The following is a 72,089-nucleotide window of genomic DNA, read 5'->3' on the forward strand; positions in this document are numbered from 1 at the left end:
TGTTGTTTTTTTATCCCCTCCCCCCTCCCCCCCACCGTCTTTATCTCAACCCTTGAGTTTTCTGACATTTATCCTTCCATTTCTCTCTCCCATCCCACTGGGAGTGTGGCAGGGTGTGTGTGTGTGTGTGTGTGAGCAGCTGTGTGGTGCTTAGCCTTAACATTAAACATTAAGGCATTAAACAACAATAACAAACTTTAATTTACCTTAAGTCAAATATTGTTTGTTTAGGTAGCCTTGAAGGCAGTATTGGTCATGCTTCCAAAGGGTTGCAAACTGTGTAATATCAAAGCAGGAGCTGGAAATACCATGAAAATCCCTCTTACCCAAAGCTAAGGCTGTATGGATCCAGTGTGGAGACGGGTGGACTCCAAGGGTAACAGTAGCTGCCAATCTAGCAATTGGACACGTTACAGCAGAAGAGAGGGCACTATCATTCATGAGCTTGCTTGGGACTACCACCAGCCCTATTCCACATTTTGGTATAAAAAGCTCTGACCCTTTATGTCTTCACATAGGCCATATGTCCTCTCATCTAAAGAGACAGTGTTTTAATGTGTGTGGTATAGATGGGGGAGACAAGAGCTGTAATTTGTAAAGCTGTACAAATATATTGCAGTGTCCCCTAACTTAACACCTGAGATACAAAAGCAGACCTGTAGGATGAAGTTATCATGTAGGACTCCAGATAGCCTGTCCTGATAACTATCAGACATAGCCAAGGGGAAAAAAGGTCATTCTTTATGAAAAACTGTGACTTATGTTCAGCCTGTCCCAGTATTAACATAGATCTGAGTAAGTCAGTTTGAAAATGAAAAAAAAGCTGATGGACCAAGCAGTGTGATGGTTGATACCACTGAAAGAGACAGGTAAGAGTTGATGCCATGGTGGATATGACGAAGCCTCTGTTTCAACCAAGTTAATTCTTCATAGCAGTTAGGAGCCTATGAAGCTTGAAGAGCAGGGACAGAGGAATGAATACGAAAGACGACAGAAATCCACGATCAAACAATGCTGAGTATCAGAGGCAACACAAAGACCTGGAGACTCCATCAGTAAAGTGCAAGATCTGATCAATCTCATTTTACTGTATCTTTTCTTGCTTGTAGCAGATGAAATGCATTTAGTAAATCCTATGTCAGGCTACAATGCAGCTTTGATCCTAAAGATGAGCATTAGTATTACTTCTGCTAATGTGCATGAAACTAAACTGGAAATGAATTCTTAGAATTTGATGCTCTCCAAAGGCGAATCCAGTACATGGGACCAGGCTGGAGATAGTGTGAAAGAAACTGCTTTGAAATGTAAACACTGTGGTGTTACACTGTCCTTAGCACTATATGGTTCCACTTACTGGGCTGCACTACTGGCTAGCCGTACCCTTTGTTCACTCCCAGGATATCAGCTACGGAAAAGCAATTAATCCCCTCCAAAAAAAGCTTAGGTGCAGTTTGGAAGATATTTCATTCCAGAGATTGTTTTTTTGTAGGAAATATAGTCAAATTGCACATTTGGTTTCTCGCATCCTGCAGAGTTCTATTACCCTGTTGAATTTTGCAAGTCCTCCCATGCCTTGAGGTTCACAACACATACCTTCAGAAACATGCTATTAAAATACCACTCCAGTGGAATGTGGCAAAGCTCTCACATCATTCCAAGCACTGGGACCTGGAAACAATACAGGCAAAAAGTAAGGCTACCTTCCAACCATAGGGTTGCAACCTGGGGGATTAGAGACCCAGTTGGACCTCTGTACCTGCATGTGGCCAGCCTAGAGAAGGCAAGACTTGAAAATGGAATGATGTGAGCTATTTTGCACCAGGACTGGCCTGGGGTCCAGAGATTACTCTGGGCAAATGTCTTTCAATGTGTGGATGTAGCCCAGCTGTATCTATCTGCACAAATGTTTGTATGCTGTATTAGGACAATGTCCAGCCCAAAGGTTTCAGTAAGGACTTCAGACATGAAAGGACTTCTCTTCTTAACGCTTTCAATGGTGTTAAATCTTACTTGACCTTATGTCAGAAAATATCAATTTGGTGACAGGTTCTCCTGATATCTGATGTGCAGGAATTACCATCTTTTCATATGTTTTAAAAAGAAAATCAGATGTTGCAAATAGATGATCTGGAAATTGAAATTCTCTTCAGGATTGCCAAAATTTCCCAAAAGGTAGATAGAGAGGAAGTGAAGAGCTCCTGGAATAGTAAAAGACTGGAAATATAATAAATGACTGCAGATGGTTCAAAACTTCATATTCTGAATTCTCAATGTTGAATAAGCTCTAAATAAAGCTTTTAAGTCCTCCTTCCCTTTTATTTTTTCTCCCACTCTCTGTCATTTTTATTTAAGCTCCTAAGACTAGCTTAAGAAATAAGCTAAGAAAATAAAAACAAGAGTAAGGGTTTTGTTCTTAAAGTATTAAGAATGGAGTAAACCATGAGCAGCTCACTGTATGTGAGATTAGAATGAAGCCCTTCCTTCTTTTTATGGAGGATCCATGTACCCATAATGTTGAGAATTCAAACAAGTTAATAAACATAGTTCAGGTTATGAAAAAATTGTCTTTTACAGAAATGCTTAATTTTCTTCCCTTTACAGAACTTTCATAATTATGAGTATCAGTAAAACTAAAATGTGGAAACAAAATTGTTTTACCTATTCAAACTTTTCCTCCAACTGCAAGTATTTTCTTACATGATTGCTAATTCCTAACTCCCTGAAGTGGTTAAACTATTAATCTATCTGTCTTGTCTAGGTATTAAGTTAATGCTTGTTTTGTTTAATTTTCCAAATCAAAGACTAGTTCCTATCACTCATTTTATTATCATTAAAATGAGAAAAATTTGACTACTTATTTCTGCAATTTAGCTATCGAGCTCATATTATAACCTTTGCCCATAGCTGCTTAGAGACAGGGATAATTTAAAAGCATTAGAGTATTATCCTGTCTCTCATTCATCAGAAAATAAATTTCATGCAAAAGCTAATTTATTTTCTGGGACACATTTTGGCGTGTTTGATGCATCTTTAAGCTCAAATGACTCTGAACTTCCATGAGTTGAGCATCGAACTAGATGCTCACTAGATGAAATACTGGTTCAGCACATGCTTCCTTTAGAAACAAGACTGTAATTTGGATATTGTGTTATTTTGCATTTTTCTTGGGCATTTTATGTATTCAATTTGACACACTCCATGTCTGCTTATATTAGTGATCTCTGTGCAAAAGTACGTTCAGTGAAGACAAACCCAAATCTCTAGTATTAGACAAAGTTTTGTGACACGGTGATGCTCCCTACACTGTAGCTGGATACCAAATAATTGTGTTGATACAACCTGTAAAGCCAAATATAATTACACTCCTGTTTATATTTTTACTGGAAAATCAAATGGTTTTGTTTTCATGGAGTTCATATGCTTCCTGCTGCATAGCAGTAGCAGGTTTTTCTTTTATGTGGAGCAGGTGGTTAATATTGAAAAACCTGTTTTCATGGTGTGAAAGATTTATTGCCCTCAAAACTCATCTCCGAGTATGTGCAATTGGCTAGTGACTGCTGTTTGAAAACTGTTGTAGATATACAATGCAAGCACATAAGGAAGAGTGCATAAAAGGAATGGGAAGAATAGCTTAGCCATTTGGGGAACTTGTTTTCATAGAAAGACCCTCCCAGTTTCCTACAAAACAACCTAATGAATAAAATTAAAGCTTGGAACTTTCTCATGATATCTTAGAAATATTGTGAATTCTTAATTATTTTAAATTAATTATAAAAATGAAAGACCAAAATAATCTTGCCTGGTCTCTTTGTTACTATCACATAAAATCATGCTTTATCTTAAAATTATTATTTTTTGTGCACTCACAGCTCCTATTGAAAGGCTGAACTAGAGCTTTCCTCGCCAGTTATGTGTTTAATTATGCCTCTCCGTACCTTTTTTTTATCTTACCTTCTCTCTTGAACCAGAAGAAAGAGAAAGACACTAAGACAGGAGACACTGAGACACCTTTCTATTCTTCTTAACTTAGAAAAGGTAGTTCTTCATATTTCATGGTGCTTTGATTCAAAATACTAGGTCTGACTTTTACTTAAAATTTGTTGGCAGGATTTGACTGATTTCCTTGAGGGTTCACAGACTTGTGTAAGCTACTTTGTTGATGGGGTATAATATAAAATATGGCAAAAGAGAGAAGGGTAGGCTATAATTTAATTTATCCAAAGCAGATTTATCACTGGTTTAAGTACAATTTATGTGATGTATAATAGAGAGGTTTGAGCTTTCCTTCCTAAATTTAGCCAAACCCTGAATTAGGCGTCTCTTTTAAGGAGATTCCCTAAGCTTCACCTGTAATCGATGTAGAAAGGCAGCACGTAGATTCCTGTACCGGGTGCAGATAACTATGTCTACCTGCTCTCTTTCAAGCATATTTGCAGCTTGATATGGGCATTTGCTGATAATTAATTTGATCCAAACCTATAGAGTATAAGGGAAGAGACACATTCTCCTTCCTGAGTGAGAAGCTAATCTCCAACAACAGGAAGAAAACTCAAGCAGCTCTCAGCGCTTAGTGGGATTACCTGCTCTGAAGTTTCCTGAGTCTTCATTGGAAGCTTTTGCACTGAAGCAAGGTGCAAAAGATAACTCATATGGTTCTGATAGCAAAACAGTGGCATTTAGCTGTCTAATACTATACCTCTTCCTTCTGAAATAAATTGCCTTATTATTCATTCAGTTTTAATCCTACATAGTGTCTAGACCAAAAGACTTAAAGCAGAAAGACACATGTTTGAGTTCCAGAGAAGAAACTGAGGTTGTTTGTGGGGTGGAACACGAATGTAATGCATGATTGAACAAGGTCTAGAACTTGCATAAAAGACAATAAACAAAGCTAAGTTTGTCATGGTTTTCTTGGATAGTTTGTTTGTTTGTTTGTTTGTTTGTTTGTTTTTTCAGGATGTGACTTAAGTCTTCATCAGAGGTTCCACACACTTCCATTTCCTTGTGTGAAAAGGCATATCCTTCCCATCTTCATCCATATTCAAACACTAATAAACAGATGGTCAAATTAAAGAGACCCTATCAGCCAGAAAATTAAATGAATTAGAAATTCACCGGAGCTTAGTTTTCCAAACCACTCCTTCTTCCATTAAAATAAACAAACCAGCTTACTTTTCCCTCTGCTTTTCTTCCAAACACATTCAGAACCATGAGATCAAATAATTAAGCTGGTGGAAAATCCCTTGTTGGTATTAGAAACAACCTCTACTGGGAGGAAGACTAAGATAACAGCTGGTTATTACAGAACAAGATATTTCATTACATTGAGCATATCTGCTTAAGAAAAAAGAAAATTCAGACTTATGCACCTTGAACTTATAGGATCAGTGATTTCAATGGAATTGGAACAGACTTGAATAGATATATTTTGCATTGTGGGGAGAAAAAGGAGATATTCTAATGGGATTTACTTGTTATACAAAATTCAGGTTATAAAACAATTTACAAAGGACGGGGAATCTTCTAATGCTCAAAGCAAAAGGCAGGTAATGATGAAGTTGTATCAGGGCAGCAATTCATCCCAGCCCATGATGGCAGACTGGTGACTGTACTACACCTCTGCCAGTCAGTGGTGTGATGACATTGGATTACTCCACCCAGGTAACAGCTACGATATAAAAGGTCGTTCAGGTTGCACCTACATTAACATATTGATTCAGAGTGGTAGTGCAGTTTTGAAGAGAGTCCCCTAATTGTCACTACTAGCCATGTCACGGCTTGGTTTCCTAAGTGATTAGGGTCAGTGAACATATCTAAACTGTCAACACCGCTCCAGGGAGGCACAGGCACTCTGACTACTGTTGGGCCACAGAATTCTCAGTCTTTGAGCCATGGGCATAGCGGAGAATTTTTTCTTTATGGGATCAGATTAAATTTAGTCTGAAATAGTTCTCATGAGCCACCTAGAGTGAAGGTGTAGGGGCATCAGCACCAATGGCTTAAGTTTACTGAGTCATTCCTTATACTGTACCAGATAGTCTGACACGTCATCCATGGGAGCTGCAATACAAATGTCTTTTTGAAGATAGTCAGATCTTGTGACTATAGTATTTGGTGCACCACTTGGGTGGAAGATCTCAGTGTTGCAGTTAGAGATAAAAGCCCTGTGGGGTTGGGCTTTCTGGTCCTGCAGGGTTAGGCTTTCTGGTCCTGCTGTGGAGATCAGAAGACATTCCTACACATGAGATAATTCCTCTCCACACATCCCAACCCTCCCTTATAGCAGCAACAAGAGAAAACCCTGCCAGCCTGCACCACATAGGCATATAGCTATGCCCACTTTGTCACTCCCTGGTTATCTACAGCCCTTGGTGAGCACAGTCTCTCTTGTATCTAGACTCCACCTATACCTAGAACGAGTCGATATAAAAAAAATATATGTAAATTATTTATTTTAGGAGTTGAGCAAAACATGCTTTTCCCCAGAGCTACCTTGTCTTTTGTCGTTCAATTAGTTGTAAGCAGTGTGTGGAGGAAGCTGACACTTCACAGGACATGGGGACTGCACCGAAGGTGCTTCTGTCACCTCGGTGGCAGCAGGCAAGGAAAGGCAAGGGCCAGGAAAGGCACTGTGAGATTATCAAGAGAAACCTGTGGAGGTGCTAATGAAAGAGAATGATTCCTGCAACACCGACACTGCCAGCCAAGACTCACAGTCCAGCCACGGGCTCTGAAGATGGGAAATCTGGTTAGTTGGATAGTTACGGAATGAATTCTAGTAATTGTAAGGAGTGAAGCATACGTGGATGGTAGGTACTAAGAGAAGCAGCAACGTGGATAATCCCTCTGCATCCTCCAACAATATATAACTCATCAAACATGAGCTTTGCTAGGTAACATTTATTTAAGCACTTTCTATTACCATCCTCTGTACTCCTACTAGCAGGGGTAAGTGGAGCTATCCTCTTTGTGCATGAGAAGCCCTAACCATTTTTAGATGGCCTCCCTTTTCATCTCAGTCTCCAGTATTTCAGGTATACTTTTGGAAAAGAGAGCATATTTTCTCTTCTCCTTTTACACATTATTTTGCTTTTCCTGCTTCTGACAACTAGACCATGAGATTTCTGAGAGCAAGAGAGCCCTGAACATATTGTACACACTTTATTAAGTGAGTTTATCTATTAACTAATGTTTGAATGTAACAGTGTTTACCTCCCTTTTGAAATAGCCTTTGCACCACAGTGCTCGCTTCTTCCTCTCATTTGTAACAGCCTCTTATATCTGTTGTTTGGGTTCGAGTATTCTGAAGTGAGGCTGGTGGGAAACTTTCCATCAGTTTCAGTAATCCTCTGATTAGGTTCAGTGAGAGAAAACTTCAGCCTAGGTGACAGGACATCAATTTCCTCTCACACTCCCTATTTTTAGGCACTGTCATCAGCTGCACTGTGGATAAGCAGGGAAGTATGCTGCACCCTGATATTCTGTACCGTGCCGAGGACATGGCTACGCAGTGAGAGGCAGAGATGCAAAACTGGAGGAACTAATTTCAGGTACTGAAAGCAATACCACCACATTAGTGAATTCCTTGCCTGGATTAGAAGTATCGTGTGCTTTGCCATATATACACACCCATAGTTAAGCAGAAAGGTCACAGAGGGAATGGCTGTGTGACACTCTGTTCCTTCCTTCAGCGAGTTGAGTTGAGGGATAGTAAATGTGCTGCTGGACCAGTAATAACTACTGCTATCACAACTACTACTGCTGTTACTCCGCTAGCAGCTTCCACACCTGCTGCCTGGGATAGTTAATTCCACATGCACACTGTCAGGCAGTTTTCAGGGAAAAGCCAGAGGTCTTTCATGCTGTCATTACCTTCCTCGAAGAGCACACAGAGGCTGCTCTGGAACTCAGCAGGCCAGTTGCCCCCAGAAGAAAGTTGTGCCAGGTCATTTGCTTTAGCCAGCCTCCCCTCCTCCCTCCTTTCCGATGGGTAAACTTCTGCGAGAAAGAGATTCTTAGCCTACTAAAATACTCAGCGGCCTTTTGCTCTCTTATAAATATCCGTGCTTATCCTTTCATTCTGCTGAGGTGCTTAAGGAGACATAAATTCTGTGTATATATTTCTATTCCTCCTTTCAATATTTAAAAATTCCAGGATGCAATGAATCTGGAAAACCGTATTTTTTCAGAAAAAATCAGGTAAGGTTGCTTTTATTATCTTACATATGATACAGAGCTTGCTTTGTAAGTCAGAGACTGTAAAATAACAACTAATGGATTTCTTTGTCTAGGATGTTCAACCTGAAATTATCTATGTCTTTTCATGACTTGTCCCTCTTTAACCTCTTACTTGAACTCCCATAACTTACATAAGTAAATAAAATTAGGCATCTATTTAAAATGAAAAAATTCCACAGTAAACTGGAAACTCAGAAGGCTTGTTTTGGAAATGTCAATGCAAGATTTCAGCATTTCTGAAGTGAAAGGTTTTATGTCAGCATTTATAAACTAGAAAGTTTTATTTCAGAAAAAGTCAACTGCCACTTTCAAAAAACCAGTGTTGTCACACTTTTTTTTCCTCGGTTAAAGTCATTTACTAAATCAAATAAATGTTCATGAGTAATTTTGTTCTTTATAAGACTGAATTTTTAAAGTGATTTTACTTTTCTCAAAAGAAAAAACATCACCTCAGCTACGCTTTCTGAATTACTGCTTCTCCCCTCTTTCTTGCAATTTACTCAGGAAATCTGAAATCATTAGATCCACAATACATATCTAAAAACCTCCTTCTGTACATTATGTCTTACAAGCTGCAGTGTTGCCTGTGAATTAAAGGTACCTCAACTGCTGAGCAGATGAAGGGACAAAAAATTGAAATAAATTCAACACCAAAGCAAGCAACTGTATTTTAAGTATGGCATAAGGCTTTCCACAGAGTGATATTATGGTTTGTTCGTTACTGGCAAGGAAACTTAATGAGAACATTCAGCTCTCCACGTGGAGCATATGGCAAGCTACCGTCCCTAGTAGTTTGCTAAGAGCAACTGGTACCTTTTATATGTCTTTACATGTAAATCCTCAACATCTATGCTGAATCAAGACATCTATTAGTTAACCTGCCCTGACCCTTCAACAGCCAGCTTTGGCTTGCCAAGTCAGCAGGAGATTTCCTTAAGACGATGGAGATACGGACCTTGTGAACTTTCTCAATTAACACTGAGAAAGCAATGTGTTGCTGTCATTCCAAGGAAGGAGTAACTCGTGTTAAACCTGCACATCTTTCTAGACTATAGTCCCCAAGTGTCTCTTGTACCAACATCCAGCAAGGAAAATACATTTCTCCCTCAGATGCACCTCTCTTTTTGAACACTCAAGAGGCTTCCTGCACTTCATGTTCTGTTTGGATGCAGTGAAAGTAAGGATGTCAAATCCCTTTAAGTGTTTTCCTTGTGAAATATAGGACTTCAGTAAAGTAAAAAATTGCTTTTGCTAACTACTTGCTTTCTCACACTTTTTTACAAACAGCTTCCTAGCCAAACCACAAGATGATCAATGTGGTCTTTTAAAATCATTCTTCAATGGCAGACAGTTTGCATAAATGAAAGTTGAGGACACAAGAACCCAAAGCAATTTAATTTTTTATGCGCCAAACGAAACATAATTGCTTTTCTACATCTAATGTATTAGATTTTGCTATGCACTTAAAAAAGAAAAACTCATGGAAATAAATTTCTTGAAAACCCTTATTTACCTTCATAGGAATTTTTAACCAATAGTTACATTTTTTATTTTAAATTAGCCCACAAAATGTAGGCTACTGATAGCTCAAAAAACTGACTTTGCATTTTCAACTGATTTCCATCTTTTTCATAAATCTAACTCAAACTTAACATTTCTCATTAACAAATTTTTAAAGTAAAGAGGCTTTTTCATTTTTTATAGAACCATACTGCAAAAGGTCAGAGTTTTTTTGAAAGAAGATGGTACTCTGAAGCACTTTGAAAAACAGAGTATTTGGAAACTTTTTCCAAAACTCTGAAGCCTGATAATGTTCCCCAAAAACAGGTCTGCAGCTGAACTACAATGACCTGTTTGTTTGTTGGTGATGGAATAAAGCACTGGAGGAAAAACAAAAAATGAAAAATCACTCTGTGGGTGTTTTTTACAATAGAGATTCAAGAAATATAAATATTTGTATTTGTTGGTTCAGCCAAATACTTGATTAGTCACCTGGAAGAAGACTTGAAATGTTTCTGAGTCTTTGTCCAGTTACACGACCAGATACGATGATTAGAGGAGTACCTGGGTGGGCCGTAGAGATAGAAAGACTGCCTGTCTCAACATTGGCAGAACATACTGGAATAAAGAGGAGACTGTGTCTTCCATGGGGATTTCTAAATGTGTGTTGGTTTAAGAAATTTTTAGGATGCAAGACATGACATTTTAAACAGAAATAAATCAGTACAATCACTGAAACAGATAGACGTGTCTTTCTCCCTCTTTGGCCATCCATTCCCACTCGCAGGTTGCCCTTTTTGCTTTGTCACTGGTAAACCAATACAGGGAAATGATCCTTGATCATAATTTTTATTGAGATTTCTCATTCATATTTGTTACATGTTTTGTAACACAGCTAGAGAACATCTGCAAAACATAAAGGAAAGAGTAGTATGGCATTAGGAACACTCAGTGTCATATAGAAAGAGTGGAGACTGACTACTTCTTTCAGTAGAAATGCAGCTTACAGTGGCATAATATGTCTCCCAAACCATGACAAGAGAGTTGTAGACACAGGCAGACTGTCGCACTTGGAAAGAACAGGGGAATCCCAAAATAAGCAGGGGCTTGCTCCCTGAAAGCACAGTCCCCAGAGCTGAGCCTTGGAGAGCGTAGAAGAGAAGCCTTTTCTACAGTCAGAGGGAAGAAAGTGTTGAATTTGTTCCACTGCAAGAAGCCAAGGAAAGCTGCTGGGCTGTGAAAAAAAAGGGGGAGAGATGTGTTTAGTTATCAGGAATCTGGTGGATGGGAAGGAGCTGGGTGTTTTCAAAACCTGTGTTTTAATTTGAACCAACAGATCACAATTTTATGGGAGGTATGTTTCTCTAGTAGATTTAGAGATGGACAAATATTTAATGACTTGAAAGAAAAGGTGGAACAAATCCTCCTGAAGACCTTGGCCAGCTGAAATTCATCATACAAAGCTTAAGAAAACTCTTCCTATGTTAGCAATGTATTAATCTTGTCTTATAGATGGAGTTCATCTTGAAGTGTGAGTGAAACCAATGAAAGTACTCCAATCCAGAGCATCTGAGGATCTAGGATCTGTGTAACAGCTTTTAAGAAATATTCTTGGCAAACCTGATCTTTATTGCAAAATGCCAAACTACAAATCAAAAGCACATGAATTCATAGCTTTGGAAACTGTAAAAGTTCTCAAGCAAAATTGAAAAGGAACAGTATTTTCTTGCAGTGGAAGCTTTGTTAGGTGATGTTGGGGCATGCCAAGAGTGTAGAGATGGTCATTCCAAAAAGAAGTGTAAAAATGACTGATATTCCTCTGAATCGCACAGCTTATAATTAAGAAATGCCTTTTATATTTATTTCCTTTTTTAAAAAATTTTAATTTTTTCCTTGATATGTTGAAAGACAGACCTAAAGGAACTATTTATATACTGACCTCAGTTTTTACTCTGTTACCTCAGTCTGCACACATTGCCATTTTATACTTCTGATGAAGGACTACGATAAGTGGGGCAAGCTAAGCACAACCTGTCTTGTAAAGGACTGGAAGGTGCCATGGATTAAGCCACATGAATTTTGTAAGGAGAGATAGTATACCTTGTTAGATCCTAGAATCCTAGAATCATAGAACGGTTTGGGTTGGAAGGGTTGTTTAAAGATCATCTAGTTCCAACCCCCCTGCGATGGGCAGGGAGACCTTCTGCTAGACCAGGTTGCCCAAAGCCTCATCCAGTTCAAGTTACATAGTAGAAAAAGCCAAAACCAGAACCACAATAAACCAGAATAGCCTTCAGACACTCAAGCTCTTTTTCAGAAATCTGTCTGTTATTAAAAACTAGCTAATGGGTTGCATGTTCAAATCTCACTTATCTCACCATAATAGATTTGTGTCCTGATGTTGTGAGGCATGATATGATGGTTAATGTAGGGTTAATAGTCACCTTATTTGATCGTGATTTCTTTTAATGATTTCCTCCTACACAAACTCATACATTTCTGTACTTCTTTAAGTAATGAGTAAAGCAAATATTCACCTGCTTAAAAGTAATTTTATGATATGTTAGGAGGCTTATTACCTACTGTTTGTAAAGCAGTTTGAGGGTCAAACCTGCCACGTGAGTACTATCATTATTGACAGTAGAAACAATTCCAATGATAGATACTACTTTTTCTCACTGAAAATGGGCTTTAATTTAGATTAATTGAAGCATCTTTTGCAAGTTAACAAGAATTCCTGAATCTGATGAGGATTGAAAAGAAATGTTTTAAGGTTTTATGATTTTCATTGTTAAACTCCTTCGGACTGAGACTGCATTCTACATGCTCATCTATCGCACAGCATTGTGAAATCCTGTCAGAGTCCCTTGGTTGCAATTGTAGCTCAAATTGTAAATAATATTATCTGGTAATTATCCAAAAAGTGTTTGCAGTAATTCCTCTATATTGATTTGACCCCCATAACTTCTCTAACCTAAATTAAAGATGTATTTAGTAATAGTCACCATGGAGTGTCATCATGAGCTTTTTATATACTATAAATATATTATACCATGATTAATTACCTCTATGCATTTGTTACATTGTAATTTACTTGGGATTAATGGACTCAGCTCATCAGTAAATGCAGAGTTCCTCCATATTTCAGTAATGACTACTATATTAGCTGCACTGAAGTTTATCTGTAAGACTAAATCAATGAGCTGATGCTTATCAGACACTGTTCTATTCAAATAGTTTACACTTAACAACATCTGTAAAAAAACCTCTGTGCAATTTACCACAATTTAAAGGAGAGTTGAATTGCCTGGAGCTATCTACCAGGGGGATTGTTTTTTTATATATATTGTCCCAAACAGTATAGTTAAACTGTGTTTATGTAGCTGCATTCTTCATTGATCATTCGTAATTTAATTTTTATGTCTGTATAAATGTCTGTCATGATGCAAGGTTGGCCAGTTTTTTAAAAAAAACCCTATATTTTAGAAACATAACATCTTTCAGGTTTAAGTAAGTCTAGAGTTAGCATATCACATGGGAAAAAATCACATATATAAAACTTATATGAATAGTTAATGTATAAAAATATACAGAAGAGATGAAAGTTAGATAATTTTCAGTGCACCAGGGAAAGTGTTTATATTTTATATCAAATAATATAACACATGCTGTTATTGAGTGATAGCTATTCAATATATTATGTGCTCATTATGTTTATTTGCTGTGTTTCACCCATATGAACGTGTTAAATATCAGAACCTTGTCCCAAAGAACAAGTGAGCTAAGTAGAGGAAACAATGAAAGGAGAGGGAGATGAGATACTCTACATTTATTATAATAGTATTCTGGCATAAGCTTGAGCATAGGTTTGCCAATTTTTGATGGCAACATCTGAATTTTCTATTTTGAATTAAAGATTACTGTAGCTTGGAAAACAGTTCCTATGAAACCCCACTCTTAAAATAAGAACAGGTGTGTGAGAAATGGTATGGGATTGTGGAGACAAGTAAGGTATCATGACTTTTAGGGTTATATCTTATTTGTGGTAGCTCTTATTATGCAGCTGGCGGTCACAAACTTTTTAGGACAGGTTTCTGCTTGAATCACTTTTCCCCACAATACTTTGCTATGCTTTTCCAGACTTGCATTCTGCAAATGGATACAGCAAAAACAAACACTGATGAATTCCTGGGTATATCAGGGTGGGTTTTTTTTGTCCAGCATGACAGAATCATTTCTGGAAAAGGGAGACATCGTACAGTGACAGCTGCTAGTCAGCTTGTATTTGCTGACTGCTTCTTTTAGCTTCTGCAGAGCAGCGTTACAAGGCCTTGAGTGGAAACTGAAAGTACATACTGATGCCTGTCCAATGCTGGCTGTAACTTTATAGACAGCAATAACTACCCTGAAGCACAAAATTTATTTTATCACCTGTCTTTTATAGAATTTGGCCCAACTGCTTTGTAATTTAAATGCATAGGCAAGATATAAATCCAGTACATATCCATTGGTTCACAGCTTTACGGAGGTATAAAAAGAGCCTCAGAAAGACTAAGATAATGTGAAAAAATGTAGAGTCACTGCTCATATCCAGATATTCCTAGTAGAGTGTCTCTCACAAAGATAAGAAAAGCAGAACCACTCAGACAAATTTTTTCTCTAAGCTACAAAATACTTAAATGAGAAGGAGAATTAAAATTTTGCATTCGTATAAAAGAACTTAAGGTATTGTTTATGCTTCCTTGAAAAGTGGAGGAACAAAGGTAACTTTTCATTCCTTCATGGACTGCTCTCTTTGCAATGTAGGTGGCAGAGCTAGCTACTCAGGGTTGTTATTTTCTGTCATAGGTAGGTGAATGAAGAAAAGTATGAAGTAAACAGGTCCTTAGTTCTTACATCACTTTATACAAGAGTCAGTATAGCTGAACCATCAATGTGGAGTTTGGGGTGAGATTCACCTGATCAAATAAAAGTAGGTGTCTGGTTGAGGATGAGATGGATTACTTGCTCAATCCTATTGAGAGTGCTAATAAAATCTTCATGAAGTCTAAGGTATTTTAGGGTGAATTGCTCAGGCATTGATCTTACCTTTACAAGGATGAAGCTACGCCTTAGTGTGAAGTTTAAGGAGCCATTTGCATTCTCTCTATAGTCTTAGACATATGTGTTAAGATGAGATGTATCTTGCTTTGCAGAGACTGAATTTCAAGCTATTGGGTGGCTAAATTTAGGGGTAATTTATCCTGCCATAAGCTGTGGCTGATGAGATGTTTAAAAAATCCCAGGTTTAGATCTATTTTCAGTAGTTCATACTTCAGTTCTGGGAGCTTTGGGCTTTTCTTTGGTGACAATGAAGTTACTGTTTCTTATAATGTACTCATGCTTGGCCTTGTTTTTACATACCAAAGAAGGACTATGAGTGTCAAAAATACTAGGATCTGGCTTCCAGAAGAGTATAAAAATATCCAGGCCATCCATCAAGCTGGGCATAGCAAAACTCAGTTTGTCATGACAACAAAGTAATCTGAGAGCTCTCTTATAATGACTCTAATAAATGCCTTGGTGCATGAGAGGCATATCAGCAAAATGACAAATTGATAAAAGAGAAGGTTACACAGGAATGCAAATAAAAAGCTTTCAGTCTGTGTCAAGCATTTCTTTTTGCTTGGTAATAGCTGAATAGAAAGGAAATGAAAGAAATTCTCTTGACTGCAGATTCAAACACACACACATGGAAAGAAAATCCTTACATCATGTGCAAAAAGTGCTTGACATGAGTACATTTATGGCACTCTTTGAGGAACAAAAGAGGGGTTCACATTGACTAACTTGAGGTACCTAACCTTGGCTACAGAATTAGGAGTCATATATACAGTCAGTAAAGCTTTCAGAAACCTATTCAGGCATCGAGGTTAGATGCTTGAAGGCAGAGAGCGTGACTACCCCACACCGTGTTCAGCTGTCATTGAAAATACTGCAGCAACTTAACAATATGAATAAGGTTAAACTGAGTCAAACTAGGTGTTTCACCTAGGGTCAAGAATCCTGAAAGAACTATTTCAATATTTTCATATTTTTCTGCTGCTTCAGAGTTAAAAGAAATGGTGTTACTAAAACCCCTTCTATCCTAACTCCAGGTTATTTAGACAAAGTTTTGGTGGTGCTGGAGGCATTAGGAGAGAGCAAGGTGTACTGTTCATAAGGTGAACTGTTCATACTGTTCAAGGTGACCCACTTAGTGGATGAGGGAAAGGCTGTGGATGTTGTCTACCTGGACTTTAGTAAAGCCTTTGATACCATTTCCCACAGCATTCTCCTGGATGAAACCGGCTGCTCATGACTTGGACAGACGTACTCTTTGCTGGGTAAAAAAAACTGGCTGAATGACCAGGCCCAAAGAGTTGTGGTGAATGGAGTTAAATCTAGGTGGTAGCCAGCCACAAGTGATGCTCCCCAGGGCTCAGTACCGCGGACAGTTCTGTTTAATATCTTTGTCAACGATCTGGACAAAAGGATCGAGTGCACCCTCAGTAAGTTTGCAGATGGTACCAACTTGGGCAGGAGTATTGATCTGAGTGAGGGTAGGAAGGCTCCACAGACGGATCTGGACAGGCTGGATCAATGGGCTGAGGCCAGTTGTATGAGGTTCAAGAAGGCTGAGTACTGGGTGCTGCACTTTGGTCACAACAACCCCATACAACGGTACAGGCTTGGGGAAGAGTGGCCAGAAAGCTGCCCAGCAGAAAAGGACCTGGGGATGGTGGTTGACAGCCAGCTGAATATGAGGCAGCGGTGGGCCCAGGTGGCCAAGATGGCCAAGAGCATCCTGGCTTGCATCAGAAATAGTGTGGCCAGCAGGACTAGGGAAGTGATCGTCCCCCCGTACTCAGCTCTGGTGAGGCTGCACCTCGAGTGCTGTGTTCGGTTTTGGGCTCCTCACTACAAGAAGGACATTGAGGTGCTGGAGCGTGTCCAGAGAAGGGCAATGAAGTGGTGAAGGGTCTGGAGCACAAGTGTGATGAGGAGCAGCTGAGGGAACTGGGGTTGTTTAGCCTGGAGAAAAAGAGGCTGAGGGGAGACCTGACCGCTCTCTACAACTACCTGAAAGGAGGTTGTAGCCAGGTGGGAGTTGGTCTCTTCTCCCAAGTAACAAGTGATAGGACAAGAGGAAATGGCCTCAAGCTGTGCCAGGGGAGGTTTAGATCGGATATGAGGAAAAATTTCTTCATGGAAAGGGTTGTCAATCACTGGAACAGGCTGCTCAGGGAAGTGGTGGTCTCACCATCCCTGCAGGTATTTAAAAGAGGTGTAGATGTGGTGCTTAGGGACATTGTTTAGTGGTGGCCTTGGCAGTGCTAGGTTAATGGTTGGACTTGATGATCTTAAAGGTCTTTTCCAACCTGAATCATTCTATGTTTCTATGATAAGATTATCAGGAGGCTGATCTCATCAATGCACTATTTTATGAGGAAAGAAAATATTTTAGCACCAAAAAGATACATGCCAAGATGGTCTTGAGCAATGAAGAAAAAATACAATGTCAGACTATTTTAAATTTGTTTGGGAGATTTGAAGATTGAATATGGAGTGAAGCTACCCTTCTACTTTTTGCATTTTATTCCTTCCCTTCATGGTAGACATGTTTTTAGCAACACAGAATGTGTATTTTGTCTATTTTTTTTTCTTTCAATAGACCGTGATAGTTCTGTAAACATTTCAGAGTGACACAGGTGTTTACTGTGGTTTACTTACACTTACAGTCACTGAAACGGCACTTTCATTTCCTAAAACCTCTAAGATTATATATACTACTTCTTTAGAGGACTTTAGTAATCTTCCCTTTAGCTTCTGAGTCTCCTGCAGACAGGGTTAGACTGTTATGCGACTCTTTTCCACCTTAATCCTCCTTCTCTAAGGAAATGAGTCTGACTCATGAACAATACCACACGGAATCTACCGACCTATCCTTAACGTGCACTTAGCTTCAGAGGAACTGAGACTTCAATGTCACGAAAGAGTCTGCAACTTTTGTTTTTGGCAAAGGTTGTTTGGTCCCTCCCCCCACCCTGCATTTCTTTTCCCTGTTTTCTTGTGCAAAATTAATAATTCATTTCAAATTGTTGAAATGTTATCTCTGATGTTTTAGGAAAGTGCTGTATGGAGACAACTTCTTGGCTTTAATACAGATTGCACTGATTTACTCAAATACACCAGAGAGCCAGTAAAAACTTTTAAAGCCTCACTGCATCTTTCTCATTCCAGATTTCATATGGGCTCAGTTTTATTAGCAGAAACACCACTTGTATTGTCCCATCTTCCTGCCACACGAAAGAGAAAGAAAAGAGCCCTCTAGCAATTATTGTGTGTAGTATTCAGCCTCTGTATGAATTACTCCATTTTTGAATGCAATTAAAAATAATTGAATATTTGGTTAGTTCTAATGACCATCTGGGATGGTGCCTCCTTCTGAGGTTCCAGAAACTGACTTGTTATCTAACATCTGGGACACAAGGTGTAAGGTGGTAATTTAATTGGGTGGGATGGATCAACAGATGGTACTCCAGGAGTATGAACGATACTGTAGTATACTCATGCATAGCTTTATTCACACCCCTCTGCCCTTTTTTGCAGCTGTACCTGCTCTGTCAGCATCCAGATGTCATGCCTGCACCGTATCCAGCTGAGCCTTGTCCTCACTAGGATTTTCCTATATGCTGTTATATGGCAGGAAGTGTGGGATGGACAAATGCAATACATAGTTATGATAAACTGTGGAGAGCACATCCTTCATCTTAGTGTTGCTGTACTTACCAGAATTTTCTTTCCTGTTTTTCTTATTTCCATGTGCTGAGAAGAAGAGTAAGGACATGTGCAGTCCTCTATGTTTAGCCTTAGTTAACACCTCTCCTTCCCTCTCTGCAGATTGGCTAAAAACCCTAATGTGTGAGACTATGAGATCTTGTGGACCCAAAGATGTTGGTAGAGGTATTAATTTTTGCCAGCTCTGGAGTCCTGTGAGCTGTATCACAATTCGTTCTTATCCCAAATCAAGGCAGTGACGTAGAAACACAAGTTAGCCAAGAGCGGAGCATTACTCTGCATTGACAGGATAACAGAACGTGGCTTCTTGCTTCACATGGGACCATCATAAGAACATTAAAATAGCTATGCTAAGTCAGACCTGAAGTCTACTTCGGGTGTAAAATAAGATATTGACTTGTGGGCTTTCCTTTTCTCTCTTTTTTGGGGTGGACTTTTGGGGGTTTCGGTTTTGTTGATATTTGGTGTTCTTTTGAATGGTTAGACGGTCTCAGCTTTTGGCCGGCAGATACTACTGACAGCAGATACTACTGATAGTATCTTATTGCTCAGCAAGGAAGTGGAACATTACCAAGAAAGAATTTCCAGATGGATGTCTAACTAACAGTTAATGGTTGTACCTGCCATAAAGTCCATAAATAAAGTAGAAGCTTTACATTCGCTGAAGTCCTGAAGCCCAAAGAGGGACTGGCTCTCTGTCTAAGGGGACTTTCAATCCTTCAGATGACTGTGATTGATTTTTGTTGCCCAGAGCCTATGCTTGTTGTGTTAAATAATGTATCTGCCCTGAGAGACAGACTGTAATTCTCTCTCTGCTGGAGCTAAAAGTGTTGTATCTATCTCCCAACTGGGAGTAACACCCTTTCTCTAACAGGGTCAGACACAGAAATCTGGGACAGATTATAAGAAAAAAAGTGAGTGTGCATCCTCTCAGCTTTCAGCAGCTTGCAGCTTGGTTCTTAATGGATTTTCTTGAATGAATATCTAACTTTCTTCATTAGCCTCTCCATATCCTCCTGAGGCAGTGAGTTGCACAGTTTAACTGAATGAAACAGGAATAAGCTGGAAAAACAGAGCTCATTGTGTGCTGGTGTATACAGGAAAGAATCCTGCAGGCAATCCGTTTTAGTGCCCTTGCTGAAGGACACTTTATTCAGCAATGGTAAATGGAGCTAGGTATGGAAAATGATGGTATTTTGTCATTCTGATCCTCTTTGGGCATTAGCCCAAAGTTTATGGGGAAAATGTGTTGGCCAGGTATGGCTGAAAAATCTTGACTCTTCTGTATGTTCCACTGTTGTAAAGTACAGCAATGTAAAACTTGTGCTTTAGTCTCTATAGTCCTTTTCCTTTTTTTCTTTAAAGTGGAAGTGAAAACAGGGAAGAACCTCAGAGAGAATTTCATGATCCAAATTACTTTTTGTGCACAAATAGCAAAGTACACTAATATCAGTTCTAAGCTTAGACTGAATGGTTCACTGAGAAACAGTTTAATTTATCACATTAATTATGTAATTAAAACATGAAGTAAGCAATCGTTTAATTGAATACAGGCAATGTTTATTTGTTCACACAGGTATTTTGCATCCTTGTAAATTCATCAAATGAAGAAAATGTTTGCAACACTATAATTGGAAGGCCTAATTTATCCTTTTTTTAACTACCTCCAAATATATAAAAGTTGTTTGTTTATTCATGCCTGCAAATTGAGTAATTTCTTTTTTAGAAAAAGGTAAAGAGTGCAGCAAAGATAATTCTTGTTGTATAAATTTGTACAGAAACGCAGAACATACATTCATTCATCTCCCTCTATAATTGTGCCATAAAGTAACACATGCTTTATTATAATTCTAAAAGAAAAATCTTATCTGCAAACCATATGCTCTATGATGCCCTTATGCAAATTGTTATTTTTATCTGACAATATTCAAGACAACCATTTTTTCTAAAAAAAGGCAAAATGGTATAAAATTTTGCTTGTCGCTTTCGTCTCTCACACATCCATATACAGATATTTAACATTGTTGGCTGATAGTGGGATCGTGAACTTTTGTGAGATATGGAATATGGATGACCTTTCAGCTTCATTATTGTACAGTTTATTTTACTTCATTTACACTGTTATTATTTTCAGTCATATTAATCAGTCTGACATTACGTTGTAGTTGTGTTCTTTTATTCTTTCTAGAGACATATTACAAAAATAAAATTAAATCGCTAATGTGCAAGAGTTTGCAGTGGGGGGGGTTGATTTATTGTTCTTTTTATTTGTTTGTTTTGCATTTTCGTGTTCATTTTTGGTTTGATTTAAATTCTCCTGTGGAGATAGTACAGTTTTTTAAAGGCTGGTTATCAAATTGACAGGTAGTCTATTCATCAGTCCTTTTTGGTACTTCATCCACTCCAGAGCCCAACCTGCAAAACATGGTGTGAACAAATAACTTTAGGCTTATGAGTTGCCGCACATATGCCTGCTTTCCGTGGGGCTAATGATCTAAGTCAAGTGACTTACATAAATCAGTGTTAGGATGCAGGCCATAACACGTAGGCAAGTGAGAAGGCCACCTCAGCTGCAGGAGGAGAACAGAGATAAATGAACTCCTGAACTGCCATCTGAGAACACCAGCTTTCTTGTGCAAGCTTTTCCTTGAAAGTGAGGGGACAGGAGAAACTCAGCGCAAGATGAGGAACATCATGAAAGATGCAGAACTCTGTAAAGACTACTGTCTATTTGCCAGGTCCCATAATGACAAATTATATCTTACTTTTTCTGTTCCTGCTTTTTTTTCCCCCTTGGTTCTCCTTTCCTCATATCACACTCTACTCTTCTTTCCTTTTCTGTCTCATTTCGTCCATATTCTCCGCTAGTCACATCTGTTAGCTCTGGAGTTGTTAGCACTTCAGGTTAGGTGGTAGCAGCTTTCCAGCTTCAAGACTCATGAAACTCTCTAAAGTGATATTGAGAAAGAATGAAACAAAGCAATTCTTAGAGGAACTGAAACACTGTAGGGTCTAAAGTGATCAGGACAGGTGTTCGAGAAAATGATTGTTTGTTACTATCACCTCTACAGAAACAGTACCTACCTTTCATGAGAGTGACTGCTCAGCCTTTGGGATGGAATAAATTTTCCAGAGAGATATTGCATAGACATACTGGGCTTCTGCCATTCCTCAGACTCGGTGCTCCATGTCCTCCTTGGCTTTGGAAAATCTTGAGAGAGATAATGTTTGCTAACTGATTAATTAATACATAAATAAGAAGTGGCATTATTTTTGTTGGACTGCTTGTCTGGGTGTGGTGGGTTGACCCTGGCTGGGGGCCATGCGCCCACCAGAGCTGCTCTATCACTCCCCTCATTCACCAGACAGGGGAGAAAAGGTATAACAAAAAGCTTATGGGTTGAGGTAAGGACAGGGAGAGATCATTCACTAATTATCGTTCCCCTGCTCCAGCATGGAGTCCCTCTCACGGGAGACAGTCCTTCATGAACTGCTCCAACGTGGTCTCTTCCATGGGGTGCAGACCTTCAGGAGCAAACTGCTCCAGCGTGGGTCCCCCACGGGATCACAAGTCCTGTCAGCAAACCTGCTCTGGCGTGGGCTCCTCTCTCCACGGATCCACAGGTCCTGCCAGGAGCTTGCTCCAGCGCGGGCTTCCCACGGGGCCACAGCCTCCTTCAGGTGTCTCCACCTGCTCCGGCGTGGGGTCCTCCACGGGCTGCAGGTGGAATCGCTACACCCCCTCATCCTCCCTCCATGGGCTGCAGGGGGACAGCCTGCTTCACCATGGTCTTCACCACGGGCTGCAGGGGGATCTTGCTCCGGCGCCTGGAGCACCTCCTGCCCCTCCTTCTGCACTGACCTTGGTGTCTGCAGATGTTCTTACATCTTCTCACTCCTCTCTCTGGCTGCAAAAGCGCTCTCTAACTGTTTTTGTCTTTCTTAAATATGTTATCACAGAGGTGCTGATTGGCTTGGCCTTGGCCAGCAGCGGGTCCGGCTGGCATTGGCTCTGTCAGACACAGGGGAAGCTTCTAGCAGCTTCTCACAGAAGCCACCCCTGTAGCCCCCCCCCCCACTACCAAAACCTTGCCACGCAAACCCGATACACTGGGATTTTTATGAAGACAACCCTTGACAAAATTCAAGGGTTTTTTATCAGTGATTTGATAATAAATATGAATTCTGTGGGTGACAAAGTGACACAGCCTGCTATGTCATAAGACATCATGAGAAATGCCTGTTCAGAGAAAATGGTTTTAATACCAATGCAAAGCCATGTCTTTCAGAAGAAGGAATGAAAATCATACTGCCTTAGTGGGGGATCATTTTCAGGAAACCAGGCAGACTGGCAAGTGCCTTACGAGATGATATGGTCAAGCAGCTTTGCTCCAGCTGTCCACAAAATGATGCAGCAGAAAAGAACCATGAAAAATACTTGACTCAGTAAAGAGAGAAGTATATAAGAAAGAAATTTACCTTTTTAAATAGCACTGCTGAGAATGAATATGGAACATTGCATCCAGTTCTCGTACACTTGTATTCTGTGTATGTGTGTGTGTGGTCTTATCTCATTTTCTGTTCCAGTCCTAGCTATGAACTGAGCATCTCAAGATTGCCAATCTTCCCAAAATGCACAATTTTATTTTATTAAGAGTCCATTTTTACCCAGACCTAAAATCAGGGGCAGATTCAGAGGTGTTCTTACTTTCTCTGGAGTGTTTCACTAATCACTCCCAGATGGCAATAAAACAATTGCCAGGGAAAACAGAAAAGTAATAATATTGTCACATAAATGAAAAGATGCCACAAATGAATGCATTTACAGATTATTTGCATGCCGAAAATACTTGAGAACAGACAAGTGGCAATTGGTTTGCAATGTCTCTGCTGGGAAACTCCATACAATTATAATTAGTGCTCTGCCTCTTATTATTCTAACTTGGTTGTGAGATAGACTGCAAATGATTTTTTAATGGCTTTGGATGTGTATTTTTCCTTTGTTATCAGACCATAACAGCTACAAGAACACTATTCTCACCCTACTCAATCTGCCAAAGTGTCCTTTGTACCAGATGGTTTTGGCTTTGCTAAACTAAATTTAAATCATTAAATGATTGCACTGTATCCCATGTTATCATCTTGACAGACACGGCAGCTAGAAGTTGGTTTCCATCAGTAGGTTTTGGTCCAAGATAAAAACTTAGTCAATAGGGAACAATTTAACTTTATCCAGTTATTTACTTTATTGGCACTTTACCCCTACCACTCATTCATATTCCTAACTTCATCCAAGCCTCCTACAATGCAAGATTGATGATTATTGTTTTTATTGGGTAGAGAAATTTTGAGTTGCCAAAACATAGGATAAATAAAAAATTGTAGGTGATCATTTCTGTGTTGTTCTCATGTTCCTTGATGTTTCTCAGCATGAGGTCACCTGGGGAAATAGTAGATCTAAACAAAAGATTAAAGTAGTTAGGAAAAATGAGGGGAGTAATGAAATTCTAGTCATTTGACAGATATGAGTGGAACATCTATAATGAGTAAATGCATTTGCAGTGTATGCTGTAATAATCTAAATAACATAATGAGGTCTCCTGTTAATAAAAAGTACTGGAAAATATTAAAGACACCTTATCGTCATAAAAATGAGTGATTTCATTTTCATGTATTTGTAGTACTATGTTAGTCACTATAACAAATGCAGAAGGATTTTTAAAAAGGATTTCTACTGTTTTTTTCCTTTTCTGCTTGATAAGGAAACTACTGTACATATTTGCTAATTGTAAGGGTGATGTGGGGGTTTTTTGGTTTGGGTTTGTTTTTTTTTTTTTTAATGGAGGAAAACAAAGAATGAAAAATCCTACTGAGTTAAATTAAATTAAATGTTTTCCAAGTATAAGCATACGGTAATGTTTCAATAGTAATACAATGTCATTTGTTAATTGGTTTTATTGGATCAGACTAAAGAAATGGATGACATTTCAGTGAAGAGCATGTCAAATATCCTTTTATACACAAAATGGAGAAAAGCAACTATTGATGCAGGCTCTGAAATCAGATGTTAAAGAGACAAAATAAAGGGACAGAGATAAGCAGTTGCAAGGGGAACTCAAATACTGGAATGTGGAGAATGAGTGAGGTCATTGGTTAATGATGATAGACTAAAGAAACTAAGGGGGCAAATGGGGAAGACAATCTGAGAAAAACTAATTTTGTGAAGAATGATGGACAGGTTCTAATAGAGTGACCAATAGCTCAGATATCGACTGGAGAAGACTGGAGCATATTGATCACCAATATGCTTCCAAACTGAATAAGTACTAAAATCAGAAAACGGTGCTCTTTTAGATTTGGCTGGACAAGGGCTGAGAACATTCTGGAGAATGTAGTCATACAAAATAAACCACACTGACTGGTTGTGAATTTGATTTACGCTATATATGCTAGTTAAAATTTTTGTGTGCAAGCAAGATCTTTGATTGCAAAGGAATAATTTTGTAGACATTAAGAAAACCTTCCAGTTTTAAAACTTAATAGCCTGAAGAGAATCATGTTTGAATCCAACTTTTAACCAGCCAAAATGGCAAACAATTCATGACAAACATATCATACCCCTCACTGTGCCATTATTGCATGTGGTCTCTTTGAATTTAGCATCCTTATATTTGTTGGTGTGTCATAAAAATGATATTCCAGAATCTCAAAGGTCACGCTTCTAACCTGCTTCACCTTCATTTGCTCTATCTCAAAGTCAGTGGTTCTCTGCGTCACTGTTGGATAATGTGAATGATGATAATCTCTAACATGGAAGAAGAAAAAAAGTTTGTGTGGGAAATTAAGGCGAGAAGAAATGAATGAAAATGCAAGTAGTAGCAGTAATGAAAGCCTCTGTCTTTATAAAGATACTTAAAGTCTCTGTTCACTTCTTGGTTCATATTGCCTGCCCCCTTCCATGGCATGTGACCACATGTTTAACAATTAACTCACTACAGATTTTTCTGTGCAATTTTTATTGCCCTTATGTCAATCCTAGGCTGTATTTTGCATAAAATTAGTTCAAAAATCAGTGGAAAAAGAAATTATCATTTTAATTGCAAATTTAAGTGCTGTCATCAATATTCCAAACATGCTGTGCTATAATATCAGAAGCCTTACTAAGAATAACATTTATATGCAGCCATTCCTTTCTGACAGATTTTGTGCCTAAATACTGTGCCCAGTAAGAAAAAGAAGACAAACAGTGAAAAATCTCATTCTGGTAACACACTGTGTGATCAGTAGAACAATGTAGAAATCAAAGATGTCCCTGAGGGATATGTTTGCCTGAGTTAGTTCAAAACCCTTTAAACTGGTCTTTCAAAAGAACACGATGTTCTTGTTTGTTCTGTTTTGCATCAACGTGCTGATTAACGCTTGTGCAAATTTTGAGAAGACTAGTCTGGTGTAGAGATTTGCTTTCTTTCACCTGTTTTGCTCCCTCTTTTTTTTTTTGTGGATTCGAAAGCTGACTAAGCCTAGATCAAACTTAAAGATGATACAGAAACTTTGGTTCAAAGGGAGCCAGCAAATATCGAGGCCTCTGTTGCTGTTCCTTGTTGGGGCAAGGCAGAAGTGTACAGCTGTGTCATAGCTCCATATTTACAAAATGAGAACTGTAACCCATCTTTCATGGACACAAGAGATTATCAGATCTGGATGGGATTCCTGGGGACATCAAATCTTCCCTAACAATGGAGGCAACTGTGTCATACAATCCCATCCCTTAATTCTTCGAAGAACACCTCAAAAAACAGTTGCACAGCAGATATTACAGAAAAAAGAATGTGCTCTTTTTGAGATTAGTCTCACAGTCTCTGCTGACCAGGGTGTATATAAGTACCATGGTGATAATCTCATATGAAAAATCTCTACTGACCAGCAAACACCTAGCAGAATAGGTGACAGTAGTGATTTCAAGCTTTCTTCACACAGAGTCCTCCTCCTAGTTCAAAATATCACAGATATCTTTAGTTGAAAACTCACTTTACTGGAGGACGGGTGCCACAGCTGGGAAACTTGCTTCTTCACTTTTTTCTTTGCCCTGATCTTTTCAGTGTAAGCAACGAGGTTCACAAAACAACTTCTTATATCACAGCAGGAGGGGGAAAAAGCTTGCTTTAAAATACAGCATGTCATATCATCTCTGTGTGAGTCAGAATACCAGGAAACTCACTTTCCTGTAGAATATTTACCTGCCTTGGACAGAGTTGCAACTTTTAAGGCATTTTTAGAGAAAAAAAAAGCTGCAGTCTGACATGTCTTATAGTGAAGTGCTTGAAGAACCCGTTGTGAATCACTTTGAAGGGGAATAGGGTAAAAGTAAAGTATCATCATTAAAAAAAACTAACAAAAAAAGGTGCCAGGAAAACTTAGCAGGAAAAGGTAGATAATATTTTGGGTGGAAGGAAAAACAGACACAAGAAATATAATGCAGTTTCTAATTTACCCACAGGGCACAGGAGGACTATGTGCTCACAGATCACAGGTGTCTGTTCCTGCGGTGGCTGGATCACATAGAAATTCGAGTTGAATATACAGTTTGGGGTATCTTAATTGAGGCAGTATGCCAGCTCCCAAGGTGCCGCATTCAAACCCCGCTGGGGACCCATCCAGAGGTGCTGGCAGTCTGATTACTGGAGATTTAAGCTTGTTGGGGTTAAATGGGACCGGGCTACAATCAGTCTGTGGATGGAATGAAGCAGGAAAATGCTGTCATTGTCATGCTGTAAGCCTTGCTAGGCCTAAGCAAGAAGTTGCTCAGGTACCTGGACCAAAGGTAACTAGTGTAGTCAAGAAGCCAACCAAACAAAAGTGAGGTGAAAGCATGTTCAGAGGCTGCTGTGAAAGTCAGGGAGCCAGAAAGACTGTACGGCAAGCTTGCATATGACAAATGAGAGATGTTTCACTCTGCCCATCCATTTTTCTACCTCTGAGAGTGATGTTTTGCAAAACATCTGCCAGCATGAAGAGTGGCTCTGTTCTCCCCTCCCCTGTTCCTGGCTCTACAGCTCTGCTGCTTCCCTTGTACTGTCAAGGACAGATTGAGTCTAAAGACATGATTTCTCAAGACATGGTGAGACAAATTAATAAGCTGTCCTTTTTTCCAGAAGGCAAGGTCTCACTGCACACCCACATCTTCCCTGTCCCCCTCCTCCTCTGCTCTCCCACTGCTTACCCTGTGCCTGCTGAAGAGACTTCTCTGTGAGTTAATAATACACCTCACTGAAATGGAGGAATACAAGCCTAGCGAAATACTGGGAAATTTTCTGCCTTTTTAGTGAGTTACATTAGTTCAGTAAAAGGTCTGACAGGTGCTAGAGGCAACACAAATCGTCGAAAGCTAAAATTATGTGGCCAGGAGGAGCGGAGGGCTGAGGTTGGTTAGGGCTGAGGAAGAGAGGAACAGAGCAAGAGGAAAGAGGGAGTCACAACACGTACAAGGTGTTTGGCTGGTCCAGCAGTGTGTGTGGAACACATATCCTGGGGAAGAGCAGGAGGCAGCTCCCAATGTGGCCCTGAACAGCCCGCTGGTACTTTACCAGCAAGGTGCTAAGTCGCAGCTGAAGGATCCCTTTCAGTTGTGGGACTGGGCGAGGAGCTGAGAACATCAGGTATGAAAGATTTCACTGACTGGCAGAATCAGAAAGGGACTGTGGATTTGAAAGGACAACCGAGCCTTGAGATTGCACTAAACTTTGATTAAGTTGAGCCTGGGCTTATTGAGGCTAAAATTTAGTGTGTGTGTCTGCAATATCTAATAAAAATCGACAAATGTTAGAGACACTGACTTGCCTGTTATCTTTATTACTAATGCTGAGGTTCCTAGAAGAAGGAAAGTCTTAGTGTAAGAACTAAGACAGTGTGTTAGTGATACAGTGGGATGTGGAGCTGTGATGTCCAGCTTTACCTTGAGCTCAGACAAAGACTGAAGTTCACCTGACACCTAGAGCTAGCCCAGTAATCACTCAGTGAGAAGGAGGAGAAAAGAAGAGAGACAGGAGAAAATTCAGAGAGTTTTAAGAATCAGCCAGTCTCCAGCCATGAAGATCTATTTAGAGGTCTGACCTATGGAAAGTAGATGAGGAAATGAAGAGACAATAATCAATATGAAAAAGAAACTGTTTGACAAGTAACAACCACTGTTGGAAAAGCCAGTCCAAGCAAAGGAAAGAGCAGGGAACATTGCTGGAGAGGCCAGAACTAGGAAGAGGCTGGGCTGGAGCACAAGCAGACAGTCTACAGAGGAGCAGGATTTAGGATTATTCAAATTGGGAGAAAGAATGGGCCACATGCTGTGTCCACATAGCTGCGTGGCATCCTGACAAGAGTGGTATCTGGAATTGTTTTACACTCCTGCCACTTGGAAGAACTTTGGGAGATCACCTTTAATGAAGAGGTCGGTTGCAGACTGACTGCCCTGATGGGACAGCGCAGGACCACCAAAGGTCTTTGATGAATTTCAATTGCTCCGCCCAGGTGTACAATACAGCTTATAGACATACATCATGAGTTTTCAGTCCCACAGAGATGGGACTAGTAGAAGTTTCTGGTTTTGCTGATTGTTTTGAGTTAAATAGAAGATTTAATAGAATAATAGAAGAACACAAAGAGATGTGCAAATGAGTATGAACGTATCAGGCTCAGACGGGACATAACAGTATGCACAGTACATGGAGACAGCAGCTTACAGAAGGAAAAAGGATGTGACCCAAGTACAGTTTGTGACTGTACAACTGAAAAGTCCCCTGCAGATACTAAATCTTTGCTAAAAGAATAAAAATCCGTTTAGTTTGACAGATCTGGTTTGCTTTCATGTTGGTGCCCAGGACACAGTATCTGAAGTGGCAAGCAGGTCTGGGAGTGCTGCTGCCACTGTCCAGGTGGACTGGATGTGTCTCTGCTGTGGATGGTTTTGCCTTGCCTTGCCTTCTGCGCTGTGAGCGGAGTCAGGAAGGCACAGGAGGTGACATCTCTCTCTGCTCAAGACTGAGGCTGTCTGTAAATTAGCAAGTGCTGGAGCTCAGTGGGAACAGATCTACGGAGTGAAACAGTTGGTGCAGAGGAGACAGTGTCTGCACTATACATCTTTTAAGAGGTTATACTTTCAACTAGCTCTGCTCTAGTATTACTTTGCTCAAATTAGTTTAAAGATATCATCACAAGTGATTAAGTTGCTTCTTCTCTGATAAACTGTGGCACTGATACACTGGGCATGCAATCCCATTGCAAATGTAAAGTAAAATTTGTCAGGCCCTTGACTGTGGTCTTAGAAAAACCTACGACAACTATTGTGGAAAAAGGATGAAGGTGGCCCACAAGGAAATCTCAGCACCTAGATTCTGCAGTTGCTGAGCTTGAACAAATCTGGTAAATTATGTTGTTAAACCTGGTAGCTTGTTCACTTGTGACAGTCTAGATGTACTGTTTTACTAAGCAAAGTTGCTGCTATGCCCTGAAATGCATTGTTTATTCACAACTCTCGGTGCAGAATTAGTACATGGCTGCTGGCATAGGTCCTCCCTTTTGACTTTGCCTTGGGTGAAGTTTGAGGTCTCTGATATTCCAGTTAACATTAAGCTGAGGCTTAGGGCATTCTCTGTCCAGTTTCCCATACTGAAGGATGTCTGAGGCATGCTGTTATATATTTTCATTATGGCTGAGTAGTCCACCTTTTCAATTAATTTTCTGAGTTTTACTTACAGAAATAATTTATTCTCACTGTTCTTCATGCACAGAATTGACCTAGGGGGTTGGAAACCCTGCAAACACCTGTTAGACCTCAGTAACATGGCTGCCAGTGGAAGCAGGAGCCAGGGAAATGTCAATTTTAATTACAAACTTTATTTTCCCATGCAGTTTTTGCTGTTTATGTGATAAGAATTTCTTGCTTTTGTTTTGTTTTGTTTTTAACAGCCATACCAAGCCTGGCAAAATGAGTGTCTGTCTTTTTAAAAGCAATGTCTGCTTCTTAATGCAATGAGATTTTGCTTAATAACATCACAGCACATAATCCTGAAAGCCTGAGGGTACAGTTTAAGCATTTGGAAAAATGACCTTTTGTACTATGAAGAGAACTAGCTAGCAGGCTCTGATGCCTGAATTTTGTTCCCCCTGTGCCATAGTAAAGAATTCAAACCCTGTTGCTCAGTTATGCCTGAATTTGAGATCTTCCTCTCTATCTTCAAAACTGGTACGCAGAGCTACCCAACCCTATCATGCAGACAACGTCACATGGAATTATTTCAGGAAGGAGATGTCATTTTCCTCACCCATGAATGCAACAGACCTTCAAGTGGCACTTGGGAAAGGGATAGAGAAAGTTGCAGAGCAAACCATGTTAGCTCTGTCCATAATATTTATATTCAAGCCAATCTATCAAGATTTTAATTCTCGCATGGGAGAAAATATGGTTAAATTGAGCCTGAGATTTAGAGTAAATTACCAGCTGAGACTGGTATTCAAGTTTGCACTTAGTAGGGTAGAAACCCCACAGGTGAGTCTGTGAGCAGTATCACTTTTCTCAAATAGTCTGGCTCCTCATCTTTAGGGTCTTTACAGCCATTTATGAAGGAAGAACCATTTTTCTACACCATTGTGGCCCTGATACCTGGCTGAGTGGCAACAGCAGCACCAGAGGCAATGAGGCTCAAACACTGGTGCTGAAAAAGGACATTAGATATCGTTGCCTTCTAGGACTTTGCTCACATACTTATCCTGCAATATTCTGATTCCAAAGAATTAAGAGAAATCCACTCTTCTTTTCCCTGGGGCAAAATTTCAAAATACCATGAAAGTGCAGGCCTGTGTAACTCTGTAGGAAAATATGTATACAGTCAGTTTGAATATGAGTAGCTGATTTTGGATCTAGCTTGTCCCCTCTTTAAATAATCCCCTTAATTTAGGTTGATGGTGAAGTTAGGAAGGTGGAAAAGTAAAAGGTCAAATTTCAGTGAATCTGGAATCTATCTCAGAATAAGGATCCCAAAATATTTCAAAAACTGAAGGTCTGAGCAGTAATCACAGCACTGGGAGCTGAATAGCTTAGCTGCTCCCCTCACGATGTCTGAGGTCGTAAGTAGCAGAGAGCTGCAAGAGAAGTATACTTGAGCACGTGGACCAAAGACACAAATCTTCATTGTTATGAACCCATTCATTCTTCTGTCTGGGAATCCTTGCCAGGAACTTCAAAGGTTTTCTCTGAAAAAAGCTCCATAGGACTTTCTGATTTTCTTAAGGAAGATGAAGAAATGTATCGGGCATTGCACGCTACATAGTTCAATGCTGTCACTTGGACAGTTCAGTCAACCAAATCTGTACTGCCTTCAAAGTTTGTAAGGAGGAATTCTGGTGGAAAAGAAAAACAAAAACAAAAAACAACAAAAAAAACCAACAAAAAACCAAAAACCACCCGTGAGCTTCTGTTTTCTTCTGGTGGGCATTTTCTTTCAGTTACCTAATTTAACTCAGAAAATGTTATCTTTGTAAAAGGATCCCCTGAATCTTTTGGTTTTTTTTTTTTTTTTTTTTTTTTTTTTCCTTCTCAAATCAGATTAACCTAGCACAATGTTTAATAATGAATTCCACTCTGCATGCCAGTAGAACAGAAAAGTTCTTTTGTCTGATCTCAGACAAGTTCTCTAATAGGTAAAAATGAGATCCACAGGGCAGAATATGCTAATGTTTTATGAAAAGAATATATTAGAATTTCAGAAAGCTATTTTACTTATCTCATGGCACATTTACTGCCGTTTCATGATTATCAGCCCTTTTCAGCTTGTTGCATTAGAAATGCATGAGGGGCTGAGGAAAACATTTGCAAAACTTTTTTGCTTCTTAACAGACTATTCTCATAAAACTGTTACTGTACTTTGGCTTTCATACTTCACTGTTCATCCTTATTAGGAGAATTGCAAAATATTTAGGTATGGGCTCTAAGTCCTGTATGAAACTCTTTTAGGACTGTGAGGAAGCTCAGTTTTCTGGGTAGCATGAATCTTTATGGTAGCTTGAAACAAATCCCTGAAACTTGTGGATTTTAACTCAGTTCAGTTTTGATCAGTGACTTATTTTGTCTGGTTGATTGGAAGATTGCACATGATACGGGTCCCTCAGGAACTTCATTCTGTGAGTAATAAATCAGTGGTCAGCATCTGCTTTGTTGATGTGATGGGTCAATAGCCAGCCTTATGATTGAGACTTACATGAATCACAGCGAACGTCAGGAGATATATTACTGAGTGGGATTAATGTCACCTAAAATTAAAGTTAGATGTGTAGTTATTTGTTACGGTTGCTTTTTGTCATATTTTGTTGCCTTTTTCTAAACTGCAAATTATAAACAGGAATGGAAGATGTCTAAATTTAGGCACATTTGGATCTAATCTACAGTTTTAATGTGGTAAATTGTAAACACTGAGAACATTTGGATGAACTTTTAGGTGTGAACATCCCAAAAAAAAGGGGCTCTTGAGCTTTGTGGTTGTGCTGCTCTGGGTTGTTGTTTAAGGCTTTTTGGGAATTGTAAAAATATTTTTCATTACAGGACAGAGGAGGCTTGATGAACTAACTTTCTGTAGTGCTTGGGTAATCATAGATTTAGATGCCAAACAACAGTAAAATGTGTTTATCAGTACATATTAATATGGAGATACAGAAATACATGCCTATATTTGTGCAGCAGCCTGAATAAATAGAGGAATAAATCTTATTAGACAGTATGATCGCTAATCTACATTGTTAATGATAAAAGTTCTGGAGTTCATATTTACAATCTATATAGTTGAGGTATCAGAAACAGCAAAAAGTGCTTGTCTACTGCTTTTTGTGCTGACAGTCATTCTCTGTCTCTCCTGGTGCCCTGTGGAAAAAATAAGTTGCATGAAGTCCTTGAGAAAACCAGATCCAGCCTGAGGAAACCCTTCTGAATAAAGCAATATCTAGGAGTTTATGTGATCCTGCAGGTGTGGCAGTTGAGCAAAAAATCCTTCTGACAGAAGAATAATGTATTAACCTCATTAGAGACAAAGAGGGACTAAGAACTGCATTTCTGAAGGTGTTTAATAATTAAAGAGATTAAGAATTAAATCATACTGAATGGAAGGAATTAGCCAGCTGTAGTCTGGATATGATTGCCTAAAAGTCCATGCAAGAAATATGTTGAGACCAATCCAATCTCAGATGGTGACCTCTTCCTTCTGATATTTGTGGACTAAAGACACATGCCTTCTCCAGTGTTTCCTCCACTCTAGTGACCGACTTCAGTGATATACAAGTCGTCATATTTGACTGAATTTATTTCTTCGTGGGCTGCAAATCTTTCTATAAAGAAAACACTTACCTTGATACAAAAAACCCCACAGATCCTGGAATTATATAGTATTTCTTACCCAGTCCTGAATGGGCAGAAGTTCTTGCCATGGCAGTGCTCTGAAAGATTTGTTGCTCACATCTGAGTCCAGATTAAATTAAAATGGCAAAGCCATTGGAGACCAATTCATAGCAGATGACAAAGAAGAAAGAAATGAGGAAAATAAATTTAGAGCTGACATTTTCCTTAATGACTGCCTCTTTGAACTTCTCTTGGAAACAGCTCATTCTACTGCCAGGGGCTGATCTTTTGCAGGAGTCTGTTGTGAAACTCAGCCGTATTTTGCAGCTGTTTTCAGGCACTAAAACCACAGGACCTAAATATATAGACATACATTCATGTACCTCCTCATAAGTGATAATGATGAACAAATAATGCTAATGACTCTACTCTCCTTCTCCCAGTAGGTATTTGGGTTCACGGAGAAGATAGCACATGCTATTTTTTATTTACTTTTACCTGCCTAGAGTACTTTTCCTACTAATGTTTGCTCCAGAATCCTCCAATCCCATATAACAATTATAGGAAGGTTCTGTAAAAACTCTTCTCTATACAGTGACATTTGCTTATTTCAGTCATCTCCTTATACTTCATTCTACCCATATTACCTCATTGTGGCACATCAGCCAAAATTTCCACATTCACTCTCTTATACCTGAGCCTCTTACAATAACAGTCTATATTCTGAAATGTCCAGTGATCCAGCAATTTTTGGACTTTTCAATCTGAAAATTATAGAAATAGGGTTTGAAGGAATATGATGGTCTTATAGGGAAAGGCTGAATGCTTATCACTGTGGATGCATAAAAATCTTGGAAGAAAATGAACTTCTATTTTTTGTCCCAGACCAGTTTAACCTCTTATCTTTTTGTAGATAGAGCCTTACTAAGGGATCCTACTATTTGTGTTGAAGCACAGAAATTGTAATCCAGGATTCTCACCTCACCTGAGACTCATGAGGAGACATCTTCCCTAAATTTTTTACTATGGAAAGTGAGTACTTAGGCACTTGTTATGTGCCACTCTTTTTCACCCAGGAACAATCATTCAGCATTTGTACTGGGCTTTCTGGTAGTATCTTAGCTTCATTAAAGAAAACAATGAGTAAATCGGGGGACTTGTTCAAGTTGAATATAAGACCCATTGGCATTTCCTAAAGAGAGGGCTTTTTGACTTAGCCTGCTCAGAGACTTCCAAACGGAGTGCTTTATTGACTTCAGCCTTCCTTCTTTTATGCATTCTGCAGAACATGTTTACCCTTGATAACCAGAGTAAGAACGAGGTGTCTGTGGGCGACAGATTTACTAGTTCACTTAACCCCTATGTTCTGCTCTGCAACATGTGATCTCTTTGAAGATTGCCAGTCTTCATGGTGTCATCTTTGCCTTTTCAAATTGACTTCAGTGAGGTACATTACATTAGCAGATCAGGACACATTTAATGGAGCCTCACACGCTTATGGCCTGCATACGAAATTGCTCAAGTGTGATGAGACACAAGAACTGGAAGATTGGTCTTGTGTCATTTCAATTAGCAATAGGGAACAAACTTAAGACTCACAGGCTCATTTCAGATAATCTTTCAGAAGTGTAATAGTTTGTATGGAAGTTACCCAAAGTGTATGAACCCAATCTGCAAAACTCAACTGAAAATCACATCAGAACCTCTCTCTGTATTGCAGTTTGCCTTCCTTCCAGTCTGTTGGTAATATTATGAAAATATTTTTTTCCATTATTTTGGTACATCAGTTTTGGGGCCTGAATCCTGTGGGCCACATGCCTGACAGTGGTCTCAATGAGACTAAAGTGAGAAGATCAGATGGCTTTGATTTGCAGGAAAGATGGAGATGTGAAGGCTTCAAAAGCTCAATAGGGAAATGAGGAAAATAGAAATTTGAAATAGTTGACAAGGAATATTTTGCTATGATTTGATTTGAACAATCTCATCTGACTTCTTATCTCAATCCCATAGTGACTCTTCAATACACTACCCCTAACCCTTTTCATGCAGCAGAACCATTAGCTCAGCTGCATGATTACAGTGTCTGACCCATGCTCTGATTTTTCAATGATAAATACAGCTGCTGAATTTTGGCTTAAAAAAAGGCATTGTAGAAAATATCAGAACTGGGAACAGAATTTAGCTTTTGCCACACTAAGCAGTTTGTAGAAAACTAGGCAGAAGTGAGATAGCTTTTGTAAGGATTACTTTCTTCATTTTTTCTGCACTATTTGCTTTACATGTACACAGTAATAGGTATTTCTGAAAGACTATAAAAGGTATGGTTTTAAAGCTGTTTCAAAGCAATGACTGAATTATTAAGTTGAATCAGAATTTTGTTCAGCATTCCATAATCTAAATTTGCTTTCTGTACATAAGCTTGGATTTTTGCCTGTTGTGTTCTGTGCAGGATTGTGTATCTCATGGTTTCCAACTGAATAGAAAAATTTAGAATTTTTTCAACACAGAGGCATATTTTGAACAAGAGTTCCTTTTGATTTGGATCTTCTTGGAAGTAGTTTGTATTGAAACTCCTTGAGGCTGAGAAAGGTATTGAACTTCCTCTCCTATCTCAGAGGAATATCCTAACTAGGTGAACATTACATATAAAAGAAAGCTCTTTCTCTCTCTGACCGTGTCTCTAACATTTTGACCTTTACAATGCTTAGGTCAAGAATTTCAATGGATTTGATAAATTCAGTTAAGTTCATACAGAATTGGGTTTGCTGAAACCTGGAAATAGATGCAGGCAGTTCTAGGGAGGGTTTCTGGGGACGATACCACATGTTCGAAGAATTTTAGACTCTAGAATGATGTTCTTAAGGTTAAGTGCCAGAGTTGTGCTTAATATTCATTTCTTACATTGCTAGAGCCTTATCTAGCTCTGGACATTCTTGATTTCCAATTTTCTTCCATTGTCTTTTCTCTGTCCTTTCCATGATCCAGTTGGACCGTATTACCACTTTGGTTGTGCTTCCGTACTAGATGACATGAAATCTTTTTGTTTCATTTTTCTTTTAGCTGGTTGCATCCATTTAAGTTCCAGGTGCAAGTTTCTGAGTGGTTTGTAAATAATTTATTCTGTTGTTCTGTAGAGAACGAGGAAGTGGCCTGTATGTGTTTTGGGGTTTGGGGGGGGGTTTGTTTGTTTGTTTGTTTTCCTATTGTTACCTGACATGCTATTTATTTATGTCCAGTGAGATTCCTCCAGGATGAGAAGAGCTGTAGTTTAGATAGTGTCAAGTTTGAGAGTCATAACGAGGAAATCCATTTCTCATATTATCAGGAGACCTTCACATAGCCTGAAGGAGGAGAGAAAGAAATTATTATAGTTTGGTATTCTTCATTTCCTTTCTTGTGCCTTGACATTGTGTAAAAAAAAAACCCACAGACTAAGTATTACAGGTAAGTTTATCTTAATTCTAAATCTGGATTCTTCAAAATGTTTGTGTCTACTACCTACTAAATAAGGCTTGTGTCCATATCCATTTTAATCTTGAAAAAGGGAAATGAAAAATAAAATCTCTTTATTTTGTACTACAACACAAAATGTTCTGGCTGGAGAGTAGGTGAGGCAAGAACACACGTTATGATACCTGAGAGACAGAAGATCTGTCTTTCTCAGGACTATCTGTTGATCCATTTTTGTCTGGAAGTAGGACATAATTCAATCAATAGTACAGAATATGACATTGCCATTTGATCAAGAAAATAACACTCTTATCCTTAATTTATGGCTATCTCGATGTCCTTATATCTAAGTGCTTATGAAGAAAACAACACAGATTAAACAGCAAAATCACTGAAATCATCTTGGTCCAAATTCTGTAGACCTGATAATGAGAACTTAAATTTGTCATCTACACTGGTGCTTAAATAATTCATACTTTGCTATAATCTGTAGGCTATCGTGGCTGGCATTCAGCTCGAGATTATAGTCACTTAAATGTCAGTACCTGCATTGTAAGGTAGATGTATAAATTCCTTTTATTGTCAGTGAGATTTAGGGAATAAAATTAATGAAGTTTTAGAGCTATTTAGCTTACACTTAGTTAATATGCCTGTCACCTGAATAGCTCCTTAGACTCCAGACCTGCTGAACTTCTACCAAGTCTCTACTGACTGTAATGAGAGATTAGACACCCTGCCCATTTGTAAATATTTATGTTTTGTTTCTAACTTAGAAAAAAATCCCACCTTTGGATTCAGCTCACTTGCCCAACCATAACTTTCCAGTGCCACTTGAGATGCCCTACATTATCTGAGACACCAAGACAAAACTGTTGGATGTGACATAGGACTCTCAGGAACCCTGAGCCCTTTCATAGCTGGAGAGCAGGTGTCTTCTGAAAGGCACTCACGAGTCTCCCTGACAGTACTAGACACCTAGGTCAGCAATTGCATCATGTTCTTTAGATCTGTATTTCTGTAAAAAGTAGAATAACCATTTTTCATAACCTTTTTTAACCTCCAAATACCATCTTTTCTTTGTAGAACATTTCAGACTGATGTATCATCAGTTATTAAATACTGCTTAGGAAATGTTAAAAGAAGAAAAGAAAATGTAAGATGAAATAAATGAAAATGGGAATGCAAAGATAAGATAAAAGAGAGGAAAATAATCTCCAATGACAACAAGAGAATAACCCATCTCTGTAACTTTATTGTTATATTTGGAAGGGTTCATTGAAGGCAATTGCAGATTATCCAAATTGTCAAAATTATCAACCAATTACTTTTAAGAACTGAAAGATGGAACAAGAGGAAATCATTTTTGAAGGATGTGGGTGTAAGGGTCTTCTCTCACACTTGCCTGATAAACAGATTGCAAGGAGGTATATCGTCAGAAGGGTTAAACTGGTTATCAAGTACAAGCCTAGTACAAGTCCTTTCCTCATACTTTGTTCTCTGAAATAATCCTATTAAAATGAGAGAATTTATTACATACCTATCTTCCCAGATTTTATCAATATTGAAACCTTTTAAACAGAATATGTGATGAAATAAACCCTACTCACAAATGTGGTAAAATATAATAGACATCAAAGTAGTTAAAAGCCCTCCTAAATCAATGTAGTAGCTCTGCAGCAATTTCTAGAACAGAAGGTGAAAATCCTCTTAATATTTGATAAATGAAGGAAAATGTATAGAAGCAGATTTATAGGACACCACATTTACACTCTTAAAAGACCTTCATTATGTCATTAACACCACAGTGATAAAAAGCACTTCCATCATTCATCAACCACATTGTGTCTGTCCTGCCGTTAAACAGATGGAATAGTCCCTGATCCAAATTCCCAAAACTTTTAGAATACACTTAGTTTCATTTTCTTGCCCTAGGCCAATCCATTTAACAACCCATCATAGCCAAGTTGGCCAGGTCTTCAAGTTGAATGTTATGAATAAGAAACAAATTGAAAGTGACCTTTTTTCTCTCTCCTCCTTGTTCTACTGAAGCCTAGAATATAACATCAGAGAGACCATAAAGTCCAGGTTTTTATTCTTTCAGGGACATTCAGGAATTTGACAGAGTTGGTAAATAAAAAATCACTTCAGGATTAATTATGTCATTATTACCATGGTTTATAATGTGTTGATTACTGACATTTAGTAGATACACATACAGATTTGTTTAAAGTTGTGTATCAGTGCTCCCAGCCATTGCTGGAGCCATTCTTTCAACCATTTTAGTCACTCTATTGTTTCAGAGTTTACAAGTCCCAACCTCTGTCAAAAATAGCTTTTGTACTGTAACATGCAGAACAAGAAGATGCTTTCCAAAGAAGGAAGTTTGAACTAAAAAAAAAAAAAAATCAAAAGACTAAGGTCTAGTTTTTCTTCTGTTATTAAATATCTATTTACTTCTTTACACACAGCTGTTCCCCAGCACTGCCTAATGACATATTTCTATCCTTCAGGTGCTGAATTTCTGTCAGCTACCATATAGCTGGATACTAGCTAAATTTAAAAAAAAAATTAAAAAAAAATTGTGCTAAGCCATAGGTCAAGTTAGTTCCAGAGGCTCCCAAACATCTCAAATCCTCAAATTATGCAACAAAACCCCCTTACCAGTCATATTCTAAGCAGAAAAAAACAAAAAAACAACCCACCAAAAAAAACCCCACCCAAAAAACAAACACAGGAGAAAGTTAATGCTAGATGAAAAACCAAGGCAAAAGGAGAGGAAGGAATCTGTCTGGTTTCTCAGAGACCTGTCAAACTTTGATGTTTAGACGGAATGGGTTTTGAATGAAGAGACAGCAGTCACCCAATGCCTGCTGCATTTTCAAGTCTCCGCTCTGCATATGGCTAAAGAACAGATTATCTTGGGTACCTGACTGAATAAGAAGGGCATCTGCTTTAGTGCACAGACATCCTCCCTTTGTTCTTTTCACTTGCAGCTGCCTTAGATGACCCATTCAGCTGATTTTGGAGTATTGCTTCATTTCGTACCAAACTGCTCCCCTTCATTGTATGGGAAACCTTGCAATCTACCATAGATGAAAGTAGAGTGGACTGCAGAATATCTGACAATGAAGTGCAGTGCTAAGATGTTTTTTACATGTTAAATCGAACATTTATCTAGCAACCAAGAGCTGCTCTCCCGATCAACTGTTTACTAGGTCTTCATGCATCTCATTGATTAATTCTTTCTCTTTTCCCAAGTGAGCAGAGAACCATAGGGCTAATGAGATGGAGGAGGGTGACTGTTCATCCTGTAATCTGTGTTAAACATTACACTTGAAATGGCTGATTAATAAGATGTCTGTTCATGATACAGATGAATTTTCATCTTGTGGCTGGAATAACGATACAATATTAAAATTCTTGGAGGCTTGTAGGTCCTTCTGATGGACAGATGTCCCTTGCTGCCTTTTTATCTTTAGGGAAATTTTTCACCTTCTGTTTCAAGGGACTTGATTCTCTGTTGATTTATCTCTATTTTAGGGTCCCTTATCTCTCTCACTTCTTCTGTTTCTGCTTTCAGAACCTCTCTCTTTCTTTCCTTCTGGGGCCTATTTCTCTTTGTTCTGTCTCTCATTTTCTGTGTCTGACACGTCTGCTCCCGCCTCTCCAAACGTGCAGTGTGATAGATGGAACTTGACTGGGGGAAAAAAAAGAAAGTTTCAGTTCTCCCAGTGAGTGGAAAGGTGACCTGCAAATATCTGAGCAAAAAAAGGAAGAAAGTTCATTTTTATGTGCTGAATATTCTGCACAGCAAGAAATGAAATGCATTTAAACACTGCGCAGGAGATAGTTTAAACACCATCTACTCCATAATCCATCCAATTAAATATGTGCTCAGTTTATATCTTTGTGTCTGTACACACATATGTATATAACCATCTCTGCTAATAGAGGACCTTATCCAAAACATGTGCAAGTCTTTCCATTTTTTCTTCAAAGGTTTTTGTATTCTCAAACTAATTTACCTTTTTTTTTGCTATAAATTCAGACAAAAAAGGAACCAAGGGATCTGATCCTTTCATATTTCACACTGCATATTTTTAGTCTACTAAAAGTATTTGCAGAGGCTTTCTTATATCTATGTTTTAAAAATTCGAAGTCTGGTTTTGGAAAATTTTAATGATTTTTAACTATTTTAGGACAAAATAAATATAATAAAGCTAAGGCAAAATATTTTTGTTCCTGGATGAAAAAAAAAATAATATTGTTTTTCTAACTGGATCTGCTTTTAGAAGTTGGAAGTTACTCTCAAAAAAATGTTTCTTTTTCTCTAATAATAGGTACACATCATTATTAGTTTTGCATAACATGCTTTATATGAGGAGGGTTTGGGGATGACATCCTAATCGCTTGGAAGCCAGGGCTGCAAAGTCCTGGTCACCAATTCAATGGCACAATTTTTGGAACTTTTGAGATTCAAGCTACAGATGAATGGCAGGAGGCTATTGCTATGGAGCCAGGAGGTGACCTTTGGCAAGAGAATTATTTCCCAAACTTCTGAATTTCTTGTTCCACAACAGGGATTTGGAAACAACAGTGCAGAGGTGGTTGTTTCCGAGCTGACCTGAAGTTGCATGCCCTGAAGGTACCAAAATCCTGATTCTGAAAAACATCCCACAATAAGATTTTCATAGAATCATAGAATCATAATGGTTTGGGTTTGAAAGGACCTCAAAGATCATCTAGTTCCAACCCCCCTGCCATGGGCAGGGACACCCTCCACTAGACCACGTTGCCCAAAGCCCCATCCAACCTGGTCTTAAACACTTCCAGGGATGGGGCATCCACAACCTCTCTGGGTAACCTTTTCCAGTGTCTCACCACCCTCACAGGGAAGAATTTTTTGCTGATACCTAATCTAAATCTACCCTCTTTCAGTTTAAGGCCGTTACTCCTTTTTCTATCATTACATGGCCTTGTAAAGAGTCTCTCTATAGCTTTCTTGTAGGCCTCTTGAGATACTGGAAGGCTGCAATAAGGTCTCCCCGGAGCCTTCTCTTCTCCAGGCTGAACAACCCCAACTCTCTCAGCCTGTCCTCATAGCAGAGGTGCTCCAGCCCTCTGAGCATCTTTGTGGCCTCCTCTGGGCTCATTCCAACATCTCCATGTCTTGTAGTGGGTACCCCAGAGCTGGATGCAGTACTGCAGGTGAGGTCTCACAAGACCAGAAAATCCCCTCCCTCGACCTTCTGGTCATGCTGCTTTTGATGCAGCCCAGGACACGGTTGGCTTTCTGGTCATGTTGAGCTTCTTGTCCACCAACATCCCCAAGTCCTTCTCCTCAGGGCTGCTTTCAATCCATTCCTCACCCAGCCTGTAGTTGTGCTTGGGATTGCCCCAACTCATGTGCAGGACCTTGCACGTGGCCTTGTTGAACTTCATGCGGTTCCCACGGGCCCACCTCTCCAGCCTGTCAAGGTCCCTCTGGATGGCATCTCTTCCCTCCAGTGTGTTGACCGCCCCACACAGCTTGGTGTCGTCAGCAAACTTGCTGAGGGTGCACTCAATCCCGCTGTCCATGTCGCTGACAAAGATGTTGAACAGATTTTGCCAGGTTAGAGCCATGTAGAGCCTATCCGTGTTTTGTCAGATCCTCTGAAAAAATGCTTTTCTACAAAACATTGCCATCTTGATTATGAGTATGGATGATTTCTTGTTTTCTTTTTTTTTTTTTTTCATTGAAAAAGTGTTTCGCTGGAAAATTTCAAGTAGCTGTAATAGAAACTGCAAATTCATTTCACATATGCTACCTCAGAGAAACCAACTGGCATGGTAAATAAGTAACAATTTATAATATGAAGCAATCTGAGAACATTCCCCAGCAGTTAACACATGGAAGGCATGAATATGCATGAACCATTTGCAGGTTGTTATGTTGCACATTTTCATTCTGAAACAATTATAAAAAATATTATTAGAGAGATGTTAAATGTGTCAGGGAAGCATTTGGCACAGCTATTTTCACAAAGCTGTTTATTTTTGGGTTTTGCTGTTTTCTTGTGTATGGATTTTAAAAAAAAAAAACAAAACAATAAAATGGTGTTGAGCAAAAATTTTATTAGTAATAATAAATTTATTTCCTATAGGGGGGTTCAACTTAAACTGCATTGGACTTTTTACATTAAAGTCTTGTTCAGGAAATCAATGCCTGTGTTTTCAGAAGACATCACCAAGGTTTTGAACATGGCCTGTTCTGGGCTTCACTGGGTCCACTTAAAGTAAAATATGCCCAATTCAGCTAGAGGACAGAGAATGGTAGAATAACAATTCAGGAGTGAAAAGAAAAAAAGTAACAGTTTGATTAGTCATAAACTCTGGGGAGTGCCTAGCCCCAGCCGTAGCACTCTGAGCTGCACAGCCTGCAGGGATGTTAGCATCACTTTCAAAGGACAGGGCAGTAGCTGTAAACACTTCCTCTTGAGAAACAGCAGAGATGGCTCAAGGTTTTCAGCAGGCCAAATCTGGATCTTGCTGCTTTCTTCCCCCACCCCAATTTTGCAGCCACAGAAGTAGTGGCTAACATGCCTCTCTGCCACATTGTGCCCAGCACCCTGACCCGGGCAGGGGCTTAGGTAGATGCCTTATTCCTGTTGTCTTTCAAAGAGGGACATTCCCTCCCCTCCCACTTCCCTACAGTCTTCTTCCTAAAGTGAGTTTGTATTTTTTCCGAGGGCCTGGGAGATATTTTGGTTGTGGTCCTCATGACCTTGCAATAGTTCCTCTATTGCATTGTGGAGACGGGACACGCTGAAACCATCACTGTATGACGATGACTGAGACTAAGGGGTGGGCTGGATAGTTGAAAAGTTTAAACAGCAGATTGTCAACAGTTTTTCTCTTTACTAACTTCTTTCCTCCTGATTAACTTATGTCCTCAGGACTGAATCCAGTTCCTTGCTATAATAGTCTGGCGTGTCATGCGATCCCTGCCATGGCATTAACAACGCAGTAACATTACACTGTGTAATCCTCCCACTGCTCCTAAAATCAACCTCATAAACTCACTTCAGATTCTCGGAATCTCTTAATCTCTAGTCTAAGTTTCTTTTGGTCGTTTACCTCAACTTTTCCTTACGTGTCACTTATTATCTGTCCTCATAGATGACTGACAAAGGGCATTCATATCCCCTTTTCATCTTCATTCTGGTGAGACAGTGGTGCGACAAGCAAGTATTTCTCCAATTCTTGCTGTACAGTAAATCTTTTGTTCCCAATTATCCTTTTCTCACCCCTGTTACAGTTATGCTTCCTCTTTTTTTACAAATAAGCTGACTAGAACTGTGCACTATGTGCTTATTGACACTGCACCACAGTCATATATAGTAGAATGAATAATTCCTTGTCTCAACAATAAAAGAAATTAAAATCTAGGATTACATTATTTTTTTATAGCTTCCTGTTCTTTCTCATCTTCTATTACTTCCTGTTAATAAACTCCCAGGATATAGTGATAATTTTTCATAGTAGATGTACATGACTTGGCACTTTGCAAGACTACACTTTGCTTCATTTCTGTTATCCCAGTAGTCGAACAGGTCTGTTTCTTCCTGTCTGACATTTTCCTCCTCATTTTATTGACAGTGCTTCCCTACTTGCTGCCAAACCAAATGATCAATTTACCCACTTTTTGTGCCAGGGTCAATGATGAAAATACCAAGTAAAATTAGTCCCAAGGTTGATCCTTGAAAAATGCATCTGAAATGTGCTTCCAGACAGGGAGCTCTTCCTATTGCATGATCCATTTCCATATGCCTTTTTACAGGATCTTTTGGACCTGACAGCTTTTTAACAATCCCATCTTAGTCTGTTTCTGTAAAAATTCTCCATGTGGCTCATTATATGAAGTGCTTCACTCAAGCCCAAAGAGATGAGAGCCTGAGCACTGCCTGTCTGCAGAAAATAATTTATGTTACAGGAATAAAAGCACACTGAGTTGTTTGGCTTAGTCTATGTTCAGTAAATTCATGTTTCATTTTCTTCCATAATCCATTTAGCTTCATGTCTTTCATTAATTTTTCACTTGAAAATGTGTTCTACATCCCTAACATACCATTGAGGTCAGCTTAATTGGTCTATACTTGTTGAATTCCTTTTTCTTCCTTCTTGTAAGTAAAAATACTGTACTTGCTAATCTGTAGCCAGTGTCCCAGATTTGTATCATTTTTTTGAAAATCTGGTGGTGACATCTGTCAATTCTGTCACATTTTGAAATTTAGTCAGCTCAACCTCACCTAGCTGAGAATTGCTTACATCCTTAGATAAAATCAGTTCCAAACTGTCATCCCCTTCTGCCATTCTACCTCTAACCCCAGAGTTCAGCCTTCATCATTTGTATCGTTGTAACAAAGTGTTCTAATCATCATCATCATCATCATTGTCATCGTCATCATCGTCATCGTTATCATCATCATCAAAATGAGACAAATCTCATTCAAGCAAATGTCAAAAGTATCATTAAATCTACTGAAAACAAGTAGTTCTTGGGTAAGAGGAAAAAAAAATCCATAACATTGGTATGTTAAGACTGAAAGCAGTCACTTTTGGAGATGAGCTGAGGCTTCTCAGCATCACAGGCAAAAGAGTGTTCTGCTACCTGGGAATGAGGGATGGAGACCAGGATCTGCTGTGGGAATGGGAGGAGCAAAGGAAAAGGGCAGTTTTGACATCTCTCATCTGTGTCTCCTGGGCAGCTGAACTGACCAGCAAGAGCATGTCAAGTGCTCAGTCAGTGTACTGCAACTTTTTCAGTACCTCAGTTTCTTTGGGAGCTATAGTAGAGCTGGGGAAGGAGGTTGGTATTTTCTCAGACCTCTGCCCAGAATGGAGTAAAGAGTTGGCTTGGACATCCCCAGAGCCCAGGGGTCCCTCCTCTGTACTACATCCCCACATCCTTGAAGTTCTCTGAGATCCAGAAAGAGAAGGATTTCTGTAAGTGTAAATGAAGAAATTCTATTTAAAATATATTTTAAAGCTTAGATAATTTAGTAAGGCTTCCAGATATTCAAACTGCAGAAAGGCCAGGAGTACTTACGTGGAGTAGAAAGGAGTGATGAGGACTTTAGCTTCCCTTTTGCCACTGGCAGCACACATCCCTGCAGCAGTTAGATTAGGAAACATCTTACCCTCATGTTTATTCATACTTGTTTTCATAGAAGTTCCATACATCCTCCTCATAAATGCTAGGACAGGTACAGAGAATATTTTACATTCTCATTCTAGAAGGCAGTTCAGGAAATGTGTTGCTTTCTTTGCCCTGTATTTCTTCTGTGAGCTTCATTTACCCTCTTCTCTTTCGCTTATAAAACCGGGAGATTAGTACCCCATTCCTCTGAAGTTTTGTCAGACTTGCCTAAACGGATGGCAAGTTCTCTGGGGCAAACTTTGCCTCTAACTATGTGCCTGCACTGGGTCTATTATTCGCTAGTGATAGTAATCAAAGATAAAAATGTTAATTCCTTTTTTGTTTATTGAAAGAGGTGAGCTGATATCAGAAAATATTAGAAGTAGGTTTTTATGTATAAATCAACATGAAATTAGCACAAAGCCAATGTACCAGTAAGAACTAGGGCTTTATAATAATTTTGCTAAGGTTTTTGTCCTAATAATGTGCATAGAAAAACTTGAAAAGTATTTAACAGTAATGAAATGGCATTATTTTGCTGAGAGATTTGTGGGGAGGTTTTTTGTTTGTTTGGTTGGTTGGTTGGTTTGTTGTTGTGTTTTGGTTTGGTTTTTTTTGTTAAATTCCAGAAATAGACAATGCAGCATCATATCCAAAGATGCAGGGGAGGAACAAACTGTAATTTTAGTATGTTATGAAGAAGATGAACTACATCTTTGAAAACACCACAAAAATCACTTCCTTGCATTTGTGTCTGTGGCTTATATCACTTAAATGACCCAAGCTCTATTTTGTTGCATCCTTGATGTTTCCTTCTATCTCATAAATGCCCAGTAAAATGGAAGCAGCTTGTATTTTCAATTCAGGGAACTGCAGTTATATGTTTTACTCGGGGATCAGATTGCAAATCAGTCATACTTTGGTGGTATAGTTCTGTATGTTGAAGTTTTAGCTCATTTCTTTCAGTTAAAAAACTTCTGAACCTCCATCCTAATATACTCTTTAAAAATTACTTTAATCTGAAACTTTACAAAAGCCACTTAATCTACAAACAAACAAGTGAGTATATTAATGCCACTCTGAATGATCTGAATTACCTGTTCATGCTGGGGTAAAGAGATTTCTTCAGCACAAAAGAGCTTTTTTACAAATAAGGATAATTTCTAGTTCCTGATCACTCATTTTAAAAAGCAATACAAAACAATTGTCTTAAAAAACTAAAAAGCAAACACAAGTATAATTTATGGAACCATGCTAAATAACTTGCCTGAAAAAATACCCCTTTTGAATTTATCTGCTTTTGGTTCTCGTAGGTTTTCTGACAGGCATTGTCAGAAATCTGGTTCCACAGGAAGCTCCCTAATTTTCAGATGTAACCGTGGACATAATTCATTCTAGATCTGGGTGAAAAAACAGCTTCTGATTCAGTCACCACACTGAAAAATGAGGATCAGCAAGAAGAAATGTGGACATGATCTGGGTATAACTGGAACGGATGTTGGGAGCAGGAAGGATGAAATGGGTACTGCAACAAGTGAAAGTATCAGCAACATTAAAAAGGAACACTTAGAGTAACCTTGATCTGCTTCAAGTGTTTCATTTTTGGATTATTTAATCCCATTAATTTTCTGTTAATTTGCCAATTTAAAAGTTAAAATGCCATTCTGAGTTTGAAAATGGAAGAGTATTCATTGAACAATGTCTAAAAGGAGAGAGTCTTCCTCCTTTTTCAGACAAACTCTACCTGCCACAAATTTATTAGACTCAGAAATGTTAATTGTGAATGCTTTGGTATGGTATGAACAAAGATTCTGAAAACTGCATGTAAATTTAAACTACAGTTTAGAGGCAATTTATGTTTCTGAACCTACAGATTACGTGACAGAAGGTAATGATTCAGATCACAGATTCAGAGACCTGATTATGGGTCATCTGTGTGCAGTAGGTGCCTACGCTCCTGTTCTGGTCACTAAGGAGTTAGTCAACACGTTCCCTGCAGTCTAGAGAATTCACTGGCAGACCATATGTTGGTGTCTACCCTGGCGTGAGCTAAATGGGTCTCTCAATTCCACCATGTGGGCTCAATTCAGTAACCTAAAATACAGGAACCTAGTGTTGTTTGATATATTGTAGAGTGCCCAAGGCATCTGCATAGGGCTGGTAAAAATGACACAGGATGTAGAGGTGACTCATATTTCTGGAACAGCAGCTGGAGTCTAGACGAGCTATTTTAAGGCTTCTCAAACAGCAGTAGATGCCTATGTATGGGTAATGAAGTTGCTCATCTTGACTCTGTCTCTGTTATCTGTAATGCGAGCTTAGATGCTCAGCTCACATATGTCTGGTGTCTTCAGGTGAGCTGAATGCTGCCCAAAGGGACTATCGGTTGCTATACATGCTTAGATACCCACAATTTGGATGCAGTGCCTACAGGCAGCCTTGCTGTCTTCCTTTTCTTAATCATCTTTTCCCTACCTAAAGCCATTTTGGATCCGTGAAGTAGGTGGTGTTCAACCTGAATCAGCTCTTTAAGCATGGGTTTCTAGTACCATTAGAGATGCTTTAAGGCATCCCACCTGGCCTCAAGGTCTCCCATGTAACCTTGCATCAAAGGTTAGACTGCCATGGTCTTGTATCTCGAAAAACCCAGCTGAAAGAGAGGAAAATATAATCATTCTTTTACATTATGTCATTACTTCTTTTTCCTCTTGCCTTGAAGGGATTCAGACTTGCATTCTCCATTTTGTTCAATGATGTTCATAATGAGGCTACTAAAGAGATTGAAGGGAGAGCAGGACTACAGTGGACTCAACTTTGTGTTGAGCTGAATCATTGTACAGTTAAGTGATCACAGTTGATAGGGCTGAAGGAGATGAAACAAAGCAGATTTTAGCTCTGGAGCCCTCAGGGGATAAGACAACCAGGCAGGAGATTCTGCTTGTTTGAATTAATTCTGTTTTCTCCTTTAATAAATTCCCACTTTATACGGCATATAAACAAAGCAGAAGGCAGGACTGGGGACCTTGTCTTCTCAATTTTCCCAAATCATCAGGGATTTCTGCTCCTATAGGCAAAAAAGCATCAAAAGAAAGCCTTGATTCAACAGATGCAAGCACACATAGCCACACGAACGCGAACATCTGCGTGCACATGCATGTGTTCATATGTGAACTGAAAATCCTGGATTGCGTGGCACAATGTGCTGTCAAAAATTAGGAAAAAACCCATATTCAAATGCTCATGTTGCAGAAACTGGACTGGGAATGACCTCCCTGCCAGCTCTCTGCCATCAGTATGCAACACAATCAGCAAGCTGGATGTCTGATCTCTTTTACAAGCTGCTGGGACAGCTGATAAAAGTTGAAAGTAGCTGTTTTTTTCGTTTTCATGGTGAAATGTATGTCTTGCACAGATTACTTCCAATGCCACAGCAATGTAAAATGTGCAAACATAACCCATCAAAGAGCACAAGCAGATCTGCCGGCTTTCAGCAATTTTTTAAGCTCTGCAGCAGCACCTCGTACGTTCTGTTGCACCCATGGTGCATGAGGCTCCATACTAAGCACTCCTTTTTTCAGAGCTTGTTTAAGCTACATTAAAGCACCCACCATGTCATTTACATCCTCACGTTTACTGTTAAAATGCAAGAGGTCCACATTCAAGATCTCCTCTGTCATATCCCGTTTGCGTGTAGCCTTTGTGACAGAAATTGAACCAAGAGGTGTCACAGACGCCAGGGCACACGTTCTGCTGCAGTCAGACTGCTCGGTAAGGTCTGATTTTAATGTCTCCATCACTCCTAGCCCACAGCAGAATTGGAGAATTGCATTTTATTTGCATTTTTTCCATTCCTCTAACTTTCTTGGGGAAAAATGATGGGGAAGGCTATCAAGCTTTAGCCATTTTATCGCTTTGCCTTCATTATTTGCGATCAATAAAAGGTTTCGTTATTTTGACAGGTTCATATTCATGCTGATAGAGAGCAGTAGTCACTTGCTTATTCACATTGGTGAACTTGAAAAATTACTTTGTTAAAACAATCTTTCCTCCTGCTGTTTTTTGAGCATTAGGCATTGACTGCAAACTGCCACATGGATATTTATTCGTACTGATAGAAAATTTTCTTGCCTGTTTTTTATAAATTCCAGAGTTTACAAAGGGGGACATTATGACTACTTTTTGTTTGTCTTTCTCCCTCATATACTTGCACATCCAGAATCATGTACAGGCAGAGCATATCTTGCTAAAATAATGGTATGTATAAACTTTAGTAGCCCTGAATTCACAAGACAGGCTTAATGAAGTTTTTGCAGCCCTGTCAGTATGTCAGGAGGGCTGGCTGAAGAGGTTGTCTCTGAGGGCTACCCGCTTCTTGAGTCAAGGTCACGAGAAATTATTTTCCAGCACAGTCAGAAATTTCTAAACTTTTTTTGTCCTTTGCATGGGAATGAAAACAGGACTTTTGGATGTGCATTTTTTTTGTGAGGAAAAGCACTCTGGTAATAACTCATAGACAGATTCGAGAAACAGGAGGAGCAGGTTTAAGCCCCTGCTTTCCTCTTGTCCACACCAGCCTCTCTCTTATATCCAGGTGGCTCTTTTGGACATTTATGCATGGTTCTCTCTTTATCTCTCCCCTTTCACATTTCAAATCGCTTCAGAGATAGTTTCTTCTACCTCATGATCAGGGCAGATGTAAGAGGTGCGAGTCCAGGTGTTCTGTCTGTGCAAAGTTTTCAGTCCGGGCTTCAGACATCTCAGGAAAGTCTCAGGTTTTGCTGCAGTGGATCTAAGGACTGCAGATTGCAATCTGCAGTGGATTTAAGTATATTTTACAAATGAAAGTTTGAGGAAAACTGGTGCATAAAAAAGTTTTCTTGTCAAGAAATCAGTGTTTTGTCACAATTCTCTTGAGTTTAATGAGGTACCCAAGCAGCTAAACAGAAGCATAAGTTTTCCTTGCCATTTTCCAACAGTGATATCATCCATCACGTCACCAAGAACTGTAAATGACCAGAGAACAGAAATTAAAGATGAAAGAAGCATATGATTTATTTATTTTGATTTTTACAAGCTGTATTAGAAGAGAGCCTAAGCAATGCCCCTTCACCCTTGGGGAAAAAAATCCATGCAGGGGAAGAAAACCCAAACCCTAAAATAAACACCACAAAGGAAGATACAGACCTGTCAGTTCTGACAGAAGCAGTGATCTGATCCAGTAACAAATATATGCAAAGAATTAATTGATTTCCCTGCCCGGACCACAGCCGTACACATGATCCCCCATAACAACACCTTGCAAACCCATTAACCTCCACTCAGCCTTGAAAAGCGGTAATTTGGAGAAAGACCCGTGGACTGTGGTTGAAAAATCTCTCAGTATAAGCTACAATTTTTTTAAAAAAAGAAAAGCAGAATGCTTACCTAGTCCTTAGATGTATAAAAAAGATATCGAAATCCAGAGGTGGAAGTGGTTTTTCCTCTAGGTCTAGTACTATAGGCAGTAATGCTGCATAAAGGTCTCAGTCTGCATTAGAGGATGTTCCATAAACACTGAAGGGGTGTGGGAGTAAACCTTTTGATCCATACATCTAAAGATCACCTCTGAAAAGTTACCTGAGAAATTACTTTATCATTGAAGGCTGGCATTGATTTGTGGAAAGTGGGTCTGCTGTTGAATAAGGATAGGAGCAGGGATAGGAGCCGATTTAATCTGTTCAGATTTATAGATTAAGTAACAATAAACACAATGGTTTGGGATATAAATTAGACATATTTCTCAGTAAGGGATAAAAAGAAAATAGTTCCGAGAATGAAAATCCAGAAATGCTCATTGAGATTCTAGATTCAGAATTGCTGGGATCCCTTCAAACAAGATTATATTGCCAAATACGAGCCTTTGGCTTGTTCTTGCAAGACATTCTGGCTTTTAGGGAGAGAAGGGGCCGGACTGCTTTAGCACAGCAGTCTCTTCAGAGCTTGGAAGCTGTTAATTGCTTTCAGCATGTCTATGGCTCCTACAAATCAGCATTAACAGGACAGTTTCTGCTAAATTTCATGTTTCAAGGCTTCAACCTATTACCTGAAGGGGTCAGCAAGGCACTTAGTTTTCTGTCTGCTCTACCTTTCTAGTCTCCCCAAGCCTTTCACAGTCGTCGCCATAATCCAGTTGCTAATATAGCCCTAAGACGATACTGTCTGGTTTTATTTGGGGGATTTCAGTCCCAGAAGCTTCCGTAGCGCTTGTTCCTACAGGTAGCTTATTTACCTGATGTCTTCGTAACCTGTCTTTCCTTCTCACGCTGCCTATGTTTTTGATACTACTTTGTGCCACATTTGCAGAGTATCTTACTGATTACAAACCTTCTATTAAATTCCTGAGATGTCTTGCACGTACACCCCCCAGTTAAAATCAGACATTCCATTCCGCCATCCTCTTTACCACTAATTGCACAGCGTCATGTATACATGTAGTCTTGGTCTCATCTATAGTCTTCTATAAATATATGTGGTCTTGCCTCTTTTATGTGTCCTTGTGCAATGGAACTTGGAGACAGTTTTTCATCAGTTTGCGCTCACTGAATTTTGAGTAGATGACGTTCTTATAGGTTTACCCATCAGGAATAAGTTATGCCAAATGATGTGGTTTCATGACCCAACAACTTTCCATAAAACTGCGTCCTAGAATCTGTTTGCTGTGAGTGCCAACAGCATCATTCTTTTTTCCTTTAGAAGGAGGAGATGAGCATTATTCAAACTGAAGGCGCATGTTCACCCAACCTGTTAGGACTGTCCACAGATCTGGTCTTCAGAAAAGGGCTTCTGACAGCTGGAGGAGGGAAGTTTTTGAAATGGTTTGAAATGGAAATAAAAGGAATGAGAAACAGAGCCTGATATCAAGGAAGAGCGCAACATGCTTATGGAATGTACTGTGCTTTGTGGCACCAGCAGTACAAAGAAACGTGTCTAAGTCAGGAAGCTGCTTACAAACCTATATCCCTGGCTAGAGAGCCCAGAGGCATGGAGAGGCCCTCCCATAACTGCTGGGCGTGTTTACCCCTTGAAGCTGGAGACAGAGGGAATGATTCCAGGACTGCAACAGCTGCTGAGCCCAAGGACCTTCATTCAGGCTGTTTTTGCAGAGAGTGAGGAGTCTGGAGGGGAACGGTGGTGCTGTCACTCTCACCAGGCTCTGAGGACATGAGGTGTCACGCACAGAGAGCCAATGCCTCGCTGCGGCGACAGGAGAGGTCAGCTCTCATCAAAAACCAAGGCGGCAGCCTGTGCAGATGCTGTGGTGGAGCATAAGGTTAACTGAAATGGATGCAGCGAGCAGGAGCATCGGTATGAAAAAGCAGCAGCAGTGTCACAGTTTGTGAAAGGTTTTTACAAGTATTCTAAATGATAGTTACAGCAATCAGACGGGTTTTTTTTTTTTTTTTTCCTCTTTCTCTCTCATAGAGTACTACTCAGTGGTTTAACTACATCCTGGGGTAAAAAAAAAGAGCATATGGCCTATGTTTTAGCAGCCTGAGGTTTCAGGAAAGTGTGTGTTGGGAGATGTATGTTGCAAAATACCCCATAAATCAGTGTCTGAAAAAAGGAAAACTGGGACCTTGGTTATTTACTATTGTCAGGTCCTTCAAAATGTTTTATCTTCAAAATGTACCCATAAAGATATTCTTCTCCCTTGTAGCATAATTAAGACATTTTATGATGATAATTGCCTGATATTAAATATTTATTTTCAGTTGCTGTACAAACAAACAGTACTGGATAGATGCCCCATACAAAGCAACCTACAGAGTATTATAATGTGGTGGAAATCACGAGGCAGAAGCAGTTTTCCTAGTTCTGTGATAATGTTTCTAAACTAACACTGGAATTTTTTCTAAAAAGGGATGTGCCTAATGAGGTTCTGATCATACTGAAGAACAGAGTGAATGTTTTATACTTTGAATAGCTTGATGTTTTAAATACACTCTATCTTTCAAATCAAATTGAAGAATTTTCAGAAGAAAACTGTGAAAGCTTCTATTTCTTCAGTGTTTAATGCTCTCCTGCTGATTTTTGTATCACTGGGCAAAAGAAATCTAACAAGAAAGACTGAAATTCAATTTTTTTTTTTTTTTTCTCTACAGTTTTGTTCCCCTACAATTATACTTATTTTCAGTAGTATTTGATCCATACCTTCAGTTGCATGTTACTATGAAAAATATTTTACAATTAACAGTATGAATATTGTCCAAGAGTTTTCATTATCCATAACGTATTATATTTCTGAAATGGGAATTTGGAAAGGACTTAAAATTTGATGACAATCTCTGGCAACTCCAGTTAGCATATGCCTATGCTAACTAAATCATGTATTAGTATTTTTGCTAAAAATGAGAAGTTATCTAATGTCTTTGATGGGAGGAAGTGGTGCAGAATAGACACTTGGCACTACTTTGCAGGATAAAGCCACGGGGAAAAACTGTGTGAGACCTTCTCTACTCTTAGCTCTCCCTCGTGCTTCTTCCATATAGAAACACACTCCAGATATTACACAGAAATCAAAACATGTCCTATAGGCTTATCTTCCCCAGTGATAAAGCTTTGCCTAACTGTGCAGCACAACTCCCTCTCCTTTTATATATTGCTAGAATGGATCGAACTCCCACTGAAAGATTTCTGACTGGGAATTTAGCATGTGATTTAGTTTCTGAGGGAAAATATTCCGCTAGCAAAATATATACCAGTCCAAAAATATCTTCTCTTGTCTTCATTTTCTGCCACTAGGGTAACAAAAATAAATAAATAGACAGTTTCTTCAACACGGGCATCTAGGAAGATGATAAATTTTCAGTTGAAATGAAAAAATCTTGAAATGGATTTTTAAAAATCTCTTTTCAGGGAAGACATTTCTTTTGTCACAATTTGAAATTAAAAATAATTAAAAGTAGGTGACTTTTCAAAGTGGAAGATTTCGATTTTTTTTTTTTTTTTTGCTATCTTTAGTTTCCATTGACTCCAGTAAACTTCAGGTTGAATCTGAAAGGACAATAAAGACTTGAAGTGATGTACATAATGTCACCAGAAAAAAAGGATTACTGCTGGGATGCTGTTTATTAACAGTACATTATCAGCAGTACTGGCCGATCTCATTAGAAAAGGTACAAAATCTGAGGCATTAATGTATGGAGAGAGAGTATATCCCTGTACCGAAGGTGGGATTCCGGCTTTAGTTCCTGGCCCTGCTTTGTGAGTCAGTTTTGCTGCTGAACAATTCAATTAGAGAGATAACCAAAACAGCTGATTATAGACCTCTGAGTTAAGCATCCTAATAACTAAGTAGTCCCATGGGCAACAAAACTAATGATGTAACCTGTTTTACTGTGGATTTCTGTCTTGTGCTTGATTCACTAGTTCACCAAATAATACTAAGGTGTAAACTTACAAATATTTGATCTTAAGCCGCCCTCTTACCGAGTTTCTAGGGTTTTAGTGATTGCTGAGACATTTACTAGTATTTGAAATTCAGCTGAAATCAGCCACCGTGCTCAGAATTAGGGGCCGATAAGTTAATAGTAGTAAAAACATATATAAAAAATAAAATTTACAATCAGGCTCTAATTTTATAGGCAAACTTCATGTCAGTCCCTATCAGGTATTCAGATTGTGTCATCTTTGTTCACTTAATTTACACTCAAGCTTAGATTTCATGATCGCTCCACAGTTTCCCCCTGCAGAGGACCAGATGGAGCATATAGCTGAGCTAATGAGGACTCACAGTCCTTAAAATGAAGGCAGGACTGTCACCCACTGTTTGTCTAATTTCTCATTAGAAGACCTGGGATTGATTTCTGGATTAGTGTGAATAAGTTTAAGCTGATGTCTGCCCTTGTACTGCCCTGTCCACCAGACTACATGATGTTATGATGGAAGACTCACCACTTTTCCTGAAAATGAGACAGGAAAGAATATTACTTTTGGCATCAGAGTCAAGTTAGCAAAAATAAGTGTGTGAATTTGGCCCTTTAATTAAGTACTGAGGGTAAGAAGAGTATTGGGGTTCCCTCTTTGGGTTTTGTGTTGTCCTTAAATTATATAGTAGAAAGTCATTGGTCTGAACAACCATTAGACAGAAAGTATGAGAGTGTGGATTTCAGTCAGAATTTCCTTTCTGACCATCTGAAAGACATTAGTGTCCACAATCCATCTTTCTTCCGTTCCTGGATGCATAGTGCCAGGTCTACAATGAGATCAATCATGGTTTGATGAAGGGGGAGAGAATTAATCAGTTTACTGAAGTATCTCAGACCCAGACTGAATACTTGATCCAGGGACCACATTTTTCAGATGAAGGTAAAGCATCAATGGTACCCACAGCTCATTGGAAAAAAATGATGAGAAAATAAAAAGGCATGAAAGGCACACCCAAGTCAAAGTTCTGTAAGTACCAGTGTATCATGTAATCCATGTAATAAATTTATGAAGCCCTGAATTAGTGTTAGTGAGGATGACTGAGATTTTGACAGTACTAAGAATCTAACAAAATGCCCCCAGAAGATAAAAGGAAGATGAGTTGAATCTAAATTCAGGACTAGACAAAAATTTAGGGAGAACCTTAGGATGTGGCCACGTGTACTGTGGAGTGAGTGCTGCCCTATGAACTATGCAAGCAAAAAAGACAGCAGTCAAATAACCTGCTATCCATTCTGCTTCTTCATGGTAGAAGTAGGATGGACGGTTGTGTGTTGATTTTATAACCCTGTTTATCACAAGCCTCAAGTGTGTGCTTAACTCTTTAACTACATGGATAGTAGATTTACCAAAGGTAAGCATGTACTTGAGTTCTCTGCTGAGCTAGGCACAATGCTGCAAATGACCTAATTTGTCATATCAGTATTGCAAACAAATACACTGGCACTTTTTCTCCTACTTGCACACTATACGAATGGGTTACATAGCACCACTTTTACCCTGTAGAGCAATAGAATACAAACCCATGAATCAGTCCTGCATGCCTTTTTTTTTTTTTCTCCGTACTATGGAGTTATTGAAGTTTATAAGAACATCGACTTGGTTCTTTCCAAGCAAGAAGCTATATCAGCAGAAATCTTTCAGGTCCTGATTCTTCTGTCTGAAAAGGTTTGTTCGGGAAGTTCTTATTTTAGGTTGCCATAAAGTCAACTTAGAGGAAGGTGATGAGAGCTTCACTGTTTAAACAGTTCATGTGCATGTTTTGTTTACTCCTCACTCCAAAAATGCTGTCACAGATGATAAAACAATCTGTACCAAACTTTAGTCATATGAAGAACAATACAGTTAAACTAACCTTCTGAGATTATATTGATTCATATTGAATACATCCTCCAGATGAGAGGAAGAAGACAGAAAACAGACAGTGAAGTCTCGATGCAAACTTGACATGGGAGTGAAACTGTTTCACCAAAGTTTTACAAGGAATTTTCTACTGTTTTCTTGTTTATACTACAATCAGCCCAAAAGATAAATCAGAACTTACCGACAGATCAAAATATGATCATGGTTAAGTATATAGTCCTTCATATTCAGAAGAAGAAGAAAACAAGAAAAAGCCTTCTTACAGTGCAAGTCCAATGGGAGGATCCAACAGCTTTAGAATAGAATTCAGATACAGTGTTTTCAATGGAAGGAACAGCAAATAAGAATGGTGACCTTGATTCTGAATTAAATTTAAATAAAGTTAAATTCATTGGGAATTGTGTCACCCTCCCCTCATCATGCTGCCTGCAGCATACCTTTTCTGTTTAAGACATCCATTTCCAGTAATTTTTCAGTAGTTTCCTGTTTTGAGATGTATACAGGTGTTTTTTAAACAACTATTGTTGGGCTGAACTGAAGTGACCATTGTGAGGCAGGTGGGACAACAATTATTCTGAAAGTATAGAATGCAGGTTTGTGAGGTTTTTGGTCTAAAGGTGTTACAGCTTCCTTCCCTTCAAGAGCTTCTTTTGTATTTTCTCACTAGTTTTTATTTGTTGGTTTTGGCACAAAGAAAAGAGCATGGGAGGGCTCTCCAGGAATGCATAACAACTTTGCCCTTTTGATCTTGGTGCTTTTTGTTGCTGCAAAAGTTATTTTCTGTAATTTTCTCTGATGGCCCCTACATGACCATGTCTTCTAACAGAAGTTTCAGCACTAGATTTTAGAAGGCACCGACTACATTCTTGATCCCATTTGAACTGAATGATAAAAGTCTCACTGGTCTTATGTGGGCTAAAATTTAATCATCGATTATGTTTATTTTTCTCCAGTTTTTCAAAATGAAGCCTGGAAACATGATTTTCTCTCTCTTTCTCTCTTCTTCTCTCTGTAGGAGCACAGGAGAGTCAATCTGTTACCACTGAACTCAAAGCTGATGATCCCATTTTGTCCTTAATACATTCCTTAAAACCAGTACAAAATAGGTAGAAAATTCTCCTGTTCTCCCTCAATAGCACTTTACACATTTGCCAGATACATGTTACATTACAGAGGCAAGAGAGACAGAAAACATGATGCGTTTGTCTGCACGGAGTAACTAAAATCTCACTACGGTCCAATATTCTGCTTCTGTTTAGTGGTCAAAGTTGAGATAGTAACTAACAACAACAACAAAAAAATCATAGGATGGTACATTATAAATTGGGAATATTCATCTTTTTGTTTAAGGGATTATCAAAGATCACTGTGAGGACTTTGCCACTTATGATATTCTTGTACTTAGACTGGAAAGAACACTTTGCCAATTCATGGTTTTTTTTGTAAAATTATAAGAAATGGTATTTCAGAGCCCAATGCTGGGATAATACTCTTTCATGTCTCAATAGTTCACAGTCTATTCCACCACACATTTTTCACCCCAAGAAAATCTGGACATTTTTACTTCAATGTAAGTTCCAAAAGCACTTCTCCATGGATAAGACAAATGTTTCAGTAATTTTTGTAGTGTTAGAACAGCATTAAGACCCTGTTGGGTTTGTTTGTTTGGTTTTTAAATGCAACACAAAGAAAATCATTCTTTTAATAATAATAATAATAAAAAAATGAGTCAGAGAAATAAACCAAATTTACTAAACCTATCTAATGGCATTTCATGCTATAACCAGTTTACCACCATTGATTAATTAATCCTTGTGACATTGAAGTTAGTTACTGTGGATGAAGACAAATTAATTGCCTGAAACTGTGCTGAGAAGGTTGTTTCTCTATGCTGATGTTTGTTAGATGTGCCTTGAAATGTCAGGGAGAGTCATTACCATTGGGGCTGCATAAGTAACCTTTTCTGGATGGCATAAAGGAAATGGAGGTTATAAAGGCAGTCAAGTCCTCCGCTGAGCTGACTAATGCATTGCTTCCTTATTTCTAATGACCGTAGGATAGCCCTCTATCATTTCAAATTTGGATTCAGAAATTTAAAATCTTGCTATAGCTCATACACAGAAAATCCTCACTTTCCTCTCTATGAGGCTGAATACATTCGATCCTACTTCCAACATCAAAAACCTAAGATATTTCAAAGCAAAGAAATAAAAATACTTCCTAAACCAAAGGGTCAAAGTTCTGCAAAAGATTTATACATTTTTTAGTCTCTTATTTTTTACTGCAAAAATCCTTTATAATAATTTTTTTTCCAGCAGAACATGTCAATTTTGAACAAATATTTTTTTAAGAAAATAATTTGCTCAGGTATATGCCATATAATTCCAGTACTGAGCCATCTCACAAGCTTTTTTTAAAACCCAACAACCTGTACACAAATGATCCCCACCAGAATGTAAGTTCAAGAAATAGAAGTAAACAGGCTGATGACGCAAATGTCCGGCATACTCAGAACTCCTTTCCAATGGCTTCTCTTCCTTCCTCAAGGTGATGTTGGAATATTATCTGACATCACTTCCATGGTTCTCAGTCTGGATGTGTAATGCTAGGTGCCCTAGATGGTTGAGTTTCTCCACAGCTCTGCCTGTGGACTGGGACATAGGCCTGTGTTCATCCTGGCTTAAACACCTCACTTAGGGATACATTGTCTTTTCCTGCACAATTTACAAAGGGATCTACAAAGGCCAATGCCTATTTAGGGAGGCCAAACCATGATTTGCAAATCTCTCTCTTAGGAAAACAGAGGAAAGTAGGGAGGAGTACACATCCAAGTTAGAGTGGAAGTCACCAAGGAGCGTTGGGGAGCTTACCTTTCCTGTGACCTTTGCAATGCAGCTGGAGAAGTGAAATCAAAACAAGTCCCTTCAGCCAAATCTAGTCTTTCAGGGCTGTCTCAATATGATTTTTTTTTTTTCTTTTCTCCCTTTGTCTTGGAAAGCAATCATCATTGCAACAGAGCAGCCAGAAAATAAAGGGAACAGTTCAGAGGTGCAGTTGCAACTCTCTTGGGAGAGGGTGAGATCAAATAAAGCAGAGTTCAGCTCAGGAAAATAACTTGAAGATGCCTTTGCACTGTACGAAGAGCTGGAAGAAGAAGGGAATGTATTGTATTCTTTGCCTGTATTGCAAATAAGATTCATATACTCCTGAGTAAAAGTAAGGAGCATATTGAGTATAGGGAGATAACCAATAGATGCTTTGTCAAAAAAAAGGGAACAGGGTGAAATTTAAGTAATGGTCTGTATGCCCACTAGTGGTAGAAACAGATATCTCACAATAAATGTGGAATATCTGCCTATAAGGGGAGAAAAACAAAACAAAACAAAACCAACCAAAAAAAGAATTTGGTACGAATAAGAGACATTTTAGAGCAACAGTCGAGAATCAGTTGGGTGTAGGATGAAGGGAAATATAAAGTTCATATGCATAAAAAGTGGAACAAGATGTTTCACTTTCATTTGGTGGGAGTCAATTTACTCATGTATTTTTGTGTCTGTTATAAATAGAAAACCACATATAATTTTTTTGCTATTCTAAAATACTTACACATATTTATTTATATTTCTGGCATGATGTCTTCTTTCAGTACAAGAATCTTTGGTACAATTTGGCCAATGTGATTTCTTAATGAAAGCCTCCATGGCCTGCCATTTTGTTGGCTTAAGAAAGTTGCAGAGAGTCTCTAATTTGCAGGTTTAATAGATAGGGAAGGGTTGAATACATATGTTGCCTCACACATAAGATTAGACCTCAGATTTTTTTTTTTTTTTTCAATGTATCTGTCTTTGCCTCAAAGCCCAACAAATGGAACTATGTCTAGTGAGGAATAACACTCTATTTAGTTGCTTGGCTAAACAGTATGACGTAAACTCTCTCTCTCTCTTTCATTCACACACTTTGACTTTCACATTTAGTCTTTTTCTCAAAACTTGGTGGCTGGCTGTGTCTGTATGAGTCAGGAGCAGGCAGACAAAAGCTCAACCAGCTCCCACACTTGCTCCCTTTCAGTCATGCTGGAACCTTACAAATTACTCTGAACCGACGGGAAGTCTCCAAGCTTTCTGATAATGAACTGGTGGCCTGTTAAGCTGCTGAGCATGCTTGGGATATGCTTGGCCTTGTAAGCCAGGTTCCAGCTGGGCAGGAGGCTGTGCTTCCTCCCCCATTTAGTGTCTAGGTGGCTGGAGCACTGAAAGGGGATATATCTAAGATGTTGGTATTACTGTTTAGGTCCCCATGTGACTTGTTATTTTTCAAGAAGCTGATCACCTTCCAGCAGGTTATTCGCAAGAGTATTATTTAGCTCTTGGCACTTTTGTGAAAGTCCTCTATTTTGAACGTGGTATACCCGATATTTGTACCCAGATGCAAACCATTTTTTTCCTAAGGTAGATATTAATTCTGGTCTCGTGTTCTGAGTAGAACTAATGCAGATGGCATCATTTCAGCCTGGGTCTTTGTAGACTGCATAATGTGTGTTTGCTTTCTGCAAAAATGTTTTGCCCGTGAATACTGTGTAGAATAGAATGGCACTTTTGTCTCATGAAAAAAAAAATATGCAAAAAGAATTTATACACCATTTCCATTTCTAATGTCTTTCGGAATGCTTTAAGACTAAATAATGAAAGGAGCAACTAACCGCTAAAGAGAAAAGATAGAGAGAGGACAGATTAAATACAGTATTCAATTTTCTTTTATAGTATCCATAAACTGCTTCTGAACTTAAACTTGGACATGCTGTTTCTCTACATCTTCCAACCCACACTCTCCCCTCCCCTTTCCCCCATCCCTCCCAAACAGCAGAAAATTTCCCTGTCAGAATCCCAAAGGCAACAAGGGACAAGTAACAATGACAAAATTAATGACTTAATTAGCTACTATAATTTATTGAGTATAGGCAAAACAGTATAATGAATAACTGGGAGACTGGCAAGGTACCATGTAAATACAGAATGATCAAAATACTGTGGAATTTTACTACTTTCTTCCAATGCAAACAATGAAGAATGATTTTATGTACATCAACAGAAGAATGGAAAAAAAGAATCTTTTACCCACTGCTCAAAACATTTTCCTTTTAATATTCTTAATCTTTCTATCAATGCTGTGTCCACATTTATCAAATAGTATTCAGCCTCCACTGCTGCAAGTCATGGCAGTTCTCTTTTCACTAAACAAATGTTGATTATATATTCAGAGGTATGAATCAGGAAACTGTTCCAGTAGTAACATGAACTTTAGGGCTTGAGAGAAAGAAATTAATGGGCATCTTACTTCCAAAGGATTGGGCTCAAGATTTTTCATCTTAAATGATTTTCATATGAAACAACATTTAAAAAAATTCCACAAGCAGAGCTCAACAACACTTCTATGCAAAATATTTCAAGTATATAACAAGCACTGAATATTTTGCTGAAGTGTTTTGGTAAATAACTTCTTTTCCAGATCATGGAAATACCTTACAAAAATATTGCTATTAGATTTTACACGTGAGGAGATAGGTACAGAAAAATGAGCTCAAGATCACACAGCAGGTTAGGTAGAAAAAAAAGGAAAAAGAATCAGGAAGTCTAATATTCTTTAGTTCTGACAGTCTCTTGCATTTGACAAACAAAACCAAGCTGGAGAAGAAAAAGTAGTGAAAAAGAATAATGTTTGAATCACCTATCTTCCAAAAAAGAAATAAGGATATGTTTTCATAGGCAACAGTAGCGAAATTCACAGATCTTTATGAAAATTTGAGGATTCAGTTCATCAGTGTCTTCCAAAAAAGTTTAGCAAACTCAACAGTGTAGTGTACTTACTGGTCTCTTTCCATTAGACAGCAGACAGAGTCTGTGGCCCAGTAGCCCCACAAAAGTGAATGGCCATTGCTCGTGCCAGCCCACGGGCTCTGTACTCAGCAAACTCTTCAGGGCCCTGGAGTGGTCAGGTTTTGCTGGACTTGCCTTGGTTTTCCTGGAGCTTTGTTCTACTTTGGTTGTAACAGCAACTGTCTAACACGCAGGTGGCTTTTAGCTAATTTCTTTTAGTTTTGCTTGGCTTTGCACACGTTTTGGTTTATTTTTGTTTTGCTTTGTATACAATATTGGCATCATACCTGATATGAACTCATATGTTATATGAGTACCATATTTCTCCCACTGAAGACCTCCAAATGGTAAACCTTCACCCTCAAACCACTGAACTCAGAGGTGCTGATAGGACCCTCTCTAAATTTCAGCTTTATTAACTTAATTGAATTTTTTAAGGGGATTATTCCACAAAGAAATAGACGTGCTTTTGTTTTGGATCTTGCTGATGTTGTGCATCTTTGGTAAGTCAAATCTCTTGGTACAATTAGCAGATAATCTACAATCCCTGGAACAATCAATACATGGTTTTGATTGTTAATAGATTAATTAACTGAATTAAATAAATAAACAAACTCGTTAGTTATTTACAGTCCTTCTCTTCCCTGAAGTCTCAACATCTAGGGCCTGAAACAACCCTCATTAAAATACATCCAAACCTAGCAGTCAATTTCAATAGAAGCTGGATTGATGCCATAAAGAACAAATAGAAAAAGAAGGGATCATATCCCAGGTTTTTTGCATCTAAATTGTGGATGTTAAAAAAGGGTGATGAACAAGGCATCGGGAGGGAGTACAGGCTGGGAGCATGGTGCTCTTGTATGTTGGCTATAACCCAGTGAGTACAACATTTCTGTCACTCTTCTGACATCCATTTGGCAAGTATGAACTGTTTCCTCTTGTGCTCTGCATTTCTTGTGGATACGGTTAACTGCTCATGCATTTTTATTTTAATTTTTCTTTTTTTCCAAATGTACAAGTGTACAAATTGAGAAGTCTTATATACACCTCAACTCTCATTTGAATGGGATCTAATCTTCGGTAGCTAAGACACAGACATCTACACCTAAGGTACTTATCCACCGATGTTTTAATAACCAGTGGAGAGGAACTGGCCCAGGGGAACACAATCCATCTGACTTATTTTAGACATCTACTTTAGAGTGAGATGAGCCATGCCCTACAAGTTTCTCATCACTGCCTACATAGTGAATTTTGACAACTGACTTAAATGGAAGCAGAGACCATTACACCTTAAAGTGGAGGAATGGTTGTGCTGGAACAGGCTAAAACCCTTTCTAACCTAGTCTCCAACAGTGACTTAAAGTAGATGCTTTGAAATGTTTAAGAACAGCACAAGAATACATGATCCTTTCTCCAGGTGCTCTACCAGTGCTCAAGCATTTTCTCTTCAGGGATTTCCTGACTGTAATGGAGTAAGGAGGATAAGGACATTCAGATAAAAGAAAGTTTGCAGCAATCATAGAATCGTAGAATCATAGAACAATTTGGGTTGGAAGGGACCTTAAAGATCATCTAGTCCCAACCCCCCTGCCATGGGAAGGGACACCCTCCACTAGCCCAGGCTGCCCAAAGCCCCATCCAATCTGGCCTTGAACATTGCCAGGGGCAGCCACAGCTTCTCTGGGGAACCTGTTCCAGTGCCTCACCACCCTCACAGTGAAGAATTTCTTCCTTATATCTAATGTAAATCTACCCTCTTTGAGTTTAAAACCATAACCCCTCATCCTATCACTACTTGCCCTGATAAACAGTCCTTCCTCATCTTTCTTGTAGGCCCCCCTTCATGTACTGGAAAGATGTCCTGTCTCATGAAATATAGACTGCTGGTTTTGCCCCAGATTTATTTAATGGTTTTCTGCTATGGAATTTATCTTCACTGTGTGTCCTCATCTAATTTTTCCATAGTCACAAACATGTTTTTAAGCAATATGAAAATGCACAATGACATTACCCAGAACTCAGCCCAGTTAGTTCATTCTAGTTTGATACTCATTTCCTTGTTCCCGTCAACTGTTCTCTGGAGAAGACAAAATAAAAAGTGCAACAAATGTCTTTATCATGATGCGCACCCTAAACTGGGATGGAATACTTACTCCATCTCATCATTAGATTAGCAGATTCAATTTACCGTGGGTATTAAATGGGAATATCTTTCTATTCCCCTGAAAGTGCTAATGTCCAGTCTACTACTGTATCTATCAGAGCAATGGTGTAAATGGAAATACTATATTATCTTCCATCCTATAGTATCTCAGAATTATGTTTTACACTTACAGACTTTTTTTCACTCCGTTTTCTACTTTATTTGAAAAAAAAAAAACCCACCCAAACCAACAAACTAGTTTCTGACTGCATTGAAGTTTCTTGAAGATGATTTGAAACGTCAGACTTCTCCCAACCTGGCAGTTCTCTCCTGTTCCCTCCCTATGGGTTGGCAAGTCTTGTTAGAGCGCAAGCAGACACTGAACTCAGACAGCTGCTCAAAGACCTTAACAACCTCCAGTGGACTTTGAAAATGAAATGGCATGGAAGAGGAAGGATGAAATACACATCAAAGGTCACAGTGAAATCTTGATCAGATGCACCTTACTTCTCTGACCAGCTAATCAGGTGATATGTATTCAAGTTTGATAGGTACATAGAGACACAGTATGTTTGAAATGCAAGGAAGAGAGGGAGGTAGAATAATCAATATAGATATTTGTATTCTGCAATCAATGAAAGTTGTATTTTTAAATCAGCATAACATTGATTCTTGGATTGTTTTTTTTCCTAAGAAAGAAAACAGATGTGAGGTGCATTTAAAAGAAAAGGCTGTATAGTTTGACTTCTTTTTCTGGGCTTAGTTGCTGACTGGTGGGCAGGATGCTTTGAGAACTCATCCTAAGCTGTAGTATGAGAAAATACTTCTGTGGCACATTGGTCTATGTATATTTCTTTCTCCTATCTCTAACAGATCCAGGTGACATGAGTCATCAGTTATAGTTCAAAATCCAATCCATTAGCACAGGCTATGAATTTATTTAGCTCTAGCTTGTGAGTCCTTGGAACATGTTTTTGGAAGGCAGCTGTTACACATGCAGCTCTGTTTTCTAAATACATGATTATGTTTACAGCTGTTTAAAACCAATTCACCATTAGTGTAAAGACAGTTCATACACCTAGGTTATCTTTGAATTGTCCTTTAATTTCCCCTGAATCTTTTCATTCTAGTTTTTCTGTTTTATATCTAGCTCGACACTTTCATTTGAGTGTTTGCTTCTTATTACTTGGCTATTTTCTTTTAAGAGAGAATATTTAGATAGAAGCTATACCATTAATTTCAATCAATTAGCTGACATCATTTCCTTGGGCTAATGTCTCAATGGCAACTCTGAAGTGACCCAATCAACTATTTTATTATTGTCATCTAAGGTTCTGTACTAGCTTTTAAATAGACGTTGCAGTATAGTTCTAGTCTTCAACATTTTCTTTCTATTCACTAGGCCCTCAGCATGGTACAACCCCGAGAGTCTTTGTACTATTTGTTGTGTAATACTACACATAAAAAAAAATCATTGCAGAGAGGGTAGGGATTGTCTAGGATAAGACATAACAGGTTTAAATTCATTGCACCAAGGAATACTGCACTTCATAGGGAGTTTTTGCTGATGACAAATACAGTTAAACACTGATACAGATCCCCTAGAGAGAGCGAGAGACTCCCGTTGCTTGAACTTTATAGAACACGTTGAACAAAAATCTGACAAACATGCCATGAGTGTATTTGATCCTGCCATGGGTAAAGTAACAACCTTTTCAGCAGCCTGTTTTCTATGTCTGTGGAAAGGGCTTGAAGATACTTGGGGAGTGCTGGCTTGATGGGAATGGAGCTTGCTCAGAAGGCTTCGAGCACACCCTGGGATCAAACTCCTTGTTCAAAGAAGTTTTACAGTTAGGTATCAGATCTCATTAAGGTGATGTCTGTAGCCTCCTATGCCCTGACATACTTCTCAACCCTGTAGATCAGAAGCAAGTACTGATTTATGATTTCAAGTCACAGATTTTTTGCTAATTGCTCATCAGGGAACATCTGCCTCACAGCTTGAATGCAACTCAATATCATGAAGTTTGGATTAAAAAGCCCTCTTGCTCCCTTTCAGCAAGACAGGAGACTCTTTGCTTTTGTGATCATTTGGCTTCAGCTATTTGCTGTCTTTATTTTATTAATTATTTTTATTGATAGAAAAATGGCCATAGATATTTATTTTTATTACAAGAAAAATGGCCACAGCATCATGGATGGAAGAAGGAGCAAGATGTGCTGCCAGTGAAATAGTAAGTTTGTGGTACAAGTCAAATAAGGGAAGCACAATGGAGAAAGATCTGATGAACCTGCAATGACTAAAATGACCAGATAAAGAGAAAATTGTTTATTTTTCCCAGCCACTAGCACACAAAAGGCGCAGGAGGCATATTATGAGCTGATCCCAATTCCCAAAGGGAAGGTAGTACAAAAAAATCAATCTTGGAGTCAATTTTCCTTACAAATGTCATATGCTTTCTTTATCAGAAAAATCTCAGAAGGGCTATTCAATTCATTAGCATAGCAAAGAAATGCAAATCCAATAGAAATGTCCAAAGACCAGCCTCTCTGCTTCCCCTCCTGTCCCCTCTATTCCCTTGTCTTCTCCTCTTGTCTCCCCTTCTTTTCTCATGAGACTATAATGGACCTGAGATGGCCAACAGAATGAAGGAATGACACAGCTATGTTGTAAAAAGGTATATGCTGTCGCTTATCAGAAAATGTTGTAAAGACCTGCTTAGTTGGCCTGTCAGATCATTTCTTAAACAGTGATTTAGATTTTCAGCTCTTGTAAATGAAGTACTTTCTTTGCATAGGGTCCTCTGATTGCAATAGGGCTGCATGTGTCCAGGTACAAGTTCTGTATAAGGTGAAGTGAAACTGCAGCCAATCAGCCTTGCAAAAAGAACATATTTTTATTTATTTATTTAATCTGGAAGCATTTCACATGTTCTTCATAGGTGCAATGTCCTGAATTCATCAACAAGGAGGTTAAAAATGGGAATATTTGATCGTATATTACAAAACCTGGAATTGCTTGACATAGATGAGCCTACTTTGCTATTACAGGATCACAGACCTGTACGTGGTCCAAGCGTTGGTTGGAAACAGATGCATGGTCACATTTGTGCTTGTAGTCTGCTGTGCCTTGTCCCAGGATTAATGTAATGTGTGAAACTTGTGTGAAACTTGTATCCACAAACTTTTTACAAGCAATGTAACTTCACCCTGAGTTTGGGCTGCCTACGTGTCCTCCCTGTCACTGAGGCTAGGAATACTCCAAGAAGCCTCATGGACTTTTTTTGTTCCTTCTGACACTGGTCACTTCTGCAACAAAAGCCAGTTTCTACAAGAAAGGAAGGCTCCATCTGAGCAAATCAATACAGGTTTCTTTCACAGTGGAAGGAAACAGGCACTTCTAGCACCAGAAATCAGAATTTTCTGATATGAAATGCACCCTGGAGATGTCTTTTTGTCTGCTAATTATGAAGGAAACCTAGGGTGCTCACCCCACATAGAAATGCCTCGTGTTGAGCAAGATGAATACCACTGCCAGGACAGATGGGATAAAGGTGGTAATCAGTAATATCTTATGTTCCCTCCAGCAACATGTCTGGATGTCTGCAGATCCAGCCTGTGACTTTTTGTGAAAGAAGAACTATGGATAAGCAAATCAAGCCTCAACACCAACCTCCTGCGGAGTTTAAGCCTCAAGTGTAGATTGTCAGTGTAGATTAAGATTTTGCTGTTGAAAACATTTACGTCAGTTGAACAGTTTTTCACTACTCAAAGAATGAGTACTCTTACTCTGCATGAAATTTGTTTGTCCTATTACCCACTTATTTGCTTTTGAGGAGAAATTCATAGCTCAGAAGCAACTCTCCATTCCAAGTACTAACCTGAGTCACTGCTTCAACCGATGTCAAAAACCCCTTTCCACTCTGTTCAGATCAGCTTTTCTGTTTATTTACCACAATTTTCTCATTTCCTGACTATTATGTGTTTAAATTGGACAGTATCATGGCATGAGGGACTTCAGTATTTAAGTTAATAATCCATTCGATTCACCCACTGCAAGATTTTCTATTGCTCTGAGAATGTTTATGGTCTGATTCAGTCCATTTTTGTGCTTACTGCAGTCACGGTCATGCTCCTGATTTAGTCACTTCATGTAGCATCACACATTTCATTCTTTAGGTCTTCAAATTACCCGTACATGTACAAGTTTTTAAAGTGCTTTTCTCTTTGTCATAAACATCTCATTATTTATCACCCTTAAGGGCCCTGATGTCTGAAATTGGCCTCATTGAAATTTCATTTTAACTCTCCTCTAATTTTCCACGTAGCCACAGTGCTGGTCAATATTTGACTCAAGACAAATTTGGAAGAAACTAACATCTTCAGTCAGTATGCAAATATGACTCTGAGTCAATCATCTTACCCCATAAATAGTGAGCAGCCCAAGAGCCCTTTGAGCTCTCCTGCATGGCAGTGGGCTGCACACTAGGATCTCCCCTCGAGTAGGGACATCTCTCAAGGTTACTCCTCAAGGTTGAGAGAATCCTTATTGCGTCAGATACTCAATAAGTGAATTGAGAATAAGCATGCTGAGGCTTTGAAAATCTTAGCTAAGTGATATAAAGGATTGATTCTGCATATATAATGCTTTAAACATAAACTGTTGACCAAGTCTGGGACTAGAACTGGATCCAGCCACACCTGGACTACTCCAAGTAGGAGTTTAGAAAGCAAGGGTGTCCTCTGAACCTCACAACTCAACAGGAGGGTCTCCCTGACAGCTTTGTCTGACCCTGTCCTCTCTGCAGTAAATAATCAAGTGTACCTTGCCATCAAATCTTGTGAAACTACTGTCACATTTACAATTGAACTTTGTTAACCCACTTTGTTATCAATAAAAGACACTGCTGCTTCTCTCTTGCGAGTGAAGCGCATCTCTATCACTCCATCTGCAACAGTAGGTCCTATGAAAAACTAATGTTTTTAACACAGTTAATTGTGTTATGTGTCTTGGAAAAAAATGCATTCTTGATCATCCTCCCTGGTTAGATTTTTATCTGTCACTTAAGCCCCTTGGTTGTCCTATTAGGATGGAAGTAGTCCAGATTAGAGGTGCATTATCACTGTGATATGATCACCTAGTTAATTGCAGACAGGCCCTTAGAGATTACCTGTTTTTATGCTCTAATTGTTTCTGAGGACAATAGTCCTTTCCTCTTCAAGCTATGTATAAACTACATATAAGAAAGAAGTATTTTAAAACTGGACAGTAAACCAAATTTTATGTTCTCAATAATATTCACATAATCACAAGATTAGGTCAAGAAGACTAAGGAAAATCAGAAATGTCCTTAGTTCCCTTCTCATTCAAACATAGTTTGTTATGGTTAAAAAAATAATTCTTTACAGTTCAGTATACAAGAACCTAAAAATCCTTGGAGAGAACTCCTAGCAGTGTGTAGAATTGCTGCATTGTTTTGGACTACCATCCTTTAGGACCCGATCTGCAGATCACTTGGTATTCACAGAGATTCTTTTCCAAACTTAAGTTACATAGTTGGCTTCATCTTTTTGGTAAGTATCAACATATGAGCAATTCACTCTTATTCCCTGTTACAGGCAGCAGAAATATGGTAGTCAGTATAGTTAATGGAAACTGGGGCTTAATTCATCTCAATCAGAAGTCCACATCTAAAATAGGTCAGATGATAGATAAACTGTGCTCTAAAAATAGCTATTTCTCTCTTTTTGTCATAAAGCAAGGTTGAGTGACTATCTCAGAAACAGACATCCATGTAGTACTGCTTAAATTCTGGTAGGATGAATCACGAGGAACTGTAGATGGAACAGTAAGATCTGCTATGCTTCACTCATCTTAAAAAAAAATAAATCCATTTTTAATTGGTACTGGGATTCCCAATTAAAAGATATTCTAGTGGCATCACAGGGGAGACCATCCACTCCCGTCTTTTAGATATGGTTTATTGTATGGTTTATTGCTTTACAATTGTATAGTTTGAGGATTTTCCCAAAATTCATCATTAATTCCACGCTGACACTGATGTGAAGAAACTCAAGTTTCTACCTGTTGGAAGTAAGAGTCATCTAAGATACATCCTTAATGACCTCAGAGAACACTGGATTGTGTCTAGTCTGCCCAGACACTCTGACTTTCCATCC

This window comes from Balearica regulorum, chromosome 4 (assembly GCF_011004875.1).
Source record: "Balearica regulorum gibbericeps isolate bBalReg1 chromosome 4, bBalReg1.pri, whole genome shotgun sequence".
In the NCBI taxonomy this organism is placed as follows: Eukaryota; Metazoa; Chordata; class Aves; order Gruiformes; family Gruidae; genus Balearica; species Balearica regulorum.